General features: G+C 43.7%; 1 protein-coding gene across 2 annotated transcripts; it reads right to left on the reverse strand.

Annotated features, from left to right (window-relative positions):
- Positions 1-34,971: 34,971 nt before the first annotated feature.
- Positions 34,972-43,739, reverse strand: LOC123428018 (protein RCC2 homolog). 2 transcript variants are annotated; one of them, XM_045112167.1, is made up of 17 exons: positions 43,410-43,739; positions 42,296-42,357; positions 42,160-42,227; positions 41,856-41,977; positions 40,847-40,911; positions 40,510-40,550; positions 40,331-40,382; positions 40,126-40,243; positions 40,009-40,039; positions 39,803-39,826; positions 39,599-39,723; positions 38,666-38,747; positions 38,387-38,509; positions 38,240-38,293; positions 38,078-38,147; positions 36,460-36,493; positions 34,972-35,519 (listed from the first exon to the last, which is right to left on the reverse strand). In XM_045112167.1, exons 1-17 carry the CDS (start codon positions 43,612-43,614, stop codon positions 35,194-35,196), a joined length of 1,602 nt encoding a protein of 533 aa, XP_044968102.1. In that variant the 5' UTR covers positions 43,615-43,739; the 3' UTR covers positions 34,972-35,193. The 2 variants fall into 2 exon arrangements, with proteins under 2 accessions (XP_044968102.1, XP_044968101.1); XM_045112166.1 differs by lacking the exon at positions 40,847-40,911 and having other exon boundaries at positions 40,510-40,615.
- Positions 43,740-72,089: the final 28,350 nt, after the last annotated feature.

Raw genomic sequence — 72,089 nt, forward strand, 5'->3', positions numbered from 1 at the left:
CATTGTTATATGTTTTGCTACACTTTTATATCATTTTACACATATTTGGACTAACCTACTAACTCAGTGCACCAAGTGTCAGTTTCTGTCTGCTGATGTCTATTTTGCAGGGGCTTTTACCCAATTTTCCAAAGCTCGAAAAATTCCACATAAAATATATATAACTCGGCGAAACAGAAGCTTCCGGATCACCGAAGATGAGCCAGAGGGGGGCCAGGGGGCTCCCAGGCGACCTGCTGGCACGGCCAGGCCCTAGGCCGCGCCAAGAGGACACCTGGATGGGTCCCACCTCCTCTGGTGCCCTCCTTTGGCCTATATTTAGAGCCCCGAGAGGAAACCCTTCGACAACTTCCATAATCGCGAATTTATCCATCGTTCCACCGCCGCAACGCTTCCGACATCGGGAGCGTGAGGAGACCTCTTCCCGGCACCCTGCCGGAGGGAGGATTGACCTCCGGGAGCTTCTCCACCGCCATGGACGCCTCTCGGACGTGCCGTGAGTAGTCCTCCTTGGACCATGGGTCCATGACATGTAGCTATGTGATGTCTTCTCTCCAATCTTGTGCTTCAATGGTTAGTCCTTGTGAGCTACCCTACATGATCAAGGCATCTATGTAATTGTCTTGCTACTGCTATGCTCAGTTTGTTGGGATCCGATGGATTATGCGATTATGTTCATATTGTTATGAGTTCTATATTTGATTATCCTTTTATATTATGTTCCTTAGTGATTCATGCATGTTCTCCGTTGCTATTTATTGCTTTGGCCGAGTAGTAGATTGTAACTCCAAGAGGGAGCATTCTGCATGATTCTGGGTTCATGCCCCTCGATGTCTAGCTTGAGTGACAGAAACATGAGACTAGGGGATGTGCTTGTTTCCACCAGGGAGAAAACAACGGTGCTTGTGACCATGGTTGAAAGGATTGTTTACCTTACGCATAGTTCGTTAATGCAGTTGTTCGTTGCTTTGAGTTTACACTTTGGGTGGGGCTCGCAACTTAATACCGGCGAGATGTTTTGGATAGATATCTCAAGGTGGATGATTATTAAGTAACTGTTGATGAATAAACGGTCTACTTGTCTTGGCATACTGCCCATTACTACTGAACCTCTAACTATCAAGTAGCATAATTAGCATTGTGGTGCGATCATAATTCTGTCAATTGCCCAACTTGATTTGTTTACCCAAGCATAGTTGTTTATCGTCTTTTAGGAGAGAGACATCACTAGTGAACATCATATGACTCCGGTCCATATCACCATCATTGTTTACACCTCCATCATTTACCGCTTTCATTTACTTTTCCATTGCTATCACTATTACTTTCCCGCTTGTGTTTTGATCCTTTGCAAACTACAAGGTTGGAGAGATTGACAACCTCTCTGTACTCGTTGGGAGCAAAGTTATTTGTTGTGTGTGCAGGTCCACGTCTTCTGCTAGCGCCAGGGTGGAAGACACCTACTTGTTAATCCTAGGAGTCCTCTTGGTTCGATAAACCTTACAGTCTCTGTGTGAGGGAAAACTTGCTGCTGATTACATCTCAACATTCCCCTTGGGGTAACCAACGAGGTGCGAGAAGTATATACATCATCTCGTCATAAGCACCTCGGTTGCCTTCCCTTGTGTTTATAAATTTCCTAATTTTTTAACATTCCAAAACTAAAAGAAAATATTTTTGCGGATTTTCCGGAGTCCGTTTACTTACCGTATCACATACCTCTTCCTTTTAAGGGTTCTGGAAGGCCTCCTTTATGTATTCCTCTGGTGTCACTGTTTGAATAATATTTGTTTTTACATTAATAGGTGTACCTGAAATATAGTGCTTTACTCTTTGTCCATTCACCACCTTCGGGTTAGTGCCTTCGGGATTAATGATCTTAATGGCTCTAGACCGATAAACTTCTTTGATGATATATGGTCCTTCCCATTTGGAGAGAAGTTTTCCCGCAAAAAAATCTAAGACGGGAATTGTACAATAGAACATATTCACCAACTTTGAATTCTTGCTTTTGGATTCTTTTGCCATGCCATCTTTTAACTTTTTCTTTGAATAGTATGGAATTTTCATAAGCTTGGGTTTTCCATTGATCTAATGAGATAATATCAAATAACATCTTTTCACTAGCAAGTTTGAAATCATAGTTGATTTCTTTACTTGCCCAATAAAATTTATGTTCTAACTCAAGAGGTAAATGACATGCTTTTCCATAAACCCTTTTATAAGGAGATATACCCATATGATTTTTATAAGCTGTTTTGTAGGCCCACAATGCACCATATAATTTCTTATACCAATTCTTTTGGGACCTACTAACAGTCTTTTGCAATATTAATTTTATTTATGTATTGGTTGATTCTACTTGACCACTAGATTGACGATGATAGGGATATGCAAGTCTATGGTTAACATCATATATAGCAAGCAACTTACGAAAAACACCGTGAATAAAATGTGAACCACCATTAGTCATTTTAATAAAGTTGTTATGATCAGCACTACTGGTTTCAATAGCTTCTACCCACTTAGTGACATAATCAACAACAACCAAAATATATGTATAGCCATTAGAGGAAGGAAAAGGCCCATATAATCAAATCCCCAAACATCAAATGGTTAATATTACCAATTCTTTGACATTCATCACAAGAGAAGACAAACTTACGAGCATCTTTGAAAAGACTAGGCCAATAAAATCCATACTATAATACCTTGTGTGAACTTCTATCTCGCGCATGGTGTCCTCCATAAGCCTCGGAGTGACCCTTCCGAAGGATTTGTTCCTGATCATACTGAGGTATACAACGTCTAATAATTTTTGGAAATATGCCCCGAGAGGCAATAATAAATTAGTTATTATTATATTTCTTAGTTCATGATAATCGTTTATTCTCCATGCTATAATTGTATTGATTGGAAACACAATACTTGTGTGGATACATAGACAAAACACTGTCCCTAGTAAGCCTCTAGTTGACTAGCTCGTTGATCAAAGATGGTCAAGGTTTCCTAGCCATAGGCAAGTGTTGTTACTTGATAACGAGATCACATCATTAGGAGAATCATGTGATGGACTAGACCCAAAACTAATAGACGTAGCATGTCGATCGTGTCGTTTTGTTGCTACTGTTTTCTGCATGTCAAGTATTTGTTCCTATGACCATGAGATCATATAACTCACTGACACCGGAGGAATGCTTTGTGTGTATCAAACGTCGCAACGTAACTGGGTGACTATAAAGATTCTCTACAGGTCTCTCCGAAGGTGTTCATTGAGTTAGTATGGATCGAGACTGGGATTTGTCACTCCGTGTGATGGAGAGGTATCTCGGGGCCCACTCGGTAATACAACATCACACACAAGCCTTGCAAGCAATGTGACTTAGTGTAAGTTGCGGGATCTTGTATTACGGAACGAGTAAAGAGACTTGCCGGTAAACGAGATTGAAATAGGTATGCGAATACCGACGATCGGATCTCGGGCAAGTAACATACCGAAGGACAAAGGGAATGACATATGGGATTATATGAATCCTTGGCACTGAGGTTCAAACGATAAGATCTTCGTAGAATATGTGGGATCCAATATGGGCATCCAGGTCCCGCTATTGGATATTGACCGAGGAGTCACTTGGGTCATGTCTACATAGTTCTCGAACCCTCAGGGTCTGCACACTTAAGGTTCGACGTTGTTTTATGCGTATTTGAGTTATATGGTTGGTTACCGAATGTTGTTCGGAATCCCGGATGAGATCACGGACGTCACGAGGGTTTCCGGAATGGTCCGGAAACGAAGATTGATATATAGGATGACCTCATTTGATTACCGGAAGGTTTTCGGAGTTACCGAGAATGTACCGGGAATGACAAATGGGTTCCGGGTGTTCAACGGGGGGGCAACCCACCCCGGGGAAGACCATAGGCCTTGGGGGTGGCGCACCAGCCCTTGGTGGGCTGGTGGGACAGCCCAAGAAGGCCCTATGCGCCAAGGATAGAAAATCAAAGAGAAAAGAAAAAAAAGAGGTGGGAAAGGAGAGAAGGACTCCACTTTCCAATCCTAGTTGGACTAGGATTGGAGGAGGACTCCTCCTCGCTTGGTGGCGCATCCCTTGGGGCTCCTTGAGCCTCAAGGCAAGCCTCCCCTCTCTCCTCCTATATATATGGAGCAATTAGGGCTGATTTGAGACAACTTTTAAGGCAGCCCGACCACATACCTCCACGGTTTTACCTCTAGATCGCGTTTCTGCGGAGCTCGGGCGGAGCCCTACTGAGATTAGTTCACCACCAACCTCCGGAGCGCCGTCACGCTGCTGGAGAACTCATCTACCTCTCTGTCTCTCTTGCTGGATCAAGAAGGCCGAGATCATCGTCGAGCTGTACGTGTGCTGAACGCGGAGGTGCCGTCCGTTCGGCACTAGATCGTGGGACGGATCGCGGGACGGTTCGTGGGACGGTTCGCGGGGCGGATCGAGGGACGTGAGGATGTTCCACTACATCAACCGCGTTCACTAACGCTTCTCCGTGCGATCTACAAGGGTACGTAGATCGGAAATCCCCTCTCGTAGATGGACATCACCATGATAGGACTTCGTGCGCGTAGGAAAATTTTTGTTTCCCATGCGACGTTCCCAACAATAATACCATCTACTCCCTCTTTATAAAGATGTGGGTCATCCCAAAAGTAATGTCTTAAATCAAAGAATATATTTTTATTTTGCTGATAGGTGAAACTAGGTGGTATGTGTTTAGCAACAATGTAATTAGCATAATCAGAACACCATGATGTGCTATAAGAAACATTTACCACAGCTAGTTGTTCATTAGGGAAGCTATCATCAATAGGTAGTGGGTCATCTAGAATATTTTCTAACCTAGACAAGTTATCAGCTATGGGGTTTTCAACTGCTTCCCTATCAATGATATCCAAATTAAATTCTTGTAGCAAAAGCACCCACCTAATAAGTCTAGGTTTAGCATATTTACTTTCCGCAAGATATTTAATAGCAACATGATCAATGTGAACAATTAATTTAGAATCAACAATGTAATATACGAATTTATCGCAAGCAAATACAACTGTTAAGAATTCTTTTTCATTAGTAGCATAATTTCTCTCGGCACTGTCTAGAGTTTTACTAGCACAATGGATAACATTTAATTTCTTATCAACTCTTTGTCCTAGAACAACACCAACAGCATAATCACTAGCATCACACATAATTTCAAAAGGCAAGTTCCAATCATGTGGTTGAACAAATAGGTGCAGAAGTTAAGGCTTTCTTAAGTGTTTCAAAGGCTTCTACACAATCATCATAAAAACAAGGGGAACATCTTTTTGTAATAAATTGGTAAGACGTCTAGAAATTTTAGAGAAGTCTTCAATAAACCTCCTATAGAAACCACATTGACCAAGGAAACTACGGATAAATTTAATATCTTTAGGACATGGCATCTTCTCAATTGCATCAACTTTAGCCTTATCCACCTCACTACCTCGTTCGGAAATTTTATGAACCAAGACAATACCTTCATTTACCATAAAGTGGCACTTCTACCAATTCAAGACAAGGTTAGTTTGCTCACATCTCTGCAAAACTCGATCAAGGTTGCTTAAGCAATCATCAAAAGAAGTTCCACAAACAGAAAAATCATCCATGAAAACCTCAACAATCTTTTCACAAAAATCAGAGAATATAGCAGTCATACATCTTTGAAAGGTAGAAGGTGCATGATGACCAACAAGTATAGAGGTCAATCTTAGTCCTTTTGAATAGTAAAAGTGTCGAACCCAACGAGGAGCATAAGCAAATGACAAGCGGATCTCAGCAAGGTAATTTCTGCAAGCACTAAAATAGTTGTAACAAGTTGTTTGATAGCAAGATAATTGTAAAAAGTGACAAGTAGCAATAGTAGCAATAGGTGCAGCAAGGTAGCCCAATCCTTTTGTGGCAAAGGACACTCGAGAACAACTTCTTATAATAGGCAAAGCATTCTTGAGGGCACACGGGAATTTCATCTAGTCACTTTTGTCATGTTGGGTTAATTCACGTTCGGTGTTCTGATAATTTGATATGTGGGTGGACCGGTGCTTCGGTGTTGTTCTTACGTGAACAAACCTACCACTTGTGATTAACCCTCCCAGAAGCATCTCCAACTACAAGAAAAGTATAAAGAATAAATTCTAACCATAGCATTAAACATAGCGATCCAAATCAGCCCCTTACGAAGTAGTGCATAGACTAGGGTATAAGTTTCTGTCACTCTCGCAACCCACCCTCTAATTACTACTCCACAATGAATTCCCTTAGGCTCAAATATGGTGAAGTGTTATGTAGTCGGCGCTCACATAAGACCATTAAGGGAATCACAACATTCATATCATCAAAATATCGAACGAATATCAACTTCACATGACTACTTGCAACATGATTTCTCCCATGGCCTCAAGAACAAAAGTAACTACTCACAAGTGATAAACATGTTCATGATCAGATAGGTATTAAATATCGTAACAGATCTAAACATATGATCTTCCACCAAATAAACCATAAAGCATCAACTACAAGATGTAATCAACACTACTAGTCACACCCCAAGTACCAATCCGAGGTTCCGGTAAAAGATTGAGTACGAGAGATGAACTAGGTTTTTGAGAGGAGATGGTGCTGCTGAAGATGTTGATGAAGATTGGCCTCCCCGGGATGAGAGGGTTGTTGAGTACTCCTGCCCAAGTTCCGCCTCGAGACGGCGACGCTTCGTCCTGGAAGTCCTCCTCTTATTTATTTTCACGGTAAAAGAGAATTTATACGAGAAGATGATTGACACAGGTGTGCTTGGGGCCCACTAGATATCAGGCCGCGTCCGGGGGACCTGGCGTGCCCCGGTGTCTAGTGGGTGTCTGGTAACCCCCCTCCAGTACTTCTTCGCTCCACTATTTTTTATTTTTTATAAAAATAATCTCCATAAATTTTAAGCCCAATTGGAGATGTGCAGAATAGGTATCTCTGACGTAGCTTTTGCAGGTCCAGAATTCGATCTGCCGGCACTCTCCCACTTGATGTAAACCTTGCATATTATGAGAGAAAAGACATTAGAATTACTCCATCAAGTGGAAAGATGCATAAAAACACAATAAATAATAGGAACAAAACATGATGCAAAACGGACGTATCAACTCCCCAAGCTTAGACCTCGCTTGTCCTCAAGCAAAAGCCGATAATGAAAATCATGACCACATGCTTTGAGATAGAGGTGTCGATAAAAACAAAATACACACATAGCAACATCATGCTCATTATTATAACATCAAATAAAACTTTATAAAATACTCCATCATAACATTTTCATCATATAACTTTCATCATAAAGGCTTCTTATAAACAAGTAACAATTCATCACAACATCGAAGTATGAAGCATAAATTTTATTGAAAACTAACAAACTATGTTTTCAGTTAACTTTGCAACACAATTCATCCTATTTTCATGAAGGGTCACATATCGGAGATTTTAAGCAAGTTTACATATTCAACCATCATTTAGTATTCTATGATTGCCAACACTCACCGCATTCATATGAGCAAAAGGTTTCAACCGGACACATAGAAAGATAGGGGCTTATAGTGTTGCCTACCAATGTATTCACCTCAAGGGTGATGTCAACAATAATAACTCATGACCACCCACATTCAGCTGGATATATATGTTTAGATCTTTCCCCACCACATGATGCTTGCCAAAGATAAGATAAAGGAAGTAGAGGAAAATACTTTGACTCTTGCACAAAAATAAATACATAAAGGTAAAATATAGGCCCTTCGTAGAGGGAAGCAGAGGTTGTCATGCGCGTTTTGGTTGTATGCTAAATCTCTTAGTGCAAAGGAACTTTACATTATATTGCCCCTTGTGAGGGCAACCTTTATTATGCAGTACATCACTTTTATTATGGCCATCACAAGTTTGTACAACGCTTAATTTCCCGTACACTAAATGATCAAACATGTTTAGAAGCATTTTTTATTGCTTTGTGCATCGATGACAACTTACCTGCAGGATCTTACTCAATCAATAGGTAGGTATGGTGGACTCTTGAAACATGGATTTGGGTTTAAGGTTTTGGATGCAAAAGTAGTATCTCTACTTAGTGCGGATTTTTGGCAAGCAAAGGCATTGGGCAAGCACCGCATGTTAGAGGATCTATAACAATATAACTTCTATGTGAATGTGAGCAAGCATAAATCATTATGTTGTCTTCCTTGTCCAATGTCAACAGTTTTGGCATATTATAATTAATGGAGGCTCACAATCATAAAAGCTGTCAAGGATAGTGTATTTGCATGTAAATCTTTTCTTCCCTTATTAATTCTTTCATGTGTTGCATCACAGGCCAATGCTATATTTTTCAACCTTCAACAAATTTTGCGCTTATACTTTTCCTTATGTGATGTCACTACTTACTATAAGGTTTGCATATGACATTTTTTCATTATTTTCGTTTATTTTGATTGTAGCAAGAAAGTAAATAAGCTAAACTGGAATAAAATTTTATTATATAACTCTCACTCGATTACATATATAGTTAGATAGATCACAAAACTTGCACTCAAAAGAAAAAGACTGAACTAAACTTTTATTTGACTATATCATGAAATAACTAACGATCAAACTAATATGGATAAAGATAAATAAGAGTGAAGGTGATACGATACCAGGGCACCTTCCCCGAGCTTGGTACAAGCCAAGGAGAGTGCCCATACCCGTGTATTCAAGTCTCCTTCTTTGGAGGTGAAAATAGTGGTAGATTCTTGGCAATGATGCCCTTAAGGATACGATTTTCCTCCTCGAGCTTGTTAACTAGCTGTTTGAGCTCCATTATTTCCTTACATAGCTTTTCGGTGACAGTTAAAGCACCATCCACCCATGGATGTATCCTAGCTGTGGGGGAAAAGCAACACTCCTCTTCAAGTTATTATACTTGGGAGGTTTAACCCGTGAATTTCTCGTGCGAGCCATCTGATTGAAGGCGGGAAGTGAATAGATTTGATAGTTTCTTTCGGTTCCTCCTCCTTAAGTTCCATCTTCATCATCTAAGCATCTTCTTCTACGAGGTTGGAGGAAGGAGAAGACATGATGCCTGGCTTGATAGTTCGTGTCACATACCTATTCCTTTTAAGGGTTCGGGAGTGTTCTCGAAGGTCTCCTTAATGTGCTCCTTCGGTGTTATGGATTGGATAACATTTGTTTGAACATTAATTGGTGTATCTCAGATATAGTGTTTTATTCTCTGCCCATTGACTACCTTTGGGTTAGTGCCTTCGGGATTATTGATCTTAGTAGCTCCAGACCGATAAACTTCTTCGATGATATATGGTCCTTCCCACTTGGAGAGAAGTTTTCCTGCAAAAAAATTAAGACGAGAGTTGTACAATAGAGCATATTCATCAACTTTGATTTTTCGCTTTTGGATTCTTCTGTCATGCCATCTTTTAACTTTTTCTTTAAATAGTTTCGCATTTTCATAAGCTTGGGTTCTCCATTCATCTAGGGAACTAATATAAAATAACCTCTTTTCAGTTCTAACTCAAGAGGTAAATAACATTCTTTATGTTCTAACTCAAGAGGTAAATAACATAAAGCATCTTTCAAAAGAGTAGGCCAATAAAATCCAGAATGTAATACCTTGTGTGTAGTTCTATCTCCCACATGGTCTCCTCCATAAGACTCGGAGTGACACTTTCAAAGGATTTGTTCGTGTTCAAGCTCACGTATACAACATCTAATAATACCATCTACTCCCTCTTTATAAAGATGTGGGTCATCCCAAAAGCAATGTCTTAAATTAAAGAACAATTTTTTTCTTATGTTGATAGGTGAAACTAGGTGGTATGTATTTAGCAACCATAGCATTAAACATAGGGATCCAAATCAGCCCATTACCAAGTAGTGCATAGACTGGAGTTTTAAGTTTTTGTCACTCTCGCAACCCACCCTCTAATTACTACTCCACGATGCATTCCCTCAGGCCCAAATATGGTGAAGTGTTATGTAGTCTGCGTTCACATAACACCACTAAGGGAATCACAACATTCATATCATTAAAATATCGAACAAGTATCAACTTCACATGACTACTTGTAACATGATTTCTCCCATGGCCTCAAGAAAAAAATTAAATACTCATAAGTGATAAATATGTTCATGATCAGAGAGGTATTAAATAGCATAATGGATCAAAATGTATGATCGTCCAGCAAATAAACTATAAAGCATCAACTAAAAGATGTAATCAACACTACTAGTCACACCTGAGGTACAAATCCGAGGTTCCAATACAAGATTAAGGACACGAGATGAACTAGGGTTTTGAGAGGAGATGGTGCTAGTGAAGATGTTGATGAAGATTGGCCTCCCAAATATGAGAAGGTTGTTGGTGATGATGATGGCCTTGATTTCCCCCTCCGGGAGGGAAGTTCCTCCGCTGAAATCACTCCGCCAGAGGGCCAGAGTGCTCCTGCCCAAGTTCCGCCTCGAGACAGCGGCGCTACATCCCGAAAGTCCTCCTCTTTTTTTCTTGGTAAAAGATATTTTATACCACAAGATGATCGCGAGAGGTGGGCCAAGGGGCCCACTAGACATCAGGCCGCGCGAGGGGGCTAGAGCGCCCTGGTATCTACTGGGCGCATGGTAGCCCCCCTATGGTACTTCTTTGCTTTAGTACTTTTTAGTTATGATAAAATAAATCTTCGTAAATTTACAGCCCGATTGGAGATGTGCAGAATAAGTATCTCTGACATAGCTTTTTCAGGTCCAAAATTCCATCTGCAGGCATTCTCCCACTTGATGTAAACCTTGCATATTATGAGAGAAAAGGCATTAGAATTACTCCACAAAGTGGAAAAATTCATAAAAACGCTATAAATAAGAGTAACAAAACATGATGCAAAAGGAACGTAACACTGCATTGTATAATCCAAAAGGCATACATCTATCACTACTGGAATCCAGTTCTTTGCCGTCAGCCATGTCTTTGCCGTCTGCTGGCTGATGGCAAAGAACCTCTTTGCCGTCAGTTGACACAAGGCGGACGGCAGAGGGCTGATTGATGGCAAAAATACTATTTGCCATGTGTCGGCCCTTTGCCATCTGCCAGCGGACGGCAAAGGGACCAAGGGCAGACGGCAAATAGCATGGGTGGGTCCCATGCCTGCCATGTCCGACGGAAGGCTAACTTTGTCGTGTGTCGGCCTTTGCCGTCTCCCGTGGGGGCCTTTGCCGTCGGGGGGCAGACGGCAAAGGGGCCAACCATGTAATGGTCGTCTTCTCCCCCTCGCGCTCACTGTCTCTCTACCCCCCCCCACAGTATTGTATCTCTCTCCCCCTCGCGCTCACCGTCACTCGCCCCCACCGCCGCATTGCCTCGCTCCCACCGGCGACCCCCTCCCCGCGGCGCTCCCCTCCCCGCAGCGACCCCCTCCCCGCGGCGCTCTCCTCCCCGCGGCGACCCCCTCCCCGCGGCCACCCCCTCCCCGTGGCCACACCCCTCCCCGCGGCAACCCCTCCCTGTGGCCACCCCCTCCCCGCAAGCACACCCCTCCCGGCGACCCCTCCCTGCGGCCACCCCCTCCCGACGGCCACACCCCTCCCTGCGGCCACCCCCTCCCCGCAGCCACACCCCTCCCGCGGCAACTTCCCTCGTGAGTTCTTTTTTTTCTTTTTTTCATTTCAGTGCATCTAGCGATGAAGTTTCCTTGTACCTGACTCTAGATAGCTTTCGACGATGAATCCATGAACCATGGGAGTCCATTTGGATCTGAGGTGTAGCCAACACATAAATCGGAACGAGACCTAGTGCCAATTTTGCGCCATCACAGGCCTAGAGCCTCTTCGTTTTGTATTGTTGTTTATGGTTCTTCCACAAGTTGATGTACATTTTCTGATCAGAACAAGAGATGATTCAGTCTCCTAGCTAGGCCTTTTTCTTTCTTCCCAGCAACCTTAATTAAATCATGTCAAAGCAAAAGTGATTAATTCAAGATGATGTGTTGTCCATTAATTTAGTAATCTGGTGCAACAGGATACATACATGCCACTCGCTGTGTCAATGACAGGTGGGCCCGGCCCCGCCTTGTCATGGACGCAACATTTGGAAATAGAAAATTCCGGTGGCACATATAAGAAATGAAAGTTATCTCGAGATATATGCATCGGTTGCTTCTTTTGCTTTTGCAATGGTGGTCTCTTCTTTCAAGGAGGAAAGCAAAAATGTAAAAAAAACACTAGATTCTAGATAGTTTCCATTTCTAGTAACGGGGGTTAATAGAAAGTTAGAGTTATGGAGGCCGAGTGAGGTCACAAGGGATATACAAGAAGAACAAGAAAAAGAGGAGAGAGGAGAAGAAGAAAGAAAAGGACCTCGACCCCCGACCCCCCGCCCATGACCCCCGATGCCCGACGCCACCAACCCCCGAGGCCCGACGCCACCAACCCCCGACCCTCGACCCCCGACCCCCGACGCCACTGACACCCGACTCCCGACCCCCGACACCCGACACCACTGACCCCCGACACCCGACTCCCGACCCCCGACGCCCGACGCCACCAACCCTCGACGCCCGACGCCACCAATCCCCGACCCTCGACCCCCGACCCCCGACGCCACTGACACCCGACTCCCGACCCCCGACCCCCAACGCCCGACACCACTGACCCCCGACCCCCATCTCCCAACGCCCGACACCACTGACCCCCGACCCCCGACCCCCGACTCCCGACCCCCGACGCCCGACACCACTGACCCCCGACCCCCGACGCCACTGACCCTCGACCCCCGACCCCCTACCCCCGACCCCCGACGCCACTAACCCCCAACCCCGGGCCCCCGACACCTCTTTGGCCTCTTGTTGATCGAAAAGACCCCAACCCCCGACGCTAGTGACCCTCGACCCCCGACGACACTGACCCCCGACCATCGACGCATTTAACCCGACTCCCGACCACCGACACCCGACACCACAGACCCTCGACGGCACTGACTCCCGATGCCACTAAGCCCCGACCCCCGACACCTCTTCTGCCTTCTATTGAACGAGAAGGTTATTTTCGGCCTTCTAGAGGCCCACGGGGTCATAGTTTTGTAAATTATGAGTTAGGTCACATATTTTCCAATTATGTTAATTATAAAAACATCATATTTGTGTTGATCGTGTGAATTTCAATGTGCAGTTGTTCGACGACCTCCACGTGCGTTGGACGAGCTCCGTCCTTGCGTTTGTTGGTGAGCACAAATGACTTCTCCTCCTACCCCCTTAATTTGCTCTGTCCCGGTCTTCGTGCCGATGAAACTTGCTAGCTATAGGTTTATTCAATCATGAGTATGCGTGACCAGTATGCGTCTCCCGTTCGAAAGGGAGACATCTATAAATATGCATTTCGTTGCATATTTATAACCGCCATCCTTTCGAATTGTCCAACATTATCCATGGACAGCCCAAGTATGTGTAGATTGGGTTTGTTTCCCCGTATGCTGTGCTCCGAATCCGATGCGGAATTTCATCAGTGCCTCCCCTGTTGTTCTCCGGTGACACATCCTCTCTGCTTATTGCCGAGACGTGTATCAGGAGAACAGCGGGGAGGTGCTGCCGAAATTCTGCGTCGCATCTGGAGCAGAGCATGGGAAAACGAACCCAATCTACACATACTCGGGTGGGATTAGGACCTATCTTTACCTATTAGCGTGTAGGTTGCATGGACGTAATAAAACTGACAAACTTGATTAGCGTATGAATATAGATGATGAATTATATATTTATTTCTTGTGCCCCCATAGGTAGCTAGGCAACATGAGTGATCGTGCTTGGATGTACACTGGTCACCCTAGTCAGAAAGACATGACCCATGAATCGTTAACAAAAACGAGGGGGTTTGTGAGAGCCGCATTTGCAAATGGCCAGCAAAAAACATGGTGCCCCTGTCCCAACTGCGACAACTGGAAAAAGCAGACAGAGTTTGAAATGGTTAAACACCTGCAGAAGTGGGGTTTTACGCCTAATTATACGGTGTGGACTTTTCATGGTGAGTCTGACCAACGAGCCAGAGCTGAGGTGATTCGTTGTCGCACCGACGAGCATGGTATCGGGATTGAAGACATGGTGCAAGACTTTGATGATGCTCGGGATTCGGACGATGAGATGGAGGAATCTGCAAAGGCCTTCTATGAAATGTTGGAGTCTTCAAAACGTCCTCTCCACGAGCAGACTGAGCTTTGTCAGCTAGATGCCATTGCGCAAGTAATGGCTCTGAAGGCTCAATTCAACCTAGGCAGAGAATGCTACGACGCGATGATGACGATACTTGGACGCTTTCTACCCAAAGGCCATGTACTGCCTGCAAACCCGTGTACTTAAGATGCCCTATGAGAAGATACATGCCTGTGAAAATGGATGTGCCTTATTTAGGCTTGAGTATACGGCCTTGAACTATTGCCCCATTTGCAATTATTCCAGGTATATTGTGGTAGACAACGGCATGGGTGACAAGAATCAGACCAAAATCTCCATTAGTGTTCTTCGATATCTGCCAATCGTACCAAGACTTCAACGTCTTTTCATGGTCGAAGAGACGGCCAGACAGATGACATGGCACAAATTGGCTAATTATCCTACGAAATGACATAATTAGCTTAGTTAGCTCCAAAATGACCTATTTAATAAAAAATGACCTATAGTTAGCTAAGTTCTCTCCTAAATGACATAATAAGGCTTACGTAGCTGCAAGATGACCTATTCCCCCTAACTTAGGTATTAAATGGCCTATAATTAGCCTAGCTAGATCCAAAATGGCTTAATAAGCATAGTTTGCTCCGGAATGACCTATTTTACCCAAGTTAGCTCCGAAACGACCTATAGTTAGCTAGGGTTCCACCTGGATGACATAATTAGCTTAGTTAGCTCATAAATGGTCTATTTAATAAAACATGACCTATACTTAGCTAATTATCCTCGAAATGACATAATTAGCTCCAAAAAGGCATTCTTAACCAATTTAGCCCGAAGAAGGGGACAGGAGGAGAAGAAAGAGGAAAAATGAAACGAAGGAAGAAGAAGAAGAAGAGAAGAAGAAGAAGAGAAGGAGGAGGATAATAAGAAGGAGAAGAAGGAGGAGAAGAAGGAGAAGGAGCTCCTCCTTCTGCTTCTTCTTCCTCCTTCTCCTTCTCCTTCTTCTTTTCTTCTTCTTCTCCTCTTCCTTCTCCTCCTCCTCCTCCTCCTCCTCCTTCTTTTACTTCTTCTTCTCTTTCTCTTCTTCTACGTAGCTTAGACTCATCCAAGAAAGGCTAAATTGGCTAATTATCCTACGAAATGACATAATTAGCTTAGTTAGCTCCAAAATGACCTATTTAATAAAAAATGACCTATATTTAGCTAAGTTCTCTCCTAAATGACATAATAAGGCTTATGTAGCTGCAAGATGACCTATTCCCCCTAACTTAGGTATTAAATGGCCTATAATTAGCCTAGCTAGATCCAAAATGGCTTAATAAGCATAGTTTTCTCCGGAATGACCTATTTTACCCAAGTTAGCTCCGAAACGACCTATAGTTAGCTAGGGTTCCACCTAGATGACATAATTAGCTTAGTTAGCTCCTAAATGGTCTATAATTAGCTAATTTCTCTCCGAAATAACCTATATATACACTTCTTCATCTAGTATTATTCTTCTAACTTTCTTATTTGTCATTTTGCAGATTACCTTCACTTCAAGGGAAGCTTGGATTATATTGATGGAATGCTTGAAGATGATTTCTTGTACCATGGCTTGTATTGAAACTATTGTAGTATATGGATATAAATGAAACTTTGTATGCATGTGGATGAAACTGGTGTAATATATGGTTTGGTTATGAGGACGGAAAGAAATTTATTTATGTCAAATATATATACATATATATATATATATATCCTGATTATTGTTAAAAATGCTGGATATAATAAAAAATAAATTAAAAAGGGGCAGGTTCCCCCCTTTGCCGTCTGCCCCCACATGGCAAAGGGGGGTAGGCAGACGGCAAAGAGGGGAATCTGCCCCCTCTCTCTCCCCTCTTTGTCGTCTGCCCCCACATGGCAAAGGGGGGTGGGCCGACGGCAAAGGGGGGAATCAGCCCCCTCTCTCTCCCCTCTTTGTCGTCTGCCCCCACATGGCAAAGGGGGGATGGCAAACGGCAAAGAGAGGAGGCATGTCGTTAACACTTAACGGGGCCGTTGCAGTCTGTGCTGTCCCATTTAGTTTGCCGTCTGCCCCCTCATGGCAAAGATTATTTGCCGTCCACTTTAAAAAAGCAGACGGCAAAGAACCTCTTCACTGGATTTTTTTACCATCTAATTTGCCGTCAGCTGACCGACGGCAAAGGCTTTGCCGTCTGTGGTTCCCCCCTTTGACGTTCGCCATGGCAGACGACAAATTTCTGAATTTCAGTAGTCTATAAGCATAGGTTCCAAAAGGACAAGTAAAGGTGGTTTTCTCTTGATCAGGTTGTGACACACGTATTTTATACAAAACCAAAATAACCATCTAGAAAGCAAAAATGTTGTGTTTCGATAATATTTCTAGAATTTTGTCTATGAAAGGTAAAGGATAACAATCTTTTCTAGTAGCTTTGTTTAATTTCCTAAAATATATTACCATTCTATAGCCAGTCATAATTCTTTGTGGAATGAGTTCATTTTTATAATTAGGAACAATAGTAATACCTCCTTTCTTAGGAACACAATGAACGGGACTTACCCATCTAGTATCAGCTACGGGATAAATTATACCTCCTTCCAGAAGCTTTAATATTTCATTTCTTACCACTTCTTTCATTTTGGGATTCGATCTTCGTTGGTGATCAATGATACCTCCATTTTGCATCATGCTTTCATGTTGATATTTATCGCTTTATGGTCTGTTATATTACTCTGTGGTACCATACTTATGCCTTTTCTCTCTTATTTTGCAAGGTTTATTTGAAGAGGGAGAATACCGGCAGCTGGAATTCTGGACTAGAAAAGGAGCAAGTCTGAGTGCTCTATTCTGCGCAACTCCAAATGCCCTGAAAATCAATGTGGAATTTTTTGGGAATATATAAAAAATAATGGGCGAAAGAAGTGCTAGAGGGGAGCTACCAGGGGCCCACAAGCCTGGTAGCCGCCACCTACCCCCCTGGCGGTGGCTACAGGGCTTGTGGGCACCCTGGTGGCCCACTAGCCCCCCTCTTTTGCTATATGAAGGGTTTTGTCCGGAAAAAAATCAGGGTGGAGATTTTTTGTGGATTGTCCGCCGCCACGAGGCGAACTTGAGCAGAACCAATCTAGAGCTCCGCCGGGACGATCCTCCCGGGGAAACTTCCCTCCCGAAGGGGGAAATCGTCGCCATCGTCATCACCAACACTCCTATCGTCGGAGGGGAGTCATCTCCATCAACATCTTCATCAGCACCATCTCCTCTCCAAACCCTAGTTCATCTCTTGTAACCAATCTCCGTCTCATGACTCCGATTGGTACTTGTAAGGTTCCTAGTAGTGTTGATTACTCTTTGTAATTGATGCTAGTTGGATTACTTGCTGGAAGAGTTTATGTTCAGATCCTTGATGCTACTCATTACACCTCTGATCATGATTATGATTATGCTTTGTGAGTAGTTACTTTTGTTCCTGAGGACATGGGATAGGTCATGCTGATAATAGTCATGTGAATTTGGTATTCGTTCGGTATTTTGATATGTTGTATGTTGTCTTTTCCTCTAGTGGTGTTATGTGAACGTCGACTACATAACACTTCACCATATTTGGGCCTAGAGGAAGGCATTGGGGAGTAGTAAGAGATGATGGGTTGCTAGAGTGACAGAAGCTTAAACCCCAGTCTATGCGTTGCTTCGTAAGGGGCTGATTTGGATCCACTAGTTTAATGCTATGGTTAGGCGTTGTCTTAATTCTTCTTTCGTAGTTGCGGATGCTTGCGAGAGAGGTTAATCATAAGTGGGATGCTTTTCCAAGTAAGGGCAGTACCCAAGCGCCGGTCCACCCACATATCAAACTATCAAAGTAACGAACGTGAATCACATGAACATGATGAAACTAGCATGACAGAAATTCCCGTGTGTCCTCGGGAGCGTTTTTCCTCTTATAAGACTTTGTTCAGGCTTGTCCCTTGCTACAAAAGGAATTGGGCCACTTTGTTGCACCGTTGCTACTCTTGTTTCTTGTTACTTTTCACCTGCTTCGTTTCACCTCACTACACCATCACATGTTACCGCTACTTTCAGTGCTTGCAGTTATTACCTTGCTGAAAACTGTTTATCAGAGCCTTGTGCTCCTCGTTGGGTTCGACACTCTTACTTATCGAAAGGGCTGCGATTGATCCCCTATACTTGTGGGTCATCAATCAACAACGGGTTTAGCATGTGGTTCCATATTAATCTTGTGGTGACAAAGAGTGGTACTAATGCCCTTAAGATCATCAAGAGTATACCCAATTGCACCTCGGTGCTTCCTTAAAGTTTTTAACAATCTTTTTTCTTCATGCTTTGTAAGGTTAGCACTGATAATAACAGGATATATCTTATTTTCATCAACGTAAGCATATTTCAAAGTGTGAGGTAATTGCTTTAATTCAAACACAGGATCACCCTTAGGTGGAGGAGGACCTCCTAGAGTTTCAACAAGCAAATTGTGTTTAAGGATGGCTTGTTGTTGAAAGAACTCTAAAGATTGGGACCTCGACCAAGGTAAAGAATCACTTATAAAACTTGAGTTTGATTGTGTTAAATATTGTATGTATACGGATGCTTCCAATGATTTTAGCACTAAATATGGACTTGACTCACAAATAGTAGCCTCATTTTGTGAAACCTTTGCTACTCATGTTGATCTCCCCAAACAGAAATGGTTTAAATATCATCCACCTATTAAATAAAAAGTTGAAGAACCAATTAGAGTTGAGGATGAAACTATCATTTACAATGTTCACCCAGTTGTGCCTACTGCTTATATTGAGAAACCACCTTTCCTTGTTAGGATAAAGGAACATGTTAAAACCTCAACTGTGGTTAACAAAAGTTATGTTAGAACAACCAAACCCTCTAAGCAAATCAAGGTAGAACCTAGTATTGCTATGGTTAAAGATCTCTTGGTTAATAATATTGATGGGCATGCTATTTATTTCTGTGATGAAGCTGCTAGAATTTCCAAACGTGATACTAAAGATTAAAAATACCCATTGTTGGCATGCATGTTGTCTCAGCCAAAGTTGATAAGAGGTAGTACCGCCTCCTACTACCGCTCGGGATTCGCTCAGGATTCTAGCCCGAGAAAACATGGGCGGAAGTGGCGCGCTAGTAACAAGCACTACTACTGCTCGCAAGTGGTACTACCGCGCTGAACTACCCTCCAGAAACCGCCCAGTCCGACACGAGAAGTGTCAAGACCCAGGGCAACGACACCAACGAGCACACTCGCCAGGGGCACTACCGCGCGAGAGCGGTACTACCACTGACTAGGGCGGTACTACCACAAATAAGAGGTAGTACCACTGTTGGGAGTGGTACTACCACTAGGATCTTTCCGAACCAGAATGGAAACAACAAATGAATGCAGGAACACCAAAACTGCCATAACTTTTGCAAATGAGCTCCAAATTGAGAAAACTCAAGCTTGTTGGATTCAGGACAACATCAACTATCCAAACTAGCTCCAAATAATAATATGGAGTATAGACCACCAATGATATTGAGATGTGAAATCTCTATGAATGAAGACCCGACAAAAACTCCAACATCGAAAACATCATAGAAGATGCATATGGACTACATTTTCGATTAACTCAAGCTTGTCATGGAGATGACCATAAGCTCTAAAACTCACCAAGAGAAACACCAAACAAGAACCAAGAAAAATTATGCAAGGATGCAAATGGTTTGAGCTTGATATGTCTCCAACGTATCGATAATTTATGAAGTATGCATGCCATGTTTGCCTATGTTTACCATACTTTTATATGGTTTTGCTGCACTTGATATGATTTATTTAGCACTAACCCGGACTGAGCTGTTTTCAACAGAACTACCGTGGTGTTGTTTTTTATGTAGAAATAAAAGTTCTTGGAATTGGACGAAACTTTGATGATTTTGTTTTGGAATGAAAGAGAAATACTAGAGCAAATAACCACCAGAGGGGGGCTCGTGCCCACTAGACACGAGAGCACGCCAGCCCCCTGACATGGGCTCATATCTAGTGGACACCTCGTGGCCCCGCCCAAAAATCCTATAAATATAGAAACCTCCAGAAATAACCCTAGATCAGAAGTTCCTCCATCGTAGTTGTGTGTATCGATGAAAAATCAATCTGGAGAGAAAACAATAGTGAAAACAGGAGAGAAACAGAGAGCGGGATCCAATTCTGGAAGGGCTCTCGCCCCTCCGAGAGCCATGGAGGCCAAGGACGAGAGGGGAGAACCTCTCCCCATATTGGGAGAGGCCATGGAGGAGGATGCCTAAGGGGGACACTCTCTCCCCTCTCTTCCGGTGGCGATGGAGTGACGCCGGGGGAACCATCGCTGCGGTGATCGTATTCATCAAAATCACCATCTTCATCGCCTTCCTCATGTATTTTCAGTGGTCCACTCTCCCGCACCCCGCTGTAATCCCCTACTTGAGCATGGTGTTTCATGCCACATAATATTAATCAATGATTGATTGCTATCCTATGATGTTTGAGTAGATCTATGTTGTCCTTTTGGTTGATTGATGATCTTGATTGGTTTTTATGTATTTTTTATTTTAGTGATGTCCTAAGGTGCTTTCCGTGAGGGGCACACGTGAAAGATCCACACTGGAGGGTGTTGCAATATGTTCATGATTCCCTTATAGTGGGTGACTAGAGTGACAGAAACTTACACCCGAGTAAGAGAGTTGTGCGCGTATGGGAGTAAAGAGAACTTGATACTTAAGGTTGTGGTTGGGTTTTACCTTAATGATTTCTAGTAGTTGGGGATGCTTGCTAGAGGTCCAATCATGAGTTCATATGATCCAATTGCGGAAAGTATGTTAGCTCATGCCTCTCCCTCATATAAAATTGCAAGAGTGATTACCGATCTTGTTATCAATTGCCTAGGATGATTCCGCACACCATACCATCATTATTCCACACTCGCTATTTGTAATATATTCTAACTCTATTTATGCAACAACTATTTTCATATTTTAGTTCTCCAATATCATGCAAAACTATCCTCTTTATACCCACAACACAATTTTATTTCTCATTACTAGATAGAAGCAAACACTTGGTATACGTATAGTCGTATCGGTGGCAGATAGAACTTGAGAGAATATTGATCTTACCTTTAGCTCGTTGTAGGTTCGACACTCCATACTTACCATTTCCATCTTTGGAAAGTGCTATGACTATTCCTTGCACTTGGGGATTATCAGAGCTCTCAACGAACGATATGATCAAGCTACTCACTTGAGATCCCCCTTGATAGTACGACAATCGATCCTATACCCCGGTCTCCCAACTACCACCATGAGACTGGTAAAATAGAAAAAATATCAAGGTCTAACCTATACCTTGCACATAGTCCACTTGAGCTTGATGATGACGATCTTAACTTCCTCAAGATGGACCGCCTTTCTTGATTATGTTGGCTCGATGAAGACTAGTTGATTGCTCCCTCATATTCCACTATGGGTGAGCTACTCTTAGGCACATCTTCACACGTCCATTGTCACCACAATGGACGTCAAGCTTCAAACATGATCTCTTCGTGATGCTCCACTTGAACTTGCACACCACAATCTTGATGACGATCACTAGTTGATGCATCATGCATCATCCATGGGTTGTATGAGATCTTACTCTTGATGCAAGCCCAAGGAAACATACCTAACCCCACATAGAATTCTCACATAGCATGGGTTAGTACACAAAGCATAATGGACAATGCTTACCATACCATGGGATCACTTGATCCCTCTCGGTACATCTTGTACACTTTGTGTGTTGATCAACTTGATTCACTCTTTAACAAGTCTTGATCAACCTAGAGATTTATCTTCTCTATGACCAATCTTTGGATAAATCCTTGAGTACCACCTTGCTCACCATATAAACTCCTTGAAACCAACATATGGACTCCAAGAAATGTCTATGAACAAATCCTTCGAATATAAATCAAGGCAACCATTAGTCCAGAGGGATTGTCATCAATTACCAAAACCACACATGGAGAAATATGCTCTAACAAAAAGGCTAAGTACGTATGTTGTCACTTTAGAAGCGACTAAGTGGGTGTTGAATCATATAGTTCATTTATGAACTTAGTATGGTTTCAAGATGGCTTTGGTGAATGGAATGCTGATATAGATAGTGAATCCATAGCTTAGTGTGAGGAATCTAGGTTCGATCAATGATTCAATCATATACAAAGCCAAGACCACACAAAATTATGAATTTTATGAAAGCGTGAAAACGCGAGATATGCAAAGATGCACACAGAGGTGAAGTCGTTAGATCCGTTGGACAAAGACTACACCACAAGCGAAGCATATTTTACACCGGTATGTCATGGTTGTAAAGTGCATTAGCATTGACTATATTATTGATTCTAGTGCAAGTGGGAGTCTCTAGGAAATATGCACTAGAGGCAATAATATATGTTATTACTTATTTCCATGTTCATAATTATGTTTATATTCTATGCTATAACTCCAACGGTCCTTGAGTTTGTATATCCATAATGTATCTAAGGGAAACTCATTTGCACATGTGGACTAATAAATGGTAAAATGTATACCTAGCAATGCCTCTAAGACTAGCTCAAGTGTTGCATGATGATTATGTTTTCCTAATCATGGACATGGCTATGTCGGCAACATTGAGCACACAAGGTTATATGAACACTTGTATTGAACGTATCCAATCGTTGTTATACTATGACATACATTTGCCATAAGTTGATGGTAAATAACCGAGAGAAAGTTAAATGTTTGCATAATTCCTTAGACCATGAGAATATCGAGTTCCTTCATACTTGGTTCATGAACTTTGGGGTTTGTAAAACTCATTCGTAATAGGGTGGCTATTACGACGGCTTACGGGTTCATGGAAAAGTATGACAAGGGACAAGATAGCTCAAGATTGGGGTTTTCTCCTCCAGCGATGGAGAGACATTCTTGAGGCCCTCTCAGTGTTATGGTATCCATCATCAATAGTGTGATTTGATCGTGAGGATGCCACAACACGGGAACAAGAAAAATAATAAAATATGTAATATGGAAACATGTATAGTGAACATGTGATTGATTCACGAGGATGACGATAAATCACACCTCAGGTTTTTGTAACATATCATGAAGCAACAAGAACAACACATGGTAACTAAAGGTTCACACTAATATTTATTTGTGTGAGTATAGGGATCAATATGGATTTCCATGGTTCCCCTACTGATCCTTGATCAAAAAGTGTTCCATTCATATCTATACTTCACCTAATTTACACGGTCACACACTTAAGGGTCATCTATGTGCTAAGTACTACACTGGGCCCACACAGAAAGTCAATGTAAAAGTTTTGCACACAATAAAAAAGTTTAGCAAAAAACGAAAATTGGTTCGGAGTAAACATCATACCGGAAATGTTTTGAAACGTGTCCAAAATAATTTTTTAGTGTGCCAAAAAATGTTTTGGAATCTTCCATATTTTTCGAAGAGAATGTGCATAAAAACATATTGTCCCGGTGAAAGGGGACAAGATCCCATGATTCGTGGGATTGGTTTTATGGGGCCACCCCCTTTTGGTGGGTGAATGTTGGGGGTGGCAATCATGGGTGGGTAGCCCCCACATTTTGTGGGAAGTGTTGGGAGGAGGTGGGCCCCCTTCTGGGTACCCCATTTGGGGCGGCCAAAATGGTGAGCCCCCCCCCGGGGGGGGGGGGCAATCTCCCGCCTTTGGTGGGTTCATGTTTGTGGTAGGGCCCCCGCTTTCGAAGCCTTCCTCTAAGACCCAACCAGCCCCTCTTCATATATCAATAGATGAGAGGACAGCCACTTCACAACACACAAGTTGATACTTGAACTCTCCCATTTTGACATGTAATGATATGCCTCCCCCTCCCTCCCTATCTCTCCCCCCTCCCTCCCTATCTCTCCCCCTCCCTCCCTATCTCTCTCTCCATCCCTCTCTATCTCTCTCTCTATCACACACACACACACATGAAATTGTTTTGTAGTGTCGTAAGGTTGTCCAGTCTTTGGTAGTAATTAGTTCTAGATGGCGAAACTCTACGGGATATGTGACACAGTATGTGTGCAACCCAGTAGAGAGGTCGTATGTTTGATCTTCTGTTCGAGGGGTTGTTCAAGGTTCTGCCTGAGAATTTGTGTGAGGGACTATTCGAGGGAGAAAATCCTCGCGGTTGGGAGGATGTAAAACCCTAACTACGGTGATCTACACCAATGATCTTTCCCAGCTCTACTTATGTTGCACTACGAGTTGATAACAATCACATCAAACATTGTATGCATCTTCATAGTGGTCCTAGGTTGGTGCATAGGACATTTTTTTCGGCAACTATACCCTACAATAGAGTCTTCCACGACTCTGGTATCTTTATCTTGTACATCAAGCCTTTGAAATCTTCATATAAAGCGTCATGTGTCGCCCAACATGGCCCATGACGGACACACCCTCGGTTCGTAACACTATCAATGATAGAGGGCTTGGTGAATCCATTGTAGCGCGCAAGGATGATTACATTACATCGGAAAGTCCTTGATCCCTCGTCCATCACTCTTTCCATGCACCTAGACAGTAAAATTGCATGTTGTATAGATTGCCCTTCAAAGGCCTCACGTGCACCTACTGAGCAAGGTCCCAAGGCACGTGCATATTCTTGAACAACCGAAACTGACTATAAGTCTTGTGCATGTGAACCTCTGGTGGGTCGCCTTCACTGGCAGAGCTTACTCAACCACGACGTCTTTAAGAAATCAAGATCATCCTTTTTTAGACCTAATATAGTCATTGTGATCTCCATCTCGCTCGCCTCACCACCTGAGTTTGGAGTCATCGAATACATGTTGTTCCCTGGCCCGAAGATGCAATCTACTACACCCTATTGTACCCAAGTTTATCATTGTTACCTGAAACCCTAAATCTCCCCGCTCCCTACGAGAAGTAGAAAATAGCTGGCAATGATGCAAGATCGTCCCTTATTCAATTTGAGTAGGTTCAGCAAGGGGAGACGGAGGAAGGGGACAAGTTCTCAACGAAGGCGAGAGCCACCATCGAGGGGAGACGAGAACCCTAATGACATCTCCAAGGCGGACCCGCAAATCTCCCGCATCCGTCCAAACCGTGGGAGACATCCAACGCAGGCATGTATAGGTCTGCAATGCAGTCCGGACGCGGTTTCTCCCGCAGATCGGAGACAAAAGTGGGGGCGGCTCGCGGGAGTCCAGACATGAGAAACGTCGCTATCCGACACCCCTCGCCCATCCAAAACCCTTCCCGGACCCTGCGACTCCATCTTCCTCATTTTCATTCCTTTCTTCTTTCTCTCCTACCTTCGCTGCTGCTCCACCACCCCGGCCACCATGCCACACCCTGTCGGAAATTTACGTGTGTGTCACCTTCAACGCTCCACCGGGGCTCCCTGTCGCTTCTCTTCCGTCTCCATTCAACCCCCATCCTTCGACCACCCCACCAGGTACCATCACCTATTGCTATTATCACCATGACCGACAACTGTTCGATGAATCCTCGGAGCTGAAAACAGTTGTCCCTTCTTATTTCTAGCAATGGATTCCGATTTGGAATACATATACGAGTAGTATGTTGAGTCGTCCGACGACTCGTCGGATGACAAGGAGTACTCCGATGAGACAGCGATGATACATGCGGTCCTTGAAGACGCGGAGTGTGTGGAGGAGTGTGTTCTCAATTTCAAGGGCTCGATCAAGGTTCATCAAGTGCTCAACCACAACAGGGCGCATAGGCATTTGACACTCATGGCCGACTACTTTTCCCCTGATGCACTATTCATTGACCATTCTCGCTGGCATTTCTGGATGCACAAGACTGACTTCGATCGTTTGTACCATGGCATTCGGTCCTACGATGACTACTTCATCGTAAAGAAGGACGTAGTGGGAACAATTGGCTTCTGTGGTTATCAGAAGTGCAAGGCCCCATTTCGGAAGCTTGCATATGGCACGGCCGCTAATTCGTGAGACGGGTACCTATGAATGTCTGAGAGCACATGCAGACATGCCATGGTCAGGTTTGCAACCGTCGTGGTCAAGGTGTTCGAACCTCAGTACGTGAGAGAACCAACTGTGCCAGACATCGAGAGGCTCTTGGCAATCTTAAAGCAAGAGATTGGCCAGGTTTGCTTGGATCTCTCGACTGCATGCATTGAAATGGAAAAATTGTCTGAAGGCTTTACAAGGGCAATATCAGGGTCATGTTAATAAGTCCACTATCATTCTTGAAGCAGTTGTATTACATGATCTTTGGTTTTGGCACGCTTTATTTGACATGCCCGGGTCTCATAACGACATCAATGTGCTGCAACGATCGCCGTTGTTTGCGAGACTCGCTGAAGGAAAAGTTCCTCCTTGCCACTATACTATCAATGGACAAGAGTACAATATGTGCTATTATCTCGTTGACGGAATCTATCCTCCATGGGCTACCTTTGTCGGCACCATCTCAAACCCATTTGACTAGAAAAAGGCTCACTGCCCAAAGACAAGAAGCAACTAAAAAGGATGTCGACGGGGAATTTGGAGTTCTACGGCCCCGTTTTGCAGTTGTTTGTGGACCTGCAAAACAATGGGATCCGAAGATCTTGGGGAAGGTGATGACATATTGTGTGATCATGCACAACATATGATCGTCGAAGATGAGGGTGACGATGTTGTCGCAGTTCTGGAATTTGAGAACATGGGTGATCCTATCCAACTTCCGGGACAAAATCTGCCCACATTTGAAGAATTTATTCTAATGCATCAACAAATTGGGCATCGACCAACTCATGAGAAGCTGAAGAAAGATCTGATTGAGCATCAATGAACGATGAAAGGGGACAACAATGTTGGGATGTAATATTTGAACTTTTTAAATTTGAAATACTGTTGCGTGCGGCTATTTGAATGTTTGTACCCTTTGCATGTGGCTATTTGATCGTGCAGATTTGAAAAAATAATGAGAAAGGTCGGATGTACACGGCTACGGTTGGTGGCGTTCTTCCGCATCCATATCCGTAGACTGATTCCCCTATCCGCACACAGATGAAGGAAGAAATTTGAAGGTTGTTGTTGGAGATGCCCTAAGAGCATCTCCAACACGCACCCAAAAACTGCTTCGCACGCTAAAACCCATCTTTTTGAGTGTCGAACACGCTCCAGCAGATGTTGCAACTAGTGCACGTGCAAAAAAAATCGGGCATGCGCTAAAAAATGCTATCACACGCTACAAATTTATGGCGACAGACCGTGCGTTTTATAATTTACCCTGTGTGCTCTTTTAGGCACGCTTTTTAGGCATGTGAAAAAACAATATTTGTTACGGCGCCCTAGAAGTGTTATAATGATGTTGTAAAACTATTTTAACACTCAATATTTTTATGTGTCTGTTGGAGATGTTCTAACGGAGGGAAAAGCTTTTTAGGGTTTCATTACTCACAAATACTACAATCTACACAAGTGCGTGTGAGCCTGGAGAATGTGGGCCACGTGCCCAAGAGCTGTCCTTCTTACGGTGGGCCCCACGAGGCACGTGCCGGCCTTTGGCCACCACGTAATCACCAGCCTTCTCTTGTGCTGGGCGTTTGCACGTTACAGCCACGTGCAGTAGCAACGACACTATCCTTCACTTTGCACCACCAGTACAGACCTTTCCGTCAAACATCTTCTTCTTCATCCTCCTCTCTCTTTCTCTCTCTCTCTCTGATCTCCCTATAAAATAAACTTAGCACCGTCTCGTCTTGCCAATTACCTCGCTAATTAATAACCAGCAACCTGATGCATGCAAACACCTGGGTGCTTTTTGGCCTGCAGCAATGCTAACATGCTTAAGCTAACTAGTAAGCATAATTTATAAAAGGTCTCTGCGATAAAGGTAAAGGAAAAAAAAAACGACGGCGACCAGCAGGTGTAGATCTAGAGCGAGAGACGACCAAAATCCGAAAGCCGGCATGATTCCGGAGCAACACAACACTGGTTAGCAGTACAAGTACTTTCTTGTTTTCATCATAAATCTTTCTTGTGATGGTGTCGTACGTACTTGTGTGATCCCCCTAATTAGCAGGTCAGCAGCTGATATGAGTGGTTACGGCCATAGATTTGCACCAGCAAACATACTAATTGAGTGCCGGAAAGTGATTAAGTGGATGAGAAAGAGGGCGTTTCTTGTGATCCGGATCAAGATCGGACGCAGATGTTTCACTAGCTTGGTGAGCTGCCGGAATAAATAAGAAGCTAGGGAGCCAAAGGTCGCTATCCCCTCACCTTCTTCCCCATTTGTTAACTTAAACCACAGGAATTCAAAGCGACAAGATAAAGCGGCGAGCACATCTTCCATCCATGGATGAAGAAAGTCGTCATGCTCATGCATTTCCAGCACAATGCAAGCAAGGGGCCGGGCACACACCACCACCACCTTTCTTTCTCCTTTCCCTTTTGTTTTTCCTCTTTGCTGATCGGTTGCTTGTTTCAGAAGCACACGACAGTGATTGGAGCCACAGAGATCTCACAGCATGCCATGCTCAATTGCACAGCTACTGCTCATGCGTGCATGGATGGACCAGATTAGAAAGCCCAAATCGCATCAGATGGGCCATGATTAGGTCTAGGCTGCTGTGGTTGCTAGCTTGTTGCAGCCTAATCGGAGGTGGTTAACTGATTGATCAGTCCTACTTGAGGGTGGTTAACCGGCTAATCAGTCCTAATATAAGGTGGTTACTAATACAAGGTGATTAATCAGTCCCAATTGAAGGTGGCTAACCGGTTAACTGGCTAATCAGTCCTAATAGAAGGTGATTAATCAGTGGCCAAGTGGAGTGTCACTGTCGGAGAGAGCTGGGGGGAGAAGGCAGTGACAGGCCACTCCATGTTGCTTGTGGAGGAAAAAGGGGTTCAGGTTTGAGGGGCACAACACAGGGCCATCTTGAGGCGACTGGATCAGAGTGACCGCATGCCACCTCTGATCCCAGAATGAGATCCAGTGGCAGTGGGTTCCCCTGATATTATTAGCCCTACCCATCTGGACAGTACCTACACACACACATGATTAACATTATGTTCGTCCTATAACAGCATATAAGTAATGAGAATTGCAGGAACAATTCATGGTCGACGCATCAGGAGGAACAGGAGAGATAGATGGGCGGCTTGATGCCTGATCGAGAGTGGGTGCAGCATTTCCATATATATGAACGTAACTGTGATCAGGACTACCATGTACTACCATCAATCATCGACGGATGCACATGTATGAACCGTTTTACTATTGGTCTATCAGTGCTGGCTTGTGGGCTAAATTAAACCCGGTCCTGATCTTAGCGAGCTGTACTGTGCTTATAGTACGGTGCACTGATCTGGATCCTTGATGGCAGTGATGGGATGGCGATATTATCCTAATGAATAAGGTGATGAAAAAATAAAGAGGAAGAATACAAGTATGCACAAGTACAATGATTTGGGGGCTTGTCATTTGTTGGGAGGGCAGATGTATGCTCATCTGGGATGCATGTGTCTTCTACCTACCAGAGTAGTACCAAGCCTTCCTGAAGTGAAGTTGGGCCCAAGAGAAAAAATCCCAATTTAATTATATGCTACGTTATGTACTTGCCGAATTATTCGTAAAAGGTCGTATCACGATTATTCGTCGGACAACTTATTAACATCTTTGGGTACAACTTCAAACAATTAGTTAATCATGTCTTGAGAAGAAACTTTCAGCAGGAATGATGGCTTAACAGAAAGTGATTGAGAAGGTGGTTAATTAATTAAACAATGCTGGTAGCCAACGAGAGATCGAACTTCCATTTCAAATCGGATTTGCCAGTTCGTCAGGGAGGCCTAATTGTGGGACAAGAGGTTTAGGTGGAGCGTGGTGTCTGTTGGTTGGGAATGTTGTTTTTTGCATGCTACAGCTAATTGACTGTTTCTAGGTAGCTACTGGGCATCTTATTCATTCATTCACTCATATATGATTGCAGGGGGGAAATTGAATGCTTCATGCATTTTTCATGGAAATAAACCTGGAGAGCCAGCTAATCCGACACAGACATTCATGCTAACGCAACAACAACTGAATTTGTCAGTTCTTAATCCCATTTTGGTCGCCCGTACCTCATCCTATGAACCCACTTTGATCCCTTCAAATCATGAGCGGTAGAAATTAAATCAGCTAAGTTAATGCTATGATGCTTTTCGGGAAAAAAGAAAGATATGATGCTGAAGATAATTTGATCTGAGGCCATGTTATCATTTCGGTGTAATTCCATTGAAATATCATCAATTTTGCTACATAGTGAAATATTTACCTTTCAGTCAAAATATTTCAGCAATTTTGGTATTCCACGCAAATTAAAATAGATTACTACTCATTTTTTAACATTGTTTGGTTGGATTTCAATAAAATCCAGGTAGAAATTTTCAGTCCTTCGGCCAAAATGAAAACCAAAACCACTGAATTTCAGTGGAATTTCAGTGAAATTCAGTGATTTTAGCTATTGCCGGAATAGTTCTGAAACCGAAATTCAAAACCATACTCGAATGTAATGGGCATCAATGAAACAAGTACATGCAATCCTAACACATAGACGGTCCAATCAAGGTGATGCCATTGCCACTACTCCTTGGCTTTGCTCCATTGCAAGGCAAGGGAAGAAAGAAACACACAATCAATGGCTCGAGCAGAAGGAACAGCGAATCACAAGGTAGCTTAGCATCTAGGAACCTTAGAGAGGTGGGAAAAAAACTGAAAATGACAAGAGTTAGCTGGGTAGCCCTAATCCCGGAGAGACTTTCTGCCTCGATGACCACTAGCACGATCGAGGACAAGGAGTCGCCACCTCTCCCCTCCTTTTCTCTTGTAAAGACAACGAGGCTACACCTAACCCGTACTACTAGTGGTATGGATGCCATTCACATTCCTGTTAGCTAGGGGAGCACCATCTGATTTTCTCTTTCTCTGGTGTATGGCTTTCTTATCCGTGTCACCTACTAATTGTTTTGACAACACATTCCAGCGTGATGAACCACGCCCTAGCTAGAAGAATAGAAGATGCTCAAGCTCCGTAGCTAGCTACCATGCGGTAAGCAACGGATGGGAGTTTTGTTAAGCATACTACACTCTGTCTTGACATGACCGTTGGGTCCTGTCTAGTGGAAGACAGACTGTGGCCTGGAGCCTGTGAACAAGTAATGGTGATTAGGACAAGATAGCCGAATTTTGTTTGTGTGATGCGTTGAAAGAAGTTGTTGTCTTGTGTTTGTTGGGTTGTTTTATACTAGTGCTATTTTGACATGGTTTTGAAGCTGACGCTTTGATCAGTAACTATCGATGAAAAATAGTTGGAACCTCACACCCCCATAATTACCTACACATTAGTTACCATCTTGAATGCATAGTAATCGGTTAATCACTCTCTTATTGTGTTCACCAATTAACGTCCCTCTTAATATCCTTAGAGCATATACAGTCGGGCTCCCCAAACCCCCATATATGCTTGGGGCTAACGACCTGGTCACTGATTGGTCAAAGAAAACTGATCCAAATGGATCCCTAATACCGGCGTCAAGTGTTCGGACTGACCCCACCCCACATATCTAACCCAAATTTATGGCGGATATGAGGAGGCCCGGACGCGCCCGAGCGTGTGCGCCACATCGGATCCGGACCACACTCAACCAGCCCGACACCGCATATATTCGCCCATGTTTGCTCCCCATACAAACTCTAGTCACTCAACTCCACTCCACTCCACCCTCAAGCTCTCATTGGCGATCGTTGGCCTTCTCCGGCATGGCGAGAAGCGGATTAGAGTCCTCCGTCACCGGATCTGCAGACTAGGAGCTCATCCCATGCGGTCCCGAGGAGGAGATGGTCGACCGCACTGCGCTCCACCGCGCATGCAAGGAGAACGCCCGACTGTGGTCGGACTCGATCCGACGAGAATCCATAGCATTTGCCGAAATGGCACTTGGATCTGGCGCGAGGCGCGTCGCCGCCGCCTCACCACAGGAGATGTGAACCATCTGACATCTGAAAGTGGGCCTTAAACCTTTTGATTGTAAGTTTATGCACCTAACCAGTTCACACATCGGTCTAAACTGATGGAAAGGGCTACGGTTCAACACCCGAACTAATGGAAAGGCAACACATGAATAGACTCGGATGTATGATTCGAGAGACCTATACGTGGACACAAAGGGGGCAGCAATTTTTTGTATAAATTGCGAAAGTCAAGACTTGAACTCAAGAGCTCGGGATTCGAATACCATATAGAATTCATGCTCGAGCCAACTCATCCAAAAAATTAAACTGGTGGAGAGAGGTAGTTAATTTATTTCAACACACTCCCTCACGTCTAAGCTATTTTAATCCTTGAACGTGTGATCGATGTAGGCCGTTGGCAGAGTTTTCGAACTCGAAGCCTCTTGATGTGATCGGTCAATGTCCAATGACGAATTCGGCGGACATTTGAGAGACCATATTTAATATATTCGGCTGTAAATGCTCTTACATTTCAGTTTCCTTGTACTTCCTTCGCTCTCCTGATGTTCCTTTAGGTTGTGTTTGGTTGAGCTGCAGATTCTAAAAAAACTGTTGTGGAAAATTTGCTGTGGAAAAGCTGTTGTGGAAAAGCTGAAAGCTGAAAAGTTGGGGTACCTCAGCTTTGAAATTTACACTAGGAAGAAGCTACAGATTCTCAAAAGCTGCTTTGAACATTAACCCTTTAGTTACATTTTAGCTTTTCAAAGCAGAAGTTAGTAAAAAAATGCTGAACCAAACACCGCCTTAGTTTAGACTTTCTCTCGGCTGCATCCGTCAGTACTACATATTTGACGTGATACATAGTACTGTATTTCACATCTCAGTCGTTTGCATGTTGTTTTGGCAACATAATATATCCAGCCAGTGACGGAGCCACCTCCCGGCTACCCGGGGCAGCTGCCCGGGCTCTACTATGCATTCACATTTCAATACTAGCAGCAAACAGACAGCTAATTATCATTTTGCAGGGACAAAAAAATTGGCACATGCGAGCGACGTGTACTTTGCCCCGGCTCGCCGGCCGAGCTGGCTCCGCCACTGCCTGATAAACCACACCTTATCTACAAGATGCTCGAGCAGGTAAAGATGCCCTGGACACAATGGTGGCAAGCAACGGGTGGAAGTTAAGCACACGACACTCCGTCTTGACATGACCATTGGGTACCTTGTCTACCGGTCGAGGCGGCAGACTGTGGCCTGCTTAGAGTACATGAAGAAGCGACGGCGATTAAGACAAGATAGCCGAAACTAATCTGTACCATGATGCGTTGGTCTGCGTTGTTTTAGATATTGGCGTGGTTTTCAGTCTTGACACTTTTCTTTCCTTTGACGGGCAGGCTGGCATTTTGGTCCTAACTTTTCGTGTCAGTGTACGTGCGACTATGTGTGCGGCTATATAATGCGTATATGTATTTGTGAGGGTCTGCGTCTGTATTATGTTTAAAGAAAAAAAATGCCGGTAGCTTACGAGGAATCACCCAGGTCAACCCGTAGAACGAAGCTGAGAATCTTTTGAGTTCCTCGTAAGTAAGACCAATCGGGCAATTTCACTGCCCAATTCTGAGCGTCATGTGACTTGTACTACCATGATGATTCTGTTGGCAACAGGCAAAACAGAATCATCTTACGGTTTCTGCATCAACGGCGCACCTACGAGTCAGTAAGGCTCCAAAACCAATCACCACCGAAGAATCATCCTCGTAACTCAGAAGTCCAACCCGCGCACGTTCATGAATTTGATGCCATGACCCATAAGCACACAATTTATCTCGGAATCTACCATGTCCTCGTGGTCGTCGTCAATGGTGTCCTCTGGTGGTACCCTGATACGCGCCCACATGCACGCTATTTCTCCTACCAAGGCCGAAGCCACTCCGCATTGCTGCTACAGTGGAGCCTTGGAGGTAGGCTAGGCACGCACGGACGCACATGGTAGAGTCATGGACAACGAAACGTGGCCGAGGACGCCGGCATATGTTTACGGTGGATGGCCGTCCGTTTGTATATAGATAGATAGATATGTGCAAGTGCCGTCGTGTTTATTGTCGCCGTCCTCGCACGGAGCATCCAATGGCCACATGGATAAGAAGCCCGGGGAAGGGACACTGCCATGTTACTGCTACTCGTACCGATCGATCGCATGCTCCCAACTGCCTGGTTTCATCAACTTTATTTATCAGTTGGTACTGGCGATTCAGTTGGGAGAGCCAGAGGTACCAGTAAACTATTCATGTACCGTTGGATGCGTATTGGCACCTCATGCCATGGGTACACTCGGAGGCAGTATTGGAAGAAGGTGTACGTACGCTGGCCTGCGAACCTGTGCTCATACAGTAGTGTCAGTACTAGGAGGAAATCGAATACCGACGGGAAAATAATGCACTTGTGGGTGAAAGGAAGGGAGCCAAAGTGGTCGCTGTTTCGTTGTACTGGGTCTGGGTGGGTGAAGCTTGTGCTGGACAAACAAGCCTACCGTGTCCACAGGCCCATTCCAGCCCAGATTGCTTCTGTCAGGACGACTGCAGGATCACGTTGTATTGGCTCGAATCATTATATGATCTGATGTTCCTTCTCAGAGTTTTTCTGTTGACGGGATGTTTCATACAAACACTCGGCAGCATCATGAAAACTTCTGCAGATCCACTGAAAGATTGCTTGACATCAACTGCTTGGGACCGAGCAGAAAATTCCCCTCACAATCACCAATGAATAATACGGTTGCGCATGTTAACATTCCAGACTCGCAATCACAAGGTTACTACCGCACACAGAAAAGATTCTCGAATGGCTATTGGGCTGGATCACATCAGGTGTTAGATATCCGCTTAGACCTGATTTCAGCAAAAAGGCTCCCCGAGGTCTATTATGTTAGGACCCTCACTTCCGGGCTCTGCCTCGGCCTCTCTTCCCACCTCGCCCCGAGCTTTCAGCCGGGCTCTCGGTTTTCTTCGGCCGGCCTCTGCCCCTTCCAGATGGCTTCGGCTCTGGGGTCGCCTTCTTGGCTCCCCTGCCTCTGCCCCTACCCGATGGTTTGCGTCCACGCTTGCCCTTTGCGCCCCTAGCATCATCGTCCTCATCATCTTCGCTCTCATCCTCATCCTCTTCTTCTGATTCGGAGAGGTCCTTGGTTTTCTTCCGCTTGTTGGACTTGGAGGCGCTAGCAGGTGCCTTCTTGGTCACCTTTGGCTCCACGGTCTCTTCTACTGCAGTGAAGGGTACAAAACCATCCGTGAGTATACAGGAAACAGTAGGATGGTAAACACATAAACATGGTACAGTATTTTGGCAGTCAACACAGTTCTTGTATAAACCAACTCGATTTGGGTTTTATACACGGTGAATTAGATACACTGTGGTTACAGATTATTTTTTTAATGATCTTCAGACATATTACATGATTAATAAATAACTGTTGGACAGGAAAGCAATATCTAACAATGTATTGACCAGCATAATGAAGAACCTCTAAGCTAAACAGAACCCAGCACATTCTCTGCAACATAGGCTACAAGTGTTGTGATGTTGTTTTGTTTTCTAGTGTTAAACTGACAAACATGGCATTTGTGTCACTGGACAACGAGGTGCAAAGTGACAAGTTATTCAGTTAATAAGATCAAGGTACATAATTCTATATCCGAGGTGCTGGTGCTTCACATCGTTGTGGTGTAAAGGCAACAATAAAATAAAGTTAAATATCAACATGCAGCAGACAACTGTAGAGTTCTTGAGAACAAAGCATTACAATAGATAGCATTTACTCACTAACAAATACTTCCTCCTTTCCTAAATATAAGTCTTTTTAGAGTTCCGCTACGGACTACATACGGAGCAAACTGAGTGAATCTATACTCTAAATTAAGTCTATATACATCCGTATGTGGTTCCCAGTGGAATCTCTAAAAAGACTTATATTTAGGAACGGAGGGAGTAAGAACTAAGCAGAGAATAAGTACTTGAAAAGATAGCTAATTGTCTAATATGAAAGGAGAATATATATTAAAAGAGAGAGGACAAAGCTTTCTTTTGTAACAGATCAAACCAAAACAAATCAGGATTGGCTTTTGTCACTAAAATGTTTCAAGCTTGCAGACCAATGCATATGTTCAATGGTGTGATGTAAAGCAAAATAAGATGAATACAAACCTGGGGTGGAAGTATCACCATCGTAAATATCCAGCTGAGACAAAAAAAACATGTACACGTAAGCTCGGTAATCAAAGGATACATATTCTGGGGTTAATGTGTTCAAATATGTATTATTAGTCTAACCACTACAACTACAACAAACAGCCAAAAGGTGCAAAGGAAACATGAAGAACAGACATGGGGATAAGAAGGCACCATAAGAGGTACTCCTTAAATTTCAATAAAGAAGGTGCGATTTTTGTTTTGCAAAGACCAATGAGAAGTAATGTGGTTGTTTTCTGGTCGAACATGCCCCTAATAAACCTCACGGTTAACCTTACTAAGCACGCCACCATCGCCATTAATCTCTTTGCTAGAGGTGCAGCATCCACTCGTTCTCCCCTAGCATTTACTTCCAGTATGCTCCATGTAAGGGAGTGTTTGACCTGGATGCGATGCATGCGACCTTTTTTTCCTTGGAAATTATACATGCGGCATTTAATCCCAGCACCTGGCAACAGGAAGGGCTGCCTTTCTTTTTCCCTCATCTGATCACTCGTGCATGCGGATGCTCAATGAATCAGCCGCAAAGAAATTAAAACGGCACGGGACTAAAGGAGGGAGCTCAATGTTTTCGTATCTATTTTTTCCCACAAAAAAGTACGCATAATGGATCAACATGTGTGACACATTTTGTTTCACTGTGCAATCTCCTAGCCTTACTTCCTATTGAAGTGTATGTGTGGATTGTCTAGCCCTTTCCATCAGTTCAGATTTTTGGTTGCGTTGGCTAGTGCATGAAGCTTAACATGGTATCAGAGTCTAAGGTCTTGAGTTCAAATCCAGAAGGGGTGTTGAAGTGTATATGTGGATTGTCTAGCCCTTCCCATCAATTCGGGCTTTTGATTGCGTTGACTAGTGCATGAAGGTTAACATTTCCATTGTATGCAACATACATACGTAACTGATCGCCTGGGTCTATTACTAATATGGCTATTTTAGTTGCTGAAGAGTTGTATACTCCATCCATTTTTGTATACAAGGCCACTATCCCATTATTCACATATCAAGAAAACAAAGCAAACTAATAAATAACACAATTAATTGTGTGGAAAACCTCTTGTGTTCCTGGCTAATTAAACATGTTGCATGTGGTGCCTCTTTCTCTATAGATGCATGCAACATTTGCACTAATAAGCACCATCGTATGAGGCAAAAATCTAATCAATTCTTTACAGGAAGTATTTTTAATAGTGGGCTTGTATATAAAAACGGAGGGAGTATTATCGAACAGAGCTCAACTTCAAGATTGCATGGCCAAAAGAAATGCCTGGAATCCAAAGGTTACACATAACATCTGATAGACGATGCATACTAAATGAGGTTTTACTCCCTCTGTTCCTAAATATAAGATGTTTTGGTAGTCTACCAAAACGTATTATACTTAGGAACAGAGGGAGTAGATATGAGAACTATGCTATAACATGCTAATACAGAAAGTACAGCTGCTAACTGATCCAACCCTGTTTTATTTATTAGCCTTAGCAATGCAAATGATATATTGCATTAAATTTTCCAATCTCTTAAGTAACTAAGCAGTTAAACATTTCATGTAGGAACACATGTGTATAGTTACCTGATCAAGCTTATCACCAGCTTTTGCTCTGTCCACAATAATCAGGGACAGCCCGAATCCACAACCAACACTGCAGAAAGTGCTCTCTACTTAATATTGACTATACTACTAACAGGAGATGCTACTAGATATACATAGTGATTTAGTGTAATTACTAATTACCCCGTAACATGCATTCCTTCAAGACTGTCAACCTTCTTAGGATTCGCAGATGACCTATGCACAAGAATAACTTGTAAGAGAAGATTAACAGTTGAAAGTTTGATTAGCTACTATTTCATGTAATATTAGCATTTTAAATACACATACTTCTGTCCCTTAGGACCGTAACCAAGCTCTCCATATTGGGCATTACCCCAGCTTATGCAAGAATCATCTGCGCCAACAACGTGGTGCATGGTACCAGAAGCCATGCAGCGGATGTTCCAACCACTGAAGCAAACAAATATCAATTAAACATATGATTGAGAATAATGCTACTTCAACAGGAAGCTAAATGCAGCAATAGATAAATAACAGAAAATATAGCCAACATTGGCACTGTTCATCACTATATTCTGCAATTATTTTTAACAGTTTGTAAGGAACCTCAAATCCATTAGTGGCTTTGGATACATCGTGTCATCGCCTGTAGTCTTCATTTTTCCCCACATGTACAACTGCCCCCCACCTAGTGAACAAACAAAATGAACAATAGTTAATGGTAAAGTTTCAGTTCTAAATGGTACAACACGATCAACACCAATCTGGTTGGCAGAATTCAAGGGATATGGTTATTATTTGTCACAAGCCCTTTGTAGTGGTATATGGTATCAAATATCATCTAACTGGCAGAAGAAGAAGAAGAAGAAGAAGAAGAAGAAGAAGAAGAAACTACTTAAATAACTGTAGACCCAAACACATGGGAATCTAGGCCAATGATGTCACATGCCTGCTTTTATAGTGCACCTAAATCCAAGCAGAAACCTTATAGATAAACAAAAAATGTACATGTCTTCCATACTTCAGAAAATTATTTGACCATTTGGCTGAATGATCAAAACATCAAGTGACCAGAAAACTTCATGAATAGCCTTGCTCTAGAAATGCCTACTGGAACACACAACCTGCTAAAGCAATTAACTGCCTCCAAGTGTATGTATGCAATCACAGAAAATATTCCTGGTACAATAATATTTGACAGGTTTTAGGAACAGTACGGGTGTGCAGAACGCTACGTTCCATTACGAACTCTATTGGTCTAAGCCATTTTCCTGAAATGCCTCACTAATTGTACAATCAGCTCATCCAGACAATATATAAACTATGTGCTACACAAACATAACTGAGTACAAGGTTACATCACAAGGAAAACTACTCATGTAGCTGCTTGCCACATGTGTTATATTTGGCAATCTACAAGCTCAAAACTGCTCCTTCCTAATATATTTTTATGATAAAGCCCAATAACAAACTTCTATTAATTTATACACCAAAATGCATTATAAAACATTATATGCATCACAGAAAGCTATATCATACCAGCAGTGCATGCACAGTTTGCAGAACCAGCTGAGAGAATAGCATTGGGAGGCAGAACATTGTTCCTTTGAAATATTTCAACGAGGCGAGGTTGCCACTCGTCCTTCTGTTCTCTGTGGCCCAACCTATGTAATAAGCAAGTGGTGAGATGAATATTGTTGGATATATCAAGATTATTGCAAATGCATGGCAAGAATATCTTACCTTCCATATCCGCCAAACCCCCATCTAGCAAGATAAAAAAGAAAAGAGTAAAACACAACTATTTGCATAAGAAAAGAGAAAACAGGACTTGAACAGATTGTATGTAATAAAGAAAGGAACTTGGTACAACATATGTAACCATTACAGTATATGTCATAACTAGTGTGTTTTAACTGTGTCAAACAAATGATGGATAAAGAACATACGTGTAAACAAAGCCACTCGAATCAATTGCGACTGCAATAGAAATAAAGAAGTGTGGGGATTAGTGTTAATCCAGACGATTCAAAAGAAATGTTAAAAATAAAGAAACTAGAAAGTACCTGTATGGTTTGTTCCGCATGCAACTTTGACAATAGTTTTCTCAGATAACGCGGCTATTGCCCTGGGACGGGGCTGAGGTTCATATGATAGCTTTACTGACGAATCTTTGGTATTGTACTGCAATAGCATGAATCAAAACAGAATTATTTGATGATGATGATGATAATAAAATTGACAGGTTTGCGTTGCAGGGTAGCAATAAACCTCATTGTCTGTTCCATGACCAAGTTGGCCATACTGAGGAAGGCCTGCTGTACTGAAAAAGCACAGAAGAATGAAACACTGCTTATAGAACTGACAAACATCACTCACTAACTACAAAAAAAAAAGCAATTGAAAGGAGATCAAGATGTTTAAGCTTCACAAATTTTAGTAGGACATACAGTATAGTAGAGCCCTCGACTGATGACAGCCAGACAGTAAAATCACCACCACAAGCAACACCAGTCACTTCTGTCACAAGACAGGGCACTGGCGATGCCTCAATTTCTGCAGTAATTTTAGAACAACAGGGACAAGAAACAGTAGTGAACCAAAAGGTAAAATAAGCTGCTCATAATATTCTAAAAGTTAGTCTGTCATCCTGAACAATTAAAAGACCTGGAATGTCTTGCACATTTGTAAGACGTAATAGGTTGCATGGGACAACTAAATTAGATCATTAATGGCTCGACAAGAGATAGCATGTTGAAATTTTAAAGAAGACAGCCAGACAGTAAAATCACCACCACAAGCAACACCAGTCACTTCTGTCACAAGACAGGGCACTGGCGATGCCTCAATTTCTGCAGTAATTTGAGAACAGGGACAAGAAACAGTAGTGTAAGAACCAAAAGGTAAAATAAGCTGCTCATAATATTCTAAAAGTTAGTCTGTCATCCTGAAATCGTTTCCCACCCACGCGCCGGTCGCCCCCTCGCGCGCGTGGACCCATGCAACATTTTTCCCATCCGCGTGCTTCGCTGGTCAGTGGATGCAACATTTTTCGTCTAAATATGTTGCATCCAGCGTCATATTTGCTGCAAGCGTTTTTTTTTCTATTTTTTGTCCCAGTAAAAAAACTGCATATACGTTTGGTTGCAACTCCAGTTCGTCGGATTTTTCGTTACAATTGATGTTTTTTACTTTTGCTACAACCGTGTTAATTTTTGCTACAACCGGCAACATGTTTTGCTGCAACCGTTCACTAAAAAAGTTGCATACACGTCACATAAATATTTGCTACAACCAGCGTTTGACTTTTGCTACCACGCACCATCAGCTTCGTTTTTTTGCTACGATCACGTAGATTTTTTTTTTGCTACAAATTTTGTTTTTTGTTGCAACCGTTGAAAAAATTGTTGCATCGCATCGAAATTTTGCTGCATAGGGGGGGAAATGTTGCATGCGGATCCAACGGTGCGGACGACGCGGGGTTGGTGGATCCTGCGGCTCGCGCGCGGCCGGCCGAAAGTTTGGGCCGGCGCGCCGGCGCAGATCAGTCCCCACAATTAAAAGACCTGGAATGTCTTGCACATTTGTAAGACGTTATAGGTTGCATGGGACAACTAAATTAGATCATTAATGGCTCGACAAGAGATAGCATGTTGAAATTTTTCAAAAGAACAAATATCAAGCATTCTCCAAGCAGACACAGCCATAATTGCCCAAGTAAAGATTATTTCTGCACACAACAATTTTACAATGTTGATGCCATATGAACCACAAAAGAAATGAAAGAAGTACCAACCATTCTTTAGGGAACCTGTCCCCAACTGTCCAAATTTGTTGTGGCCAAATGCGAAGGACTTCCCGTCGTCAGTTACAACTACTGTATGATTTTTTCCAACACTTGCTTTAATTATTTTATATCTGCACAATGAAAAATAGCTCATTAGCATTTAAACACACACTGAGGAAACCTTAACCACCTATAACCGTTGCAACTAGACTAGAACTGCTCAGTTCGTGAATTTAGCAATAATATGAAGTACACAGCTATTAAAAAATTAATATGGAGGTAAGGAAATAGGTGTTGCAGACAGTTATCTTACTTTGATAGTTCAGAAACAACAGTCGGTAGGTTACGTTGAAGAGTATCACCATGTCCCAACTGCCCCTTCTGCTAGAAAGTAATAGTGCTGAGTATCACATCAAACAAAATCAACTATGAAGCTATTATATTTATACCTCATTGCGACCCCATGTATAGCAACGTCCATCGGCACCCAAAGCAACACAATGGCAAGCGGCTGGCAAAATTAAAGATATCATCAATAAAGTGCCAAAGTATGTAGGGGCCCCAAGTATGTAAAGCTAAGAATAAGGTATCAGTTGAAACTAAGGATGACAGAAGACAAACATGTCATGGTAAGAGAAGAAACCCTGTAACAATTTAAGACAACAATCCCTGCCTCTCTCCCTCGCTTACTCATTCCTGGGTTCATTTGGTTGTCAGGCTAGCATCGACCTAGTCCTGGCCTTGCTAGACAAGAGTGGCTGTTTGACATAACAACAAAACAATTGTTTTGCCTGACAAGATTGTAGTGACAACCAAGAAAAGCTTGCACAGAAAGCAGCTTATAGTGTTGAGCAAAGCCATTTTGTACCCTTCTGCAGTTACCTAGGCTACGCACCTCGCTGTGGAACTTATGGACGGAACTGTGAGGTTAATGAAATGCAGAGGGGTCACGGTCTCAGACTTAGGAATGTAATAAGCACTACAAGGTCTTCACGGCTGTCAATGAAGAGATTGCCAGGCTGTGGAATCAGGGATAACAGGGTTGAGAGAAGAGAACGGGAACAAATATGGAGGTTATACAGCTAGAGACGAACTAGCAAATTCAGCCAGATGAGTCATTTCACCGCACCATTCAATTCAGGCACGTCCTAAGATCACAAATGCCACCAAGGTTTGCGGAAATGACAAATATCTGGAGTAAACGTTCAAAAAACAGCTTCCAGCTAGATGTGCTTCCACGCTGGAAGGGCCTCCGGCACCGCGCACGTTTCATGTGCTTAGCAGGTCACGCTGTAGTGGACTCCTTGCTGAAGATGTCATATAAGTACAGGGAGGCCCTGTGGCACAAACCAGCAGCATCGACTTGCTAGCAACTGACATAAGGACAGCATCCACTGCTTCCCCCATTTCATTTCCTCTCTTCGCGATCACTACTTCCCTCGTCTCGCACCCGCGCCGCTCTAATCTATTCGAAACATTTCGACGCGCGCCAGTCCCCATCCCACCAGAAACAAACTACGGAACCGTCGCAGGACGCGGGGAGGGAGGGGCGACGGGCCTCACCGCATCCGGAGGCGACGGAGACGATGTCGACGCCCATGAGCGAGCGCAGGCGCGTCGGGGAGACGAGGTTGCCCTGCATCCCGCTGGGCAGCTTCCGGTTGATGGCGTCGAAGTTGGTGGCGCCGCAGTAGAGCAGCTCCCCGCCGGACTTGGGCGCCTCCGCTGCGGGGGACGCGGCCTTCTCGGTCCCGGCGCTGGCCGACATTCTCGCCGGCGGCGGGGGGCGGGGGCGCGATTTCGGAGGCCGGAAACCCTAGATGCGGCGGGGAGCAGGAGCGGGCGGAAAAGGGCAGGCGGAGGAGGGCGGTTTTTGAAATCGAAAATCGATACCACCAAACTTCTGCCGATATTGAAACACTTTTATGCGCGGGGCTGGCAGTGCAGTGGGGGGGCTCGGCCAGTTAGAGCGATCGTGGAGATATTTGTGTGAGCTCGCTCTGTGGTGCGAGGCTGACCTGTGGGGCTGCTTAGGTTGTCGGGGCCACGGGTCATTGGGTTTGATCGTGGTCCGAGGGAGAGCATTTCTGCTTTTGGCTGAGGGCGCGGCTCGACTTTGTGGGTTTCCATTTCTGTGGGGCGTGCGAGGCTGACTTGTGGCCCCTAGGGGTTGCGGGGTAGTACTACTGTTTTTTTCTTTCTTTTTTGAACGTAGTAGTACTGGTTTTGTTCGGTTAGAATTGCTGGTCAGGTAGTATGCGATGCATCGATCGTTTCGGAAAATTTCTGAGACTGGTCATAACGGGATCAATTTAGATAGCACTCCCTCCGATGCTGATGTAGTAGGCAATTAAAGGGAAAAAATGAGAATTAAAGTAACATAGATAGATATCGTAATATGTTAACTGTTATGCTACTATGTGTCATGCATGTCAATAAATGAGGTAATCTATAATAGTTTATGATAGTATCATATACTATTGTATGATACTACTATATGATACTCCTCACTATGGCAGACTGATAGTACTAGATTTCTTTGTTGTGCACGTCAAAAATAATGTTGTGGGACCACGTGCTAAACCCCTTATCAAGGCATGCATGGCCTACGCATGGTCTCAAATCTACCTCATGTGTCAACTAGGTCCGGATATTTACCATGTACTCTAGTTCATATGATAATTATCATAGTAATAGGAAATTTGTAGAAAATGAGATGTTATGTATCTCAATTCCTATGAATAAGAATAAGAAAAGAGATGTCATTTAATACACATCATATGAATTTTTTCATTAAGTCTAGGCTCATGTTTATTTTCCCTTGAAATATAGAGTATAGGAACCAATCCTATCTAAGAATAAAAATCAATTCTTTTAAGGGGCTCTAAAAAAATACTCCTATAAGAATCATATGATCCACATATAAAAAATCAATTCTTTTGAATCAGAAGGCTCTAAATAAGATACACATACAATGTTCATGCTTAACGCAGTCACTAAATAACAACTATTCAGGCTCATCACTAATCCCTATGGTAATTGAAGTAAGAGCGTGTTGACGGCGACCGCATCAACCTTGGAACCATTTCCCACGCGCATCGTCACTTCGTCCTTCGCCGACCTCTATCTATACCGTAGTTCCTTCTTTGAGTTGCAAATGTGAGCATCCGAACCGGTATCAAATACCCACACACTACAACGAGAGTTGGTGAGGTACACATCAATAACATGTATATCATATATACCTTATTTGATGTTGGCCGCCTTCTTATCGGCCAGATACTTGGGGCAGTTCTGCTTTCAATGAACAGTCCCCTTGCAATGAAAGCACTCAGTTTCTGGCTTGGGTCCACCCTTGGATTTCTTCATGGGAGGGGCAACTGCTTTTCCACTCTTCTTGGAGTTACCCTTCTTGTCGTTGCCATTTTTTGAAACTAGTGGTTTTATTGACCATCAACACTTGATGTTCTTTCTGAATTTCCGACTCAGCGACTTTCAACATCGCAAACAGCTCAGTGACTGATTTATTCATCCCTTGCATGTTATAGTTCAACACAAAGCCTTTGTAGCTAGGTGACAGTGATTGAAGAACTCTGTCAGCGATTGCCTCTCGCAAGAGAACAATTCCCGATTCAGCCAGACGGTTGGAATACCCAGACATTCTGAGTATGTGTTCACTGACAGACCCGTTCTCCTCCATCTTGCAAGCATAGAACTTATCGAAGGTCTCATACCTCTCGATCCGGGCATTCTTTTCAAAAATAAACTTCAACTCCTGGAACATCTCATATGCTTCATGACATTCAAAACGTCTTTCAAATCCCGGTTCTAAGCCATACAAAATTACACATTGAACTACTGAGTAGTCATCCAGACGCGACTGCAAGACGTTCATAACATCTTGAGTCACCAGTTGGGGGCGCATCACCATGTGGTGCATCAAGGACATAAGCCTTTTGGGGAACCGTGAGGACAATTCTCAGATTTTGGGCCTAGTCTACAAAGTTACTCCCATCATCTTTCAGCTTGGCTTTCTCTAGGAACGCATTAAAATTCAAGGGTACTACTGCGCGAGCCATTGATCTACAACATAATTTTGCAAAGATACTTAGACTATTGTTCAAGAAAATGAGTTTAATTAATCATATTACTACAAAACTCCCACTCAAATTGACATCCCTCTAGTCATTCGAGTGATACATGATCCAAATTCACCAACCCAAGTCCGATCGTCACGTGAGATGAGTTGGCTTCAATGGTGAACATCTCTATGTTGATCATATCTACTATATGACTCATGTTCGGCTTTTCGGTATCTTGTGTTCCGAGGCCATGTTTGTACATGCTAGGCTCGTCAAGTTTAACCCGAGTGTTCCGCATGTGCAAAACTGTCTTGCACCCGTTGTATGTGAACGTAGAGTCTATCATACCCGATCATTGTGTGGTGTCTCGAAACGACGAACTTTCGCAATGGTGCACACTCGGGGAGAACACAATTTTATCTTGAAATTTTAGTGAGGGATCACCTTGTAATGCTACCGTCGTCCTAAGCAATACAAGGTGCATAAAAAGGATTAACATCACATGCAAATCATAAGTGACATGATATGGCCATGATCTTGTGCTTCTGATCTCCATCTTCAAAGCACCGGCATGATCTCCATCGTCACGGGCACAACACATGATCTCCATCATCATGATGTCCATCGTCGGGTTGCTATCGAGGTTCTCGCGCCAACTATGCTTGTACTACTATTGCTACCGTTTAGCGATAAAGTAAAGCATTACAAAGCGCTTAATGATTGACACACATGTCATATAATAATTAATGACAACCCTATGGCTCCTGGCGGTTGTCGTAGCATCGACATGCAAGTCCATATTAACTATTACAACATGATCATCTCATACATCAAATATATATCATCATGTCTTTGGCCATATCATATCACAGCATACCCTGCAAAAACAAGTTAGACGTCCTCTAATTTGTTGTTGCATGTTTTACGTGGCTGCTATGGGTAACTAGTAAGAACGCTTCTTACCTACGCAAAACCACAATGGTGATATGCAAGTTGCTATTTAACCTTCTACAAGGACCGCCTCTCTTGAGTCCGATTCAACTAAAGTAGGAGAGACAAACACCCGCTAGCCATCTTTATGCAACAAGTTGCATGTCAGTCGATGGAGCCGGTCTCTCGTACGTGGACGAGTAAGGTTGGTCCGGGCCGCTTCATCCAACAATACCGTTGAATCAAGAAAAGACTAAGGAGGTAAGCAATCTGAATATCAACACCAACAAACTCCTTTGTGTTCTACTCGAGATGTCGTCTATGCATAGACCTAGTGTTGGGGAACGTTGCATGGGAAACAAAAAAATTCATACGCACACGAAGACCTATCATGGTGATGCCCATCTACGAGTGGAGATTTGGATCTACGTACCCTTGTAGATCGCACAGCAGGAAGCGTTAAGAAACACGGTTGATGTAGTGGAACGTCTTCACGTCCCTCGAACCGTCCCACGAACCGTCCCGCGATCCGTCCTACGATCAGTTCTGATCTAGCGCCGAACGGACAACACCTCCGCGTTCAGCACACGTAGAGCTCGACAATGATCTCGGCCTTCTTGATCCAACAAGCAAGACGGAGAAGTAGATGAGTTCTCCGGCAGCGTGACGACGCTCCGGTGGTGGTGATGACATACTCCTGTAGGGCTCCGTCCGAGCTCCGCAGAAATCCGATCTAGAGGTGAAACTGTGTGGTTTAGGCTAGAGTTGCATGTGGCAAAGTTGTGTCTCAAAAAGCCCTAAACCACCAATATATATAGGAGGGAGGGGAAGGGGCTAGTCTTGAGGCACGAGGCCTCAAGGGTGTGGCGGCCGCCAGGGAGGAGGAGGACTCCTCCTCCAATCCGGCTTGGGAAGGAGGAGTCCTCCTCTTCCTTCCCACCTCCCTCTTTCCTTTCCCTTTTTCTATTCTTTTGGTATTTTCTATATGTGGCGCCATGGGCTCCTTGGGCTGACTCCACCAGCCCACTAAGGACTTGTGGCGCCACCCTAGGGTCTTGGGCTCACTCCCGAATGGGTGGGCCCCTCCCGATGAACTCCCGAAACCCATTCGTCACTCCCGGTACACTGCGGGCAATGCTCGAAACTTTCCGGTGACCAAATGAAACCATCCTGTATATCAATCTTCATTTCCGGACCATTTCGGAAACCCTCGTGACGTCCGTGATCTCATCCGGGACTCTGAACAGCATTCGGTAATCACACATATAACTCAACTATACTAAAACATCATCGAACCTTAAGTGTGCAGACCCTGCGGGTTCGAGAACTATGCAGACATGACCCGAGGCACTCCTCGGTCAATATCCAATAGCGGGACCTGGATGCCCATATTGGATCCTACATATTCTCCGAAGATCTTATCGGTTGAACCTCAGTGTCAAGGATTCATATAATCCTGTATGTCATTCCCTTTGTCCTTCGGTATGTTACTTGCCCGAGATTCGATCGTCGGTATCCGCATACCTATTTCAATCTCGTTACCGGCAAGTCTCTTTACTCATTCCGTAATACAAGATCCCGTGACTTACACTTAGTCACATTGCTTGCAAGGCTTGTGTGTGATGTTGTATTACCGAGTGGGCCCCGAGATACCTATCCGTCACACGGAGTGACAAATCCCAATCTTGATCCATACTAACTCAACGGACACCTTCGGAGATACCTGTAGAACACCTTTATAGTCACCCAGTTACATTGTGATGTTTGATGCACACAAGGTATTCCTCTGGTGCCAGTGAGTTATATGATCTCATGGTCATAGGAATAAATACTTAACACGCAGAAAATAATAGCAATAAAACGACACGATCAATATGCTATTGTCATAGTTTGGGCCTAGTCCATCACATGATTCTCCTAATGATGTGGTCCAGTTCTCAAGTGACAACACTTGCATATAGCCAGAAAACCTTGACTCTGATTGATCAATTGGCTAGCCAACTAGAGGCTTGCTAGGGACATTGGTTTGTCTATGTATCCACACATGCATCTATGTTTTGATTCAATTCAATTATAGCATGGATAATAAACAATTATCTTTAAATAGGAAATATAATAATAACTATTTATCATTGCCTCTAAGGCATATTTCCAACACCTAGCTCATGATACCACTGAAGGGGAACATTGCATTGGAAACAAACAAAAAATTCCTACACACATACAAGATCTATCCATGGTGATGGCCATCTACAAGAGGAGAGATCGGATCCACGTACCCTTGTAGATCGCTAAGTGGGAAGCGTTCAGAAATGCAGTTGATGTAGTCGAACGTCTTCGCGATCCAAATCACAAACCGTCCCGTGATCCAATCATGATCTTGTGCCTAACGGATGACACCTCCGAGTTCAGCACACGTACAGCTCGATGATGATCTCCGCCTTCTTGATCCAGGAAGGGGGGGCAGAGAGGTAGATGAGTTCTTCGACAACACGATGGCATGGCGGCAGTGTTGGTGGAGCTGATCCGGCAGGGCTGCGTCGTGCGCTACCGAATCAATCTACAGGTGGAACGAACTAGAGGAGGGAGAGAGAGTTGCGTCGTGGCTTGGGTGCGACTGTCCTCTCTCCTCTCCAATATATATAGGAGGGAGGGAAGGGGTGGCACCCTAGGGAAAAACCCTAGGGTTGGTTGGCGACCCGAAGAGGAGGAGTCATCCTCCAATTGGGGTGGTGGAGGCGCTAGGAGGAGTCCTCCTATTCGGACTCCTCTCCACCTCCTCGCTTTGGGCGCATAGGCCCGTAGGGGCTGGCCGCCCAGCCCACCAGGGGCTGGTGCGTCACCTCTTAGGACTATGTGCCCCCCGGGGGTGGGTGGCCCCTCCAGAAACCCCCGAAACCCATTCGTCACTTCCGGTACTTTACCGGTAATGCCCGAAACCTTTTTCGAACCCGTTTACCTCTTTCCTATATACTCCCTCCGTTCCTAAATATAAGGTGTATTATTTTTTCAAAAAGTCAAACTTCTCAAACTTGACCAAGTTTGTTGAAAAAAAATATCAATATCTAGAATACGAAATTATTATCACTAGATTCACCTTGAAATATATTTTTATACTATATATATTGGGTATTGTAAATATTTATATATTTTTCTATAACGTTGGTCAAACATAGACAACGATTGACTTTTTGAAAAACTAATACACCTTATATTTAGGATCAGAGGGAGTATCAATCTACGTTTCCGGACCATTTTGAAACTTCTCATGACAACCGTGATCTCCTCCGGGACTCCGAACAACCTTTGGTCACCAACATACATAACTCAACTATACCGAAACGTCACCGAACCTTTAGTGTGCACACCCTGCGGGTTTGAGAACTATGCACACATGACCGAGACACTCTCCGGTCAATAACCAATAGCGGGACCTCAATGCCCATGTTGGCTCCTACATATTCTACAAAGATCTTTATCGGTTGAACTTGTGTGTCAAGGATTCAGTTAATCCCGTATGTTATCCCCTTTGTCCATCGGTATGTTACTTGCCCGAGATTCGATTGTCGGTATCTGCATACCTAGTTCAATCTCGGTACCGGCAAGTCTCTTTACTCGTTGCGTAATACAAGATCCCATGACTAACTCTTTAGTCCATTGCTTGCAAGATTGTTGTGATGTTGTATTACCGAGTGGGCCCTCGGATACCTCTCCATCACACACAGTGACAAATCCCAGTATTGATCCATGCCAACGCAACACACACCCTCGAAGATACCCGTAGATCATCTTTATAGTCACCCAGTTACGTTGCGACATTTGATACACACTGTTGGAATTATGCCCTAGAGGCAATAATAAATGTATAGTTATTATTATAATTCCTGTATCAAGATAATAGTTTATTATCCATGCTATAATTGTATTGAATGAAGACTCATTTACATGTGTGGATACATAGACAAAACACCGTCCCTAGCATGCCTCTAGTTGGCTAGCCAGTTGATCGATGATAGTCAGTGTCTTCTGATTATGAACAAGGTGTTGTTGCTTGATAACTGGATCACGTCATTGGGAGAATCACGTGATGGACTAGACCCAAACTAATAGACGTAGCATGTTGATCGTGTCATTTTGTTGCTACTGTTTTCTGCGTGTCAAGTATTTATTCCTATGACCATGAGATCATATAACTCACTGACACCGGAGGAATGCTTTGTGTGTATCAAACATCGCAACGTAACTGGGTGACTATAAAGATGCTCTACAGGTATCTCCGAAGGTGTTAGTTGAGTTAGTATGGATCAAGACTGGGATTTGTCACTCCGTGTGACGAAGAGGTATCTCGGGGCCCACTCGGTAATACAACATCACACACAAGCCTTGCAAGCAATGTAACTTAGTGTAAGTTGCGGGATCTTGTATTACGGAACGAGTAAAGAGACTTGCCGGTAAACGAGGTTGAAATAGGTATACGGATACTGACGATCGAATCTCGGGCAAGTAACATACCGAAGGACAAAGGGAATGACATACGGGATTATACGAATCCTTGGCACTGAGGTTCAAACGATAAGATCTTCGTAGAATATGTAGGATCCAATATGGGCATCCAGGTCCCGCTATTGGATATTGACCGAGGAGTCTCTCGGGTCATGTCTACATAGTTCTCGAACCCGCAGGGTCTACACACTTAAGGTTCGACGTTGTTTTATGCGTATTTGAGTTATATGGTTGGTTACCGAATGTTGTTTGGAGTCCCGGATGAGATCACGGACGTCACGAGGGTTTCCGGAATAGTCCGGAAACGAAGATTGATATATAGGATGACCTCATTTGATTACCGGAAGGTTTTCGGAGTTACCGGGAATGTACCGGGAATGACGAATGGGTTCCGGGAGTTCACCGGAGGGGGGCAACCCACTCCGGGGAAGCCCATAGGCATTTGGGGGGGTCACACCAGCCCTTAGTGGGCTGGTGGGACAGCCCACCAATCCCCTATGCGCCAAGGGAGAAAAAAATCAAAGGAAAGGAAAAAAAAAGGAAGAAGTGGGAAAGGGGAAGGACTCCCTCCCACCAAACCAAGTAGGACTCGGTTTGGGGGGGGAGAGTCCTCCCCCCTGGCTCGGCCGACCCCTTGGGGATCCCTTGGACCCCAAGGCAAGGTCCCCCTCCCTCCTCCTATATATATGGGGCTTTTAGGGCAGATTTGAGACGACTTTCTCACGGCTGCCCGACCACATACCTCCATAGTTTTTCCTCTAGATCGTGTTTCTGCGGAGCTCGGGCGGAGCCCTGCTGAGACAAGATCATCACCAACCTCCGGAGCGCCGTCACGCTGCCGGAGAACTCTTCTAACTCTCCGTCTCTCTTGCTGGATCAAGAAGGCCGAGATCATCGTCGAGCTGTACGTGTGCTGAACGCGGAGGTGCCGTCCGTTCGGTACTAGATCGTGGGACTGATCGTGGGATTGTTCGCGGGGCGGATCGAGGGACGTGAGGACGTTCCACTACATCAACCGCGTTCTCTAACGCTTCTGCTGTACGATCTACAAGGGTACGTAGATCACTCATCCCCTCTCGTAGATGGACATCACCATGATAGGTCTTCGTGCGCGTAGGAAAATTTTTGTTTCCCATGCGACGTTCCCCAACAGTGGCATCATGAGCTAGGTTCATGCGTAGATGTCTTCTCGAGTAGAACACAAAAGGTTTTGTGGGCGGTGATGTGCGTTTTGCTACCCTCCTTAGTCTTTTCTTGATTCCGCGGTATTGTTGGATCGAAGCGGCTTGGACCGACATTACTCGTACGCTTACGAGAGACTGGTTTCATCGTTACGAGTAACCCCCTTTGCTCAAAGATGACTGGCAAGTGACGGTTTCTCCAACTTTAGTTGAATCGGATTTGACCGAGGAGGTCCTTGGATGAGGTTAAAAAGCAACTCATATATCTCCGTTGTGGTGTTTGCGTAAGTAAGATGCGATCCTACTAGATACCCTTGGTCACCACGTAAAACATGCAACAACAAAATTAGAGGACGTCTAACTTGTTTTTGCAGGGTATGATTGTGATGTGATATGGCCAATGATGTGATGTGATATATTGGATGTATGAGATGATCATGTTGTAATAGAAATATCGACTTGCACGTCGATGGTACGGCAACCGGCAGGAGCCATAGGGTTGTCTTTATACTAACATATGTGCTTGCAGATGCGTTTACTATTTTGCTAGGATGTAGCTTTGGTAGTAATAGCATAAGTAGGACGACAACCCCGATGGCAACACGTTGATGGATGATCATGGTGTGGCGCCGGTGACAAGAAGATCGTGCCGGTGCTTTGGTGATGGAGATCAAGAAGCACGTAATGATGGCCATATCATGTCACTTATGAATTGCATGTGATGTTAATCCTTTTTTGCACCTTATTTTGCTTAGAACGACGGTAGCATTATAAGGTGATCTCTCACTAAAATTTCAAGACGAAATTGTGTTCTCCCCGACTGTGCACCGTTGCTACAGTTCGTCGTTTCGAGACACCACGTGATGATCGGGTGTGATGGACTCAACGTTCACATACAACGGGTGCAAAACAGGTGCGCACGCGGAACACTCGAGTTAAGCTTGACGAGCCTAGCATGTGCAGACATGGCCTCGGAACACATGAGACCGAAAGGTCGATCATGAATCATATAGCTGATATGATTAGCATAGGGATGCTTACCACTGAAACTACTCTCGACTCACGTGATGATCGGACTTGGGATAGTGTAAGTGGATCATGAACCACTCAAATGACTAGAGAGATGTACGTTTTGAGTGGGAGTTTAGCATATAATTTGATTAAGTTGAACTCTAATTATCTTGAACATAGTCTAAGTCCACTTTGAATGTATTTGTGTTGTAGATCATGGCTCACGCAAGTGTCATCCTGAATTTTAATACGTTCCTAGAGAAAGCTAAGTTGAAAGATGATGGAAGCAACTTTGTAGACTGGGCTCGTAATCTTAAGCTAATCTTACAAGCTGGAAAGAAGGATTATGTCCTTAATGCTGCGCTAGGAGATGAACCACCCGCTACGGCTGATCAGGATGTTAAGAACGCTTGGTTAGCACGTAAGGAGGACTACTCAATATTTCAATGTGCAGTCTTGTATGGCCTAGAACCGGGACTTCAACGTTGCTTTGAGCGTCATGGAGCATTTGAGATGTTCCAGGAGTTGAAGTTTATCTTTCAGAAGAACGCCCGGATCGAGAGGTATGAGACCTCCGATAAATTCTATGCTTGCAAGATGGAGGAAAACTCGTCTGTCAGTGAACATGTGCTCAAAATGTCTGGGTACTCAAACCATCTAGCTGAACTGGGGATTGAACTCCCGCAAGAAGCTATCACTGACAGAATCCTTCAATCACTGCCGCCAAGCTATAAAGGCTTTGTGTTGAACAACAACATGCAAGGGATGAACAAGTCTCCCGGTGAGTTGTTTGCGATGCTGAAAGTCGCAGAGTCTGAACTCCGTAAAGAGCATCAAGTGTTGATGGTAAGCAAGACCACTAGTTTCAAGAGAAACGGCAAAGGCAAGAAGGGCAATTCGAAGAAGAGCGGCAAGCCTGTTGCCAATCCGCCGAAGAAACCCAAGGCTGGACCTAAGCCTGAAACAGAGTGCTTCTATTGCAAGGGTATGGGTCACTGGAAGCGCAATTGCCCCAAGTATCTGGCAGATAAGAAGGCGGGCAAAGAAAAATCAGGTATATTTGATATACATGTTATTGATGTGTACTTAACCGGCTCTCGTAGTAGTGCCTGGGTATTCGATACCGGTTCTGTTGCTCACATTTGCAACTCGAAACAGGAACTGCGGAATAGACGGAGGCTGGCGAAAGACGAAGTGACGATGCGCGTAGGAAACGGTTCCAAGGTTGATGCAATCGCCGTCGGCACCGTGTCACTTCAACTACCATCGGGATTAGTGATGAACTTAAATCATTGTTATTTAGTGCCTGCGTTGAGCATGAACATTATATCTGGATCTTGTTTATTGCGAGACGATTACTCTTTTAAGTCTGAGAATAATGGTTGTTCTATTTCTATGAGTAACATCTTTTATGGTCATGCACTGAATGTGAGAGGATTGTTCATATTGAATCTCGATAGCGATACACATATACATAACATTGAGACCAAAAGAGTTAGAGTAAACAATGATAGCGCCATATTTTTGTGGCACTGCCGCTTGGGTCATATTGGTGTAAAGCGCATGAAGAAACTCCATGCTGATGGACTTTTGGAGTCACTTGACTTTGATTCACTTGACACGTGCGAACCATGCCTCATGGGCAAGATGACTAAAACTCCATTCTCCGGAACAATGGAGCGTGCAAGTGACTTGTTGGAAATCATACATACCGATGTGTGTGGTCCGATGAGCGTAGAGGCACACGGCGGATATCGTTATTTTCTCACCTTCACTGACGATTTAAGTAGATACGGTTATGTCTACTTGATGAAGCACAAGTCTGAAACATTTGAAAAGTTCAAGCAATTTCAGAGTGAAGTGGAAAATCATCGTAACAAGAAGATCAAGTTCCTACGGTCTGATCGTGGGGGTGAATATCTGAGTTTCGAGTTTGGTGCTGACTTAAGACAATGTGGAATTGTTTCAGAGTTAACACCGCCTGGAACACCACAGCGTAATGGTGTGTCCGAACGTCGTAATCGTACTTTATTAGAGATGGTGCGATCTATGATGTCTCTTACTGATTTGCCGTTATCATTTTGGGGTTATGCATTAGAAACAGCTGCATTCACTTTAAATAGGGCACCATCGAAATCCGTTGAGACGACACCATACGAACTGTGGTATGGCAAAAGGCCAAAGTTGTCGTTTCTTAAAGTTTGGGGATGTGATGCTTATGTCAAAAAGCTTCAGCCTGAAAAGGTGGAACCCAAAGCGGAAAAGTGCGTCTTCATAGGTTACCCAAAAGAGACAGTTGGGTACACCTTCGATCTCAAATCCGAGGGCAAAGTGTTTGTTGCTAAGAATGGAACTTTTCTCGAGAAGGAGTTTCTCTCGAGAGAATTGAGTGGGAGGAAGATAGAACTTGACGAGGTTGTCGAACCTCTCATCCCTCTGGATGGTGGCGCAGGGCAAGGGGAAACCTCTGTCATTGCGACGCCGGTTGAGGAGGAAGTTAATGATGATGATCATGAAACTCCAGTTCAAGTTTCTGTTGAACCACGCAGGTCGACGAGATCACGCGCTGCTCCAGAGTGGTACGGTAATCCCGTCTTATCAATCATGTTGTTAGACAACAATGAACCTGCAAATTATGAAGAAGCAATGGTGGGCCCAGATTCCAACAAATGGCTAGAAGCCATGAAATCCGAGATAGGATCCATGTATGAGAACAAAGTGTGGACTTTGGAGATGCTGCCTGAGGGCCGCAAGGCTATTCAGAACAAATGGATCTTTAAGAAGAAGACAGACGCTGACGGTAATGTGACCGTTTATAAAGCTCGACTTGTGGCAAAGGGTTTTTCACAAGTTCCAGGAATTGACTACGATGAGACTTTCTCTCCAGTAGCGATGCTTAAGTCCGTCAGAATCATGTTAGCGACAGCTGCATTTTTCGATTATGAAATCTGGCAGATGGATGTCAAAACGGCGTTCCTTGACGGTTTCCTTAAGGAAGAGTTGTATATGATGCAACCCGAAGGTTTTGTCGATCCTAAAAATGCTGACAAGGTGTGCAAGCTCCAGCGATCCATTTATGGACTGGTGCAAGCATCTCGGAGTTGGAACAAACGCTTTGATGAGGTAATCAAAGCATTTGGGTTTATACAAGTGGTTGGAGAATCTTGTATTTACAAGAAAGTGAGTGGGAGCTCTGTGGCGTTTCTAATATTATATGTGGATGACATATTACTGATTGGAAACAACGTAGAGCTTTTGGAGAGCATAAAAGGTTACTTAAATAAAAGTTTCTCTATGAAGGACCTAGGAGAAGCTGCTTACATTCTAGGCATTAAGATCTATAGGGATAGATCAAAACGCCTGATAGGACTTTCACAAAGCACATACCTTGATAAAGTTTTGAAGAGGTTCAAAATGGAACAGTCCAAGAAAGGGTTCTTGCCAGTGTTACAAGGTACGAGATTGAGTAAGACTCAGTGCCCAGCAACTGATGAAGATAGAGAGCATATGCGCTCCGTCCCCTATGCTTCAGCCATAGGCTCTATCATGTATGCAATGCTGTGCACTAGACCGGATGTTAGCCTGGCCATAAGTATGGCAGGTAGGTTCCAGAGTAATCCAGGAGTGGATCACTGGACGGCGGTCAAGAATATCCTGAAGTACCTGAAAAGGACTAAGGAGATGTTTCTCGTGTATGGAGGTGACGAAGAGCTCGCCGTAAAAGGTTACGTCGATGCAAGCTTTGACACAGATCCGGACGACTCTAAGTCACAAACCGGATACGTATTTATTCTTAATGGGGGTGCAGTAAGCTGGTGCAGTTCCAAGCAAAGCGTCGTAGCAGATTCTACATGTGAAGCGGAGTACATGGCTGCCTCGGAGGCAGCTAAGGAGGGTGTCTGGATGAAGCAGTTCATGACGGATCTTGGAGTGGTGCCAAGTGCACTGGATCCAATAACCTTGTTCTGTGACAACACTGGTGCCATTGCCTTAGCAAAGGAACCAAGGTTTCACAAGAAGACCAGACACATCAAACGACGCTTCAACCTCATCCGCGACTACGTCGAGGAGGAGGACGTAAATATATGCAAAGTGCACACGGATCTGAATGTAGCAGACCCGCTGACTAAGCCTCTTCCACGGCCAAAACATGATCGACACCAGAACTGTATGGGTGTTAGATTTATTACAATGTAATTCACATGGTGATGTGAGGGCTAGATTATTGACTCTAGTGCAAGTGGGAGACTGTTGGAATTATGCCCTAGAGGCAATAATAAATGTATAGTTATTATTATAATTCCTGTATCAAGATAATAGTTTATTATCCATGCTATAATTGTATTGAATGAAGACTCATTTACATGTGTGGATACATAGACAAAACACCGTCCCTAGCATGCCTCTAGTTGGCTAGCCAGTTGATCGATGATAGTCAGTGTCTTCTGATTATGAACAAGGTGTTGTTGCTTGATAACTGGATCACGTCATTGGGAGAATCACGTGATGGACTAGACCCAAACTAATAGACGTAGCATGCTGATCGTGTCATTTTGTTGCTACTGTTTTCTGCGTGTCAAGTATTTATTCCTATGACCATGAGATCATATAACTCACTGACACCGGAGGAATGCTTTGTGTGTATCAAACGTCGCAACGTAACTGGGTGACAATAAAGATGCTCTACAGGTATCTCCGAAGGTGTTAGTTGAGTTAGTATGGATCAAGACTGGGATTTGTCACTCCGTGTGACGGAGAGGTATCTCGGGGCCCACTCGGTAATACAACATCACACACAAGCCTTGCAAGCAATGTAACTTAGTGTAAGTTGCGGGATCTTGTATTACGGAACGAGTAAAGAGACTTGCCGGTAAACGAGGTTGAAATAGGTATACGGATACTAACGATCGAATCTCGGGCAAGTAACATACCGAAGGACAAAGGGAATGACATACGGGATTATACGAATCCTTGGCACTGAGGTTCAAACGATAAGATCTTCGTAGAATATGTAGGATCCAATATGGGCATCCAGGTCCCGCTATTGGATATTGACCGAGGAGTCTCTCGGGTCATGTCTACATAGTTCTCGAACCCGCAGGGTCTACACACTTAAGGTTCGACGTTGTTTTATGCGTATTTGAGTTATATGGTTGGTTACTGAATGTTGTTCGGAGTCCCGGATGAGATCACGGACGTTACGAGGGTTTCCGGAATAGTCCGGAAACGAAGATTGATATATAGGATGACCTCATTTGATTACCGGAAGGTTTTCGGAGTTACCGGGAATGTACCGGGAATGACGAATGGGTTCCGGGAGTTCACCGGAGGGGGGCAACCCACTCCGGGGAAGCCCATAGGCATTTGGGGGGGTCACACCAGCCCTTAGTGGGCTGGTGGGATAGCCCACCAATCCCCTATGCACCAAGGGAGAAAAAAAATCAAAGGAAAGGAAAAAAAAGGAAGAAGTGGGAAAGGGGAAGGACTCCCTCCCACCAAACCAAGTAGGACTCGGTTTGGGGGGGGGGGGAGAGTCCTCCCCCCTGGCTCGGCCGACCCCTTGGGGATCCCTTGGACCCCAAGGCAAGGTCCCCCTCCCTCCTCCTATATATATGGGGCTTTTAGGGCAGATTTGAGACGACTTTCTCACGGCTGCCCGACCACATACCTCCATAGTTTTTCCTCTAGATCGTGTTTCTGCGGAGCTCGGGCGGAGCCCTGCTGAGAGAAGATCATCACCAACCTCCGGAGCGTCGTCACGCTGCCGGAGAACTCTTCTACCTCTCCGTCTCTCTTGCTGGATCAAGAAGGCCGAGATCATCGTCGAGCTGTACGTGTGCTGAACGCGGAGGTGCCGTCCGTTCGGTACTAGATCGTGGGACTGATCGCGGGATTGTTCGCGGGGCGGATCGAGGGACGTGAGGACGTTCCACTACATCAACCGCGTTCTCTAACGCTTCTGCCGTACGATCTACAAGGGTACGTAGATCACTCATCCCCTCTCGTAGATGGACATCACCATGATAGGTCTTCGTGCGCGTAGGAAAATTTTTGTTTCCCATGCGACGTTCCCCAACACACACAAGGTACTCTTCTGGTGTGAGTGAGTTACATGATCTCATGGTCATAGGAACAGATACTTGACATGCAGAAAAACAGTAGCAATAAACTGACACGATCGCATGCTACGTTAATAGTTTGGGTCTTGTCCATCACATCATTCTCGTAATGATGTGATCCCGTTATCAAATAACAACTCTTGTCTATGGCTAGGAAACCTTGACCATCTTTGATCAATGAGCTAGTCCATTAGAGGCTTACTAGGGACAGTGTGTTGTCTATGTATCCACACATGTATTTGAGTTTCAATCAATACAATTCTAATATGGATAATAAACGATTATTTTGAACAAGGAAATATAATAATAACTACTTTATTATTGCCTCTAGGGAATATTTCCAACAAAACATCAGTGTGAGCATCACTTGTTTGAACACTTGTCACAACCTACTACGCCCAATGATGAGGACATCGATACCATTGTTACGCCTGCTATACCTACTCGGCCAGTTATTAGAGCTCGCGCACGCCACCTGAATTACCAGGTACTTTCGTTTCTTGGAAATCCTTCTAATGTTCATGAACATATGATGGTGCCTAAATTAGATACTTTTGTTTTGCTTATGAATGAAGCACCTAACATGGACAAGGAGGATGGCCATTGGAGCGGGATCAAGCATGGAGGGGAAGGTGCACACACGAAAAAGAACAAGGGAGCATCCATTGGTGATTTCCGGACTTTGAAGCCACCATAAGGAAAGCATGAAGGCTTGGACGAAATATACAAGATGACACTTCATAAATGTCGTCCATAGGCTATTATAGGTTTCGCTTCACCTTATTTTTGGGCCAGGCCCATGTATTTTCGAAATAATACCACATAGGCTGATTTTAGAGTCCATATGTGTGGGGAAACCGAGTTTAGGGTCGTTTTCTACGCCTCCTCCAAGGGTCACGAAAATCCCTCTCTATTCCCCCATATATACAACCCTTAGGGCACCTTTTAGACTTGGGTTTTGTTTAGATTACAAGTTTTCTATAGCTGCAACTTCGCGTTCTTCTTTGTGTTCTACAACCAGACCAAGACGTCACAGAACCCCACTTTCATCGATATAGCTTTCCTCTTATATTTGCAATATCCAGAATGCAATTTCATATTCTTGCTTGTTCTTTGTTTGCATGCAGGAAACAAACCCTCGTGGTCAGGTTGATCATGTTGTGGCATGGTCAATAACCTCTCGGAGTTGGTTTAGCGATTGCTAAGGCGCGACGTCTTCGCACGTTCGTAGTCGGATCGTCAAAGTCTACTCTACCAAAAATGATAGCCACCATCTCATTGAAAGACCAGGACTCTCGCCTCTATCAAGTGGTATTAGACTTCCACCATCCAGACCACATCCTCATCCTTATTACATCCAATGGTTCAACAACAGTGGCAAGATTAATGTAACACGTATTGTTCGTGTGCATTTTAGCATTGCTACATATTTTGATTATGTTGATTGTGATGTGGTACCCATGCAAGCATGCTCTGTTTTACTTGGTAGACCATGGCAATTTGATAAAAAATATGTACACCATGGTAGGACAAATCAAAATACTCTTATTCATAAGGATCACAATATAACCTTGCTTCCTATGTCTCCTCAACATATTATGAAAGATGACGTTGCTAGAGCTAGTAAAGCAAAACAGGAGCTAAATAAGAGTGAAAATTAGATTATGGCAAAGGAATTTGAGCAACACAATAAGCCTAATAAACCATCATCTAGCGTTGCATGTGAAATAAAATGAAAGAGTGGATGTTTACTTGCTACTAAATCTGATATTACTGATCTGGATTTTACAACATATGTTTGCTATGCTTTTGTGTGCAAAGAGGTATTATTTTCTTTCAAGGATGTGCCTCCTGTTGTCACTAACATTTTGTAGGAGTTCGCTGACATCTTTGCACAAGGCGTGCCATAGGAATTACCACCTATTAGAGGGATTGAGCATCAGATTGACTTAATTCCCGTTGCATCGCTACCCAACCGCGCTCCATATCATACCAATCCAGAGGAGACGAAGGAGATTATGTGTCAAGTACAGGAGCTACTCGACAAAGGTTTTATACGTGAATCCCTTAGTCCTTGTGTTGTTCCTATTATTCTAGTGCCAAAAAAGGATGCTACGTCGTGAATGTGTGTTGATTGTAGAGACATCAATAATATTACTATTCATTACCGTCATCCTATTCCTAGGTTAGATGATATGCTTGATGAATTAAGTGGATCTACCATTTTCTCCAAAGTTGATTTGCATAGTGGATACCATCTAATTCGTATTAAATTGTGAGATGAATGGAAAACAACACTTAAAATAAGTTTGGATTATATGAGTGGTTAGTCATGCCTTTTGGGTTAACTAATGCACCTAACACTTTCATGAAATTAATGAGCGAGGTTTTACATGCTTTCATTGGACGATTTGTGGTAGTCTATTTTGATGATATACTGATTTATGATAGAACTTTGGGGGAATATCTGGAACATTTGTGTGTTGTTTTTCTTGCTCTACATGATGCATGTTTGTTTGGTAACCTTGGGAAGTGTGCCTTTTGCACTGGCCGAGTATATTTTCTTGGCTATGTTGTTACTCCACAGGGAATTGAAGTTGATAAAGCCAAGATTGGAGCTATTGAGAGCTGGCTGCATCCCAAAATTGCCACACAAGTGAGGAGTTTTCTTGGTCTTGCTGGTTTCTATAGGCGTTTTGTGAGAGATTTCAGCACCATTGCCGCACCTCTCAATGAGCTTACAAAGGAGGATATCCCTTTTGCTTGGGGTACCGCACATGAAGAAGCCTTCCCGGTATTGAAAGATAAGTTAACACATGGTACTTTGCTCCAACTTCCTGATTTTAATAAGACTTTTGAGCTTGAATGTGATGCTGGTGGAATTGTATTAGGAGGTGTGCTATTACAAGATGGTAAACCTATTGCATACTTTTCTGGAAAACTGAGTGGGCCTAGTGTGAATTATTCTACTTATGATAAGGAAGTATATGCTCTTGTTCGGACTTTGAAAACATGACAACATTATTTATGGACCAAAGAATTTGTTATACATTATGATCATGAATCTTTGAAACATAATAGAAGTCAAGCAAAACTGAACCGTAGACATGCTAAATGGGTTGAATTCTTGAAACTTTCCCTTATGTCATTAAACACGAGAAGGGTAAAGAAAATGTTATTGTCGATGCATTGTCTCGTTGTTATACTATGCTTTCACAACTTGACTATAAAATATTTGGTTTGAAGATCATCAAAGATCAATATGTGCATGATGCTGAATTTAAAGATGTGTTGCGGAATTGTAAAGAAGGGAGAACATGGAACAAATTTGTCATTAGTGATGGATTTGTGTTCCATGCTAACAAGCTATGCATTCCAGCTAACTCCGTTCGTCTTTTGTTGTTGCAGGAGGCACATGGAGGAGGATTAATGGGACACTTTAGCGTGGAGAAGACACAGGACGTACTTGCTACACATTTCTTTTGGCCAAAGATGAGACGAAATGTTGAGCATTTTGTTGCTCGTTGCACTACATGTCAAAAAGCTAAGTCGTGACTCAATCCTCATGGTTTCTATATGCCTTTGCATGTACCTATTTTTCCTTGGGAGGATATATCTATGGACTTTTTTAGGTTTACCTTGAACAAAGAAGGGGAGGGATATCATATTTGTTGTCGTGGATAGATTTTCTAAAATGGCACACTTTATACCATGTCATAAAAGTGATGTTGCTGCTAATGTTGCCGATTTGTTCTTTCGTGATATTATTCGCTTGCATGGTGTGCCAAACACAATTGTTTCATATCATGATGCGAAATTCCTTAGCCATTTAGAGATGTTTATGGGCTAAGTTGGGGACTAAACTGCTTTTTAGTACTACATGTCACCCCCAAACTGATGGACAAAGTAAAGTACTCAACAGATCATTGTCTACTATGCTTAGTGCTGTTTTGAAAAATAACTTGAAAGTGTGGGAATAATTCTTGCCTCATATTGAATTTGCTTATAATCATTCATTGCATTCTACTACTAAGATGTCCCCTTTTGAAATTGTGTATGGTTTCCTACCCCGTGCACCTATTCATTTGTTGCCTCTCCCATCTCCGGAGAAGGTTAATTTTGATGCTAAACAACATGTTGAATTGATATTAAAAATGCATGAGGTAACTAAGGAAAACATCGAGCGTATGAATGCTAAATACAAACTTGCTGGGAATAAGGGTAGAAAACATGTTGTCTTTGCACGTGGAGATCTTGTTTGGTTGCATTTGCGTAAGGATAGATTTCCTGATTTGTGCAAGTCAAAGCTAATGCCACATGCTGATGGTCCTTTTAAGGTGTTACAGAAAATAAATGATAATGCATATAAACTTGAGCTGCCTGCAGGGTTTGGGGTTAGTCCCACTTTTAACGTTGCAGATTTTAAGCCTTATTTGGGTGATGAAGATGAGCTTCCATCGAGGCCGACTTCAATTCAAGAAGGGGGTGATGAGGACATCGATACCATTGTTACACTTGCTATACCTACTGGACTAGTTACTAGAGCTCGCACACGCCAATTGAATTACCACCTACTTTCGTTTCTTGGAAATCCTTCTAATGTTCATGAACATATAATGTTGCCTAAATTTGATAATTTTGTTTTGCTTATGAATGAAGGACCTAGCATGGACAAGGAGGATGGCCATTGGAACGGGATCAAGCATGGAGGGGAAGGTGCGCATGCAGGAAAGAATAAGGGAGCTTCCAGTGGTGATTTTCGGACTTTGAAGCCACCATAAGGAAAGCATGAAGGCTTGGACGAAATATACAAGATGTTACTTCATAAATTTCATCCATAGGCTATTATAGGTGCAGCATCACCTTATTTTTGGGCCAGGCCTATGTAATTTTGAAATACTACCACATAGGTTGTTTTTAGAGTCCATATGTGTGGGGGAACCGAGTTTAGGGTCGTTTTCGGACCCCTCCTCCAAGGGTCACGAAAACCCCTATCTATTCCCCCATATATACAGCTCTTAGAGCATCTCTAGTAGAGCCCTCAAACCCTCAAACCCTTAAAAATAACCGCTTTTTTACAGTTTTTATCGAAAAAACGGCGTAGGCTAGAACCCTTAAACCCTTAAACCCGTAAAAAAAAATTAGAGGTCCAACCCTCAAACCCCTTCCCAGCCTGTAGAAGTGAGGGTTGGGAGGGAAAACTCCCCCCAACCCGCACTCCACTTCACACATCGCGCGGGAGACAGTTGGTTCCCCCGCGTGGGAGGAATCCGCCTCGGCCGCCGCCCTCCGCGCCCCGGCCGCTGCCCCACCGCCCCACCGCGCCCCGGCCGCCGCCCCGCCGCCCCTCCGCGTCGGGCCACAGTACGCGCTGGCCACGCATGGCGGCGGCCTCTGAGACGGCAGCGTAGCTGATGTGGTGACCATGGCCATTCCCTGTTAATTTCTAGTTGTTCGTCAAAGAAGCAGAGTGGTGTCCGGTGGTATTGCAGAGGACCGATCACTTACGACGACGGAAACGGAGACGCCGATCAAAACGGTATTGTATTTTCCCCAGAGTGGCGTCGAGCAGGGGCATGAGGTAGCTCACCCAGCCCAGGAACTGACGGCCGCCACATTGGAAGCGCTGTCTCCATGGAGAACATCCTGAAGATACACTGTCATGCTCAGGTAGACCCCGTAGAAAGCACTGACCTCCAGGAACTTCAGGCCTGGCACACATCAACATGAACATATGGCTAGCTGATTCAGGCCGATCTTCCATATGAGAATTCATTCATGAACAGACCAAAATAATTCCTACTACCACTCGTGTACTAATTGATGGCCAAGAATTAATTGTAAGTTTGGAAGTTGGAACTACTGTGGAACAAGTGTACAGTATATAAAACTGAAGAATTATCAAATCATTACAACAATGTTTGTGATATGTCATATGATGAAATGTGTGATATATGAAATGACAATTTTAAGGGTTGGGGTTGGGGCAAAGACTAGAACCCTCAAACCCAACCCTTATAACGGAATATTCCGTTATAAGGGTTGGGTTCGAGGGTTCTAGTCTTTGCCCCTGTTTTTCAACCCTTAAAAGCGTCAAAAATGGCCAATTCTCAACCCTTAAAACTGGTTTTAGATTTAAGGGTTTGAGGGTTCTACTAGAGATGCTCTTAGGGCACAGTTTAGACTTGGTTTTTGTTTAGATTAGAAGTTTGCCATAGCTGCAACTTCGCGTTCTTCGTTTGTGTTCTACGACCAGACCAAGATGTCACAGAACCACATTTTCATCAATAAAGCTTTCCTCTTATGTTTGCAATATCCAGATTGCAATTTCAGATTCTTAGTAGTGACACCAGCAGTTTTAGTAGCAAAAGTAACAATAGCAATTTAATAGCAAGCGTGACAGTAGCAACAATAGTAACTTAGCAAGATTCAGTATATGAAAAGCGTAGGCACGTGGATCGGTGATGGATAATGATTTAGATGACATTGATCATGTAAGAGTTACTGAAAGTGCGTTATATCGACTAGAGGGGGGTGAATAGGAGATTTTTAGAATTTCATCACTGAGGAAATTTCTTTTGAGGAAATTCCTCACTGATGACTAACTTACAGCGGAAACAGTAAAGGATCGGGAGTGCAAAGATTCACCGCAACAGTTTTTCAGTATGAGGAATGTGAAAACAGATTGCACGGTGAGCAGGCACGCAGAAAACATATGAGGAATAACTAGCGTGAAGAATTTGGGGTTGAGTAATTTTAGAGAAAGTCTTCAGCAAATTCTTCAAACAGTGACAGTGAAAATCATCAACACATAATCTGAGGAATGTAAAGAGTTGAGGAATTAGAACCCGTTTCACAGCGAAGACAGTAGTTGATGACCCAGTTCCAACTGCTGTGTCAGTTGTACATCTGGTTTGGAGTGGCTTGGTATTTAAAACAAAAGACACACAGTCCTGGGACACATAGTCCCTACCGTATTCTTCTTGGGATAAGAACACACAATCCTCGCCCAACACTCGTGGTAAGTCTTCAGGGCAGACTTCCAAACCCTCACAAACTTGGTCACCCGGCGATCCACAATTGACTGCTGGATTGCTCTAGACCATGACGCCTAACCGTCTGGAGGATGCATAGTCCTCAAACGTAAAATGCTTCAGTCCCACACAAGAACAACTTCTTCAGTGATGCTCAATCACTTGGTTTTCGGTTTGTGGTTTGGTGTTTGGGGTATTTCCTCACTGATGAATTACTCTCGAAGACTCTGAGGAATTTGGGTTGCTCTTATGACAAGTGTCAGTTTCTAACAGAGCAGCCAACCAGCTAATGGTTGTGTGGGGGGGGGGCTATTTTTAGCCTCGGAGCATCCCGACATGATTTGACACTAATGCCCTTAAATAATATGACCGTTGGTGTGGATAAGACCAATGATGTGGCGTGGCTATCGAAACGGTCAGGACCCTCAACTGTGAGAGTCCTCATGTCACTCATATTCCTCACTTGAGGCTTTTGGTAGGATTAGGCTTGGGTTGAGCATCACGAGGAAATTCATTCCAATGTGTTACCTCGACCCCCTTTAATAGTACGATGTTCCTATTACTCAAGTGTGAAGAAAACAAAACAGAAAGAGTAAATCTTCATGCTTCAAAGTCTTCAGAATGATTTTCTTCAGGACACACCGAATTCCTCAATTTCAATATCTTCATGAGGAATATCAATTTCATTGCAAATTCTTCGCTATTCAAATCTTCAGCTTCAGACCAATTTCTTCAACCGAAGATATACATTTTTAGGGGTCGATATTCCTCGAATATTTCAAACTCCTCAGCGACTCATAGATCCTGTGTACACTTATGAACACGTTAGATACTTAACCTATAAGTCTTCATACCACCAAAATCACTAAGGGGCACTAGATGCACTTACAATCTCCCCCTTTTTGGTGGTTGATGACAATTAGGTTAAGTCTTCAACAGGGATAAAAATATGAAGTGTAAATACTCATTTGAGGAATTTGAAATCAAGATTCAGAGAGACTCCCCCTGAAAATGTGCATATCTTGAGGATTTTGCTTTTCACAGCAAATGCACATTGATGATTTATATCATGGAGATCTCCCCCTGAGTCTTGTAAATCATGCATGCATACGACATATAGTATGAAGAAATTGAGGATGCATGATGACAAATGGTATCTGACGAATTCCAGCATGCGTGCATTAAAATTTTGAGGAATAAGCATGCGAAGAAAAACGTTCAAAAGTCTCAGAGTACCATCGGGCTTAAGTTACAACTCATTACACAAACACTTCAGAAGAGCCAAGAGTTTGTAACTTAAATATAGTTCATAAGCCCCAAAATATCCCGCGTGAAGACTAACTCTCAAGTTTCTCCCCCTTTGTCATCAAGTGACAAAAAGGGACAAACTGAGGACTAACGTCCGTGAAGACTTCACTCCTTGGCAGTTGATGAAGACGCGTGAGGATTCTTGGGAGCAGTCTTCTTCCTTGGACCGGTGGCAGTGTCTTGTTGTTCTTCATCAGATTCAGCAGTGCGTAATGAAGAAAAAGTACTGTCCTCGAGGTCTGGAACTGGAATTGGCCTGAATTTCTTCTTGGGTGGCCACGACCAGTCAAAGTCTTGCTCAAACTCCAATTCTTCAAGTTCTGCCGGAGTCTTCAGATGAGCAAGTGTAGCCTAGGTGCGATCAAAAACCTCATGAAGGTAATGATGGTTAAGCTTCACAGCATTCTGCATTTCATTGAGGGTTTTCACAATGGCGCCGAACTGGCGTTTGACCCACTTGTGATTCCGATCCACCTTTTGGTGAAGACTGAGAAGAAGCTCTCTGGTATTCAACACACGAGGAGCAACAGGGATTGGAGGATGAGTCTCAGTATCATCCCATGAAGAATATGCTTCGGGCTCTCTGAACTGGCCATCAAGGGGCCTACGGCCTTCATCAATAACAGACTTGCCTTTTCCTTCAACTGGCTCGAAAGTCTTCTTGTTGACCCTGATAGGAGGCATATAACCAACATGGTTGTTGAAATCAGGATGAAAGTTGATGCATGTCCTTGTCCTGATGAATCTCATGATCCATGGAGCATATATCTTGTGGTCAAAAGGACACATTGCATTGTCGGCCAAAGTCCTCAAGAAGAAATCATTTATGTTGATAGGAATACCATGAATGATGTTGAATAGGATATTCTTCATGAGGCCTACGACATCTTCTTCATCATCGTGGCCCTTGATCGGCGCAAGAACGTTGCAAAGGATTTTGTAAACAGTCTTGGTTCATATTTGAGCTCATGGATGAGGAAGGTTTTTCTCAGTGGTTGCCCTTTAGCCAAAGGATTCATGAGGACTTCCATCATCTTGTTGGACAGCTCACGCTCATCATAAAGCTTCACGACCTCCTCTGAGGGAATTGATACTGGCAGTTCACGCAGTAGCTCAGTGGCAGGAGCCTTGTAGTGTGTGTTTTGCGTCATCCAGTCAAACACCCAGGTGTTGATATCTGCAGGATCTCCAGATATGTGAAGAGTGGCATAAAATTGAAGAATAAGCTCATTGTTCCAATCACAGATATTTGAGCACATTGGGAGGAGTCCAGCTTCATGAAGGACGTTGAGGACTGGAGCCAGGCATGGTATTTCTTCAAGCTCAACATGAGGAACATGCCTGTACTGGAAAATCTTGTTTCTTCCACACAGCACAGAGGCATAGTAATTGAGTTGTGTCCTCGTCCAAAACTTCAGATGCCTGATTTGAGGCTTGTCATAGGGATTTTCTCCGATGAAAAACATGCGTTCTTCAAAGAAGGACTCCTTTTGAAACTTTGGTCGCTTAGAGAACGACTGACGCTGCATTGGCTGAAGATTTTGCTGTTGGTCTTGAGGGGATACAACAATTGCAGACTCTGGGTTGAGCACGATGAAATCATTGTCTGGGTCTGGTGCATTTTCCTCAGCATGGTCCTCAGGGTGAGGAATTTCATCAGCTTGAGCTTCAGACTGAGGAGCATGCTCTTGTTGTGCTTCAGGCTAAGGAATGGGATCTGGCTGAGCTTCAGGCTGAGGCATGTCGTCAACTGGAGCATCATGTTGAGGGTTTTGCTCTGGAGGAGGAATGGGTTCATCCTGAGCCTCAGTTTGAGGATCTTGCTCACGAGGAGGAGTTGGGTCAGCCTGATCCTCAGGTTGAGGATTTTTCTCAGGACTATGACTTTCATCAGCTTGAAGATTTTCAGTTTGTTCTTCCTCAGCTTGCTTGGTGACAGATCCAGATTCATCAGCTAGTGCAGCTGATCCTTGTGCAGTGTCTTCATGAGGAATAGAAGGCTGAGGATTGTCGTCAATGCGAATTTATTCGTCAGTGTGTTCCTCAGATTCAACATCCTTCATTTCCTCATCTGGCCCTTTCTCCTGGTCTTCGAAGGTGACCATTTCATAAGATGGAGCGATGTTAAGAGGCACAGGATCCAGTGGAGCATTTTCTTCAAGTGCTTTGAGGCGCTTGGCCTCAGTGTGTTCTTCTGCTGAAGAGGCCTTTCTCTTCTTGGCTTCCTTTTCAGCAGCCCTTGTCTTCTTCACGTCTGATGCAGACGGAGTCATCTTATTCACCTTTGAAGCTTTTGGTGAAGGTGTTTTCTCAGCAGATTCATCAGCTGACTTTGAGGAACCAGCTGGAGCAGAGTCATCAGCTGGCTTTGAAGCAGCAGCTGGAACAGGTTCATCAGTTGGCTTGGAAGCAGCAGATGGAGCAGGGTCTGTCTCATCAGTTGTAGCAGATTCATCAGCTGGATTTTCAGTGGTGATTTCCTCAATTGCCGGTTCATCCACACGGCTTTCTTGAGGGATTTCCTCAGCTTGAGCAGTTTCATCAGCTGGTTCTTCAATCAGAGGCCGAGGAGTTGGTACTCGAGGGACAGCTTTCTTGTTGTAGTCGTTAACAGCTTCAGTAGCAGGTTTGATGAAATAGTTTTTGAGACTTTGACGGTCATAAAGCCTGGAGTACTTATCTGTCAAAGTCTTCAACCCTACCTGTGTTGACACAAGGTCATCAGGAGTCAGGTTGAGGAGATTCTGCTTGAGGAATTTCTCCTTCTTGAGCTTAGCCACCTTGGCCTGTTTAGCTTGCTGCTCCTTCCACTTGGCCTCGTTGATGAATGTGGCCACCATGTGGCTGATGCCTGGGGGAAGTTTCAAATCATCAAGTGGAGTGTTGGGGTCCTCATACCAGATATTGATGTAGTCGAGGAGGACTTTTGGGTCCATGGCCAGAGGAATGGAGCTGCCAGAAGCTTGAGCTACCCTCTCTTGCTTGTTTCTGATCATTGCTTGCAGAGTTTCATCATCAAATTCATCACTACGCTCTGATGCAGAAGGGACAGTAATGATTTTGCTTGGGCTGGGCCTTGTTCCTCTCCCAGCAGTCACCTTAGTCTTTAGAGGAGTTGGTGAAGACTTTGTCTTCGAGCTTGTTGCAGCTGGGAGTGAGGAGCTGGAGGTAGCGGGCAGTGGCTTCACTACCGGCTTCTATTCAGGTTTTGAAGCCTGTGGTGGTGCTGAGGATTTTGGTGCTGAGGGTTTTGGCGCTGAGGGTTTTGGTGCTGATGCTGGAGCTGCTTTCTCTTGAGGCTTTGAAGCCTTTGGTTTTGGTGGCACAAACTTTTGTTGAGGAATGGCCGTACCAGAGGTCTCAACAGCAGAGGAAGTAGCTGCAGTTGATGCAGCAGCAGATGATTCGTTGAATTTCCTCACAACAGCCTGTGCGTGCTTCTTGAGCTTTGCCAAGTGCTTTTCCTTTTCATCAGGATAGTCATCAAGGGTCTTGAGTCTTGAGGGATGTGCTTCTTGATAATCCTCAAGTGGAACCCGTTTGCAAGGAGGCTTCAGAGCGAATTTCTTCGCATAATTGGGAGTGACAAATCTGTACTCCTTCCACTCCTTAGCCCATCGGCGTTCTATCTTCTGAAGCCGAATCTTTCTCTTGGGCATAGTTTCATTTTCATCAGGAGTGCAGTAATCCAGGTATAGATCCTCAGGGATATCTACGGCTGTATTCTGCTCAAGTTTCTTGCCTCCCTTTTGCTTCCTGTCATCCTCCATTTTCTTCAGCTGGGGATTTTGCTGATGAGATTGAACTCTTGAGGACTCTGATGAGACTTGAAGATTTTCTTCAAGAAACGCTGCAAATGAGTTAATTTGATGAGAACCGAGAGATTCATCAGCTGACATGTGTGTACATGTGAACAGAGTATAGTTGCGAGGAATTTTGGAGAGGTCATATGCGTTCTCAGATTTGAAGAAATTGAAAAAATTGACAGTTCAGGAATTTGACCAGTGGTTGAGGAATTTGCCTAGGCATACTGTTCTTGGGTTCCAGAGTTGTACAGATCCAAAAATTCGCACAA

This window comes from Hordeum vulgare, chromosome 2H (assembly GCF_904849725.1).
Source record: "Hordeum vulgare subsp. vulgare chromosome 2H, MorexV3_pseudomolecules_assembly, whole genome shotgun sequence".
NCBI classification, from domain to species: Eukaryota; Viridiplantae; Streptophyta; class Magnoliopsida; order Poales; family Poaceae; genus Hordeum; species Hordeum vulgare.

Bases quoted from the DNA above. Each gene is read 5' to 3' on its own strand.
- LOC123428018 (XM_045112166.1), bottom strand. From the start codon at position 43,614: ATGTCGGCCAGCGCCGGGACCGAGAAGGCCGCGTCCCCCGCAGCGGAG. The intron at 42,228-42,295 runs GTATAAATATAA...ACTTTCTAGCAG, and splicing joins ATACATGGGGTCGCAATGAG to AAGGGGCAGTTGGGACATGG. The intron at 39,827-40,008 runs GTATGTTCTTTA...TTATCTTGCTAG, and splicing joins TCGAGTGGCTTTGTTTACAC to ATGGGGGTTTGGCGGATATG.